The 72089-nt window shown below is 34.6% G+C and overlaps 5 protein-coding genes and 1 pseudogene across 5 annotated transcripts; 4 read left to right on the top strand and 2 right to left on the bottom strand.

The window, feature by feature from the left end:
• Positions 1-24474: 24474 nt before the first annotated feature.
• On the top strand, positions 24475-27970 carry LOC143632481 (histidine kinase CKI1-like). The gene is made up of 4 exons (XM_077100994.1): positions 24475-24624; positions 24776-25432; positions 25770-25944; positions 27423-27970. The coding sequence occupies exons 1-4, from the start codon at positions 24475-24477 to the stop codon at positions 27968-27970; spliced, it is 1530 nt and encodes a 509-aa protein (XP_076957109.1).
• Positions 27971-28348: 378 nt separating this feature from the next.
• Positions 28349-29761, top strand: LOC143632480 (histidine kinase CKI1-like). Its single transcript, XM_077100993.1, has 2 exons — positions 28349-29362; positions 29552-29761. Exons 1-2 carry the CDS (start codon positions 28349-28351, stop codon positions 29759-29761), a joined length of 1224 nt encoding a protein of 407 aa, XP_076957108.1.
• Positions 29762-37196: 7435 nt separating this feature from the next.
• Positions 37197-42704, top strand: LOC143632459 (CBL-interacting serine/threonine-protein kinase 23-like). The gene is made up of 15 exons (XM_077100976.1): positions 37197-37370; positions 37498-37560; positions 38046-38117; positions 38205-38312; positions 39180-39260; positions 39387-39440; positions 39527-39652; positions 40439-40528; positions 40614-40733; positions 40806-40931; positions 41685-41801; positions 41885-41941; positions 42075-42149; positions 42301-42376; positions 42515-42704. The coding sequence occupies exons 1-15, from the start codon at positions 37197-37199 to the stop codon at positions 42538-42540; spliced, it is 1365 nt and encodes a 454-aa protein (XP_076957091.1). The 3' UTR covers positions 42541-42704.
• A 312-nt stretch (positions 42705-43016) lies between these two features.
• LOC143632479 (transcription termination factor MTEF1, chloroplastic pseudogene) lies at positions 43017-43898 on the bottom strand (annotated as a pseudogene).
• A 633-nt stretch (positions 43899-44531) lies between these two features.
• Positions 44532-47486, bottom strand: LOC143632477 (uncharacterized). The gene is made up of 5 exons (XM_077100992.1): positions 47124-47486; positions 45553-45609; positions 45364-45453; positions 45114-45287; positions 44532-44652 (listed from the first exon to the last, which is right to left on the bottom strand). The coding sequence occupies exons 1-5, from the start codon at positions 47484-47486 to the stop codon at positions 44602-44604; spliced, it is 735 nt and encodes a 244-aa protein (XP_076957107.1). The 3' UTR covers positions 44532-44601.
• Positions 47487-58017: 10531 nt separating this feature from the next.
• On the top strand, positions 58018-59785 carry LOC143632443 (uncharacterized). Its single transcript, XM_077100965.1, has 3 exons — positions 58018-58190; positions 58276-58377; positions 59117-59785. Exons 1-3 carry the CDS (start codon positions 58028-58030, stop codon positions 59755-59757), a joined length of 906 nt encoding a protein of 301 aa, XP_076957080.1. The 5' UTR covers positions 58018-58027; the 3' UTR covers positions 59758-59785.
• Positions 59786-72089: the final 12304 nt, after the last annotated feature.

Raw genomic sequence — 72089 nt, 5'->3', positions numbered from 1 at the left:
CTCTTTGTGTAGTGTTACAGAAAGTTTGTTATTTTCATGGCATGTCTTTATCTTGAAAGTCTTGTGTTTGGTCGGATTTGTATCTGATATCCGTTATACAATCATATACTTCTGTTATAATGTTTTAAATGTATGTATGATTGTCTTTTATGTAGTGGTTACTGCATGTAGTATGCCATGTGGCTTCTTTGTGTCTACATTTTTTGTCCATGATGAATCTAAAATTCATTGTTGAATAAAATAGATTTGGAGTAACTATGTTGTAAGACAGTTACTAGTATTAAAAGTTTTAATAGATTGTATTTTATCTTGTTTTGTGTGAGGTATGTGTCGTTCTTGGATCGTCTAACTTGAAGCTAACTTGGAATAATTTGTGGAGCTGGATTAGACGGACTCACATTTGGGCTTAGGTCTCACACATCCGCCCCTCATACTCGGTTGTTATTGTGTATGTGTAAGTCTTTTTCTAACGCCAAGTTGTTTTTTCATTTTTAAACATATCTTCTTATCTTAATTTTTCTCTAAAACAAGTTTTTTCTGCCTTCTATTCTTGAAAGTTGGGTTGGGAAATAAAAAAAAACAACTTTTAAGTGTTACATATTGAAAAGTTTATCAGGTTGACTAGTTGGTCAGCTTGTGCGTGATTTGTTAATAATAAATCCAGTTGTCTTGGAGTATGGGAAATGATATTCAGACGGATATTTGATGTGCTAATTACTTTCGAGTTAAATCAGCATCCATACTTCCAAATTCTCTGTTTTTTATGGTTATAAAATTGTTGTTTGTCTGATGGTGTTTTTCTTAAAGAAATGAAAAGGAAAAGATTTTTGTGTTTTTTGGAAAACTTTTATAACTAATTTTGGTGTGGTGGTTCTCATATGCTTCTATGTTCTGCTGTATAATTTGTTAATGGCCTGCATTGATGTTATAGAGAAATATGGTAATTCATCTTTTTCATATCTTGTTCTCTGAAGTTGTATTATGGTATTTTTGATGATCCGGTATGTGTTTAGAGAGTTTGAACTATATTATGTTTTTTTTTCATTACAATTTTTTTTTGTTAAAATTAGCATAAGAATTGATTATTGAGTTGTGTGTGGGGGGGGGGGGGGGGGGGTTGAAATATATGTATATATCTCAATTCAATATCAAACATATGTTATAATAACTCCTCTAATTGTTGAAATATATTTTCCTTTGTTGTTTCATGTTATATTTTGAGGATATTGGATCTGGGCCAAGATGTGTATGATTTTGGGCCAAAGGCTTGTGTCAGACTCTGGAGACATATTGGGCTCAAGGCCCATGACTTGAAGAGTATATATCGTCGTCTGTCATCTCAATTAGGTGTGGTTCTTTATGTGCGTTAAAGGAGTTCTCGAACATTCAGTCTTCATCTTCTCTGCTCATCAAGATACTTCTTTACATCATATGATTGCTATCTCGCTCGTCACTATCAATCTTCAGGTTTTCAGTTTCATTAACTGATTCTTCTTCGGTTATCTACGTGAGAGATCTTTCATCTTTATCTGAGTTAGGGTTTCATTGAATCGATGATTTGTTTTGTTCTTTGTAATTCTGGTTATCACTTTCTGTATCAAAAGCCCGTACATGTTGTCTTGTCTTGTTTTCTGTTTGCATTATTTGCTTTCTTGTAGTAGCGTTTTTTGGATAAACAGTTGTGGTTTGGTAATAAGATTTTGATTTACTATTTCTGACAAATATATTCGTCTCAATATTTGACAATCAACTTGAACTTCAAGAATGAATAGAAATACAAAATAAATGTTGGTGTTGTGTATTAGAGATTAAATTATTTATCTTATGCAAAGAACAAGTACAAAAGGAAGTCTTACACAAAGAACAAGAAGTAGGGTTATAGCCTAGAGATTATTTCATAGAAAATATTATTTACTGTTCATTGTGGTTTGATTAGGTTTCATTCGTAATTATCATTGTATCTATATACACTTAATTAACAATAATACATAATACTTCATATATGGGGTTTCCGTTAGGGGTTCTCGCCTTCTTCCTCTCTTCGCTGTGGGTGACCTTCTTCACCTCTCGTCCCCTTATGTAACGAATTTCTTTCCGTTGTATGTTCTAATTGTGTATTATTCATTGAGTGATTGGAATATATAACCGAATCAAATTGTGAGTGTATTCAAAAAGATACAATGCTCCCGTAAACAAATTTATTTACATATAACTTAGACAGTTGCCTGTATGTAGGGCCGTTCAAACCGCTCTTTGCTCGAACTCACTCACCCCTCGCTCAAAAATTGCTTGGAAAATGCTCGCTCGTTTCTTCGCTCGATTGTAAACGAGCCGCTCTGCTCGGCTCGGATTATAAACGAGCCAAGCAACGAACAAAGGTCTGCTCAGTTCGGCTTGGCTCAAATATTTTTAATTTATTTTATATATAAGTATATATAAACAAATATATATATATATATACCACATAAAATATAAGTATAAACTTTTTAAACCCTTTAAAATTTTTTCTGTTCTGTCAATTTTATAGTTTCATTTGTTCAATTCTAGTTTTTACAATACTAGAAGTTTGTTTGCATGTTCATTATATCTCACTTCAAATTTCTTTCTCATAAAATTTTACAACCTATCACACATTTTTCTAAAAACTACTAATTTGTTTACAAAATATATTATTTACACCCTTAAAACTTGTTTCTTATAGAAATTTTTAGAGTGAAAAAGAAATAAATAATGCTCAAATATTGCTCGTTGTTCGGTCGAAAAATGCTCGATTTGATTTTTGCTCGGTTCGAATTTCAGCCGTTCGGTTCGGCTAGGTTGTAAACGAGCAAGCCTTCGCTCGGTTCGGTTCGGCTCGTGAACACCCCAAACTGTCTGGCCTGTTGGATTTATACTTTGTAGGCCTTTTGGGCCGGTTTTAGATAAAGAAAAGATCAAGCTAGGTTGGGGCAACTGAAAATAGCCCGTTTAATGTTTCTTCTTAGCCAAGTTACGAATCCTAGATTGGTCCCTGTATGTACTATGTACTGTAATTATCATCACGTACTTGTAATTATCATCACTCAATATAAAAATATATAGTTGTCACCCATTGACAAACATGAGGTAGCCCGTCTACTATCGCAATTTGTGTAAAACAAGAGCGAAAACACATATATTTTACAATATATATATATATATATATATATATATATAAAACAATTATTACAACTCACATTTTACTGAACATCTCAGAATTTAAAGTTAATGTTGCATATATACAATATAGGGAACACTATTTTTTAAATTGGAAAAAGGATTTGGTGTTGGCAATTTCTAATAATAGCCTTGGAGTGCAAGGCAAGTAACTTGGCAAGCAAGGCACAAGTTACATATGGATCCTAATACTTGTAACACCCCGGCTAAAGCGGAAACGCCCGAGTGTGACGTACAGATTGCTCAAACACACGTGACACTATTAGGTGACCATAATAACATTATTTCATTTAAATCATCATGTAACACAAGTTTATCAAATAATACAAGTTGTAACGAATAAATAAACAAATGATAAGTTGTTCTTTGAATATCCTATAGGCATGCTATGTTTCTTCTACCTTTCATCCTCGTATCTTTACACCTGTAACATATGTATAAAATAAAGTCAGCTATGAACATAGCTGGTGAGTTCCCACAGTTTTATATACTTACACAAAAATCATACAATTCATGGACAAGTGATAAACGAGCAAGTAAAGTCATTTCCAGTTGGTATCAACCAACGTACTCGGGTAATCGCGCAAGTAAGGTCCTTTCCAGTTGATAGTAATCAACGTACTTGAATAATGAGGCCCTTTTCCACTCGATACAAATAGACCGGAGTGCAAAGGGGGGCGTATGATCATACTTAATGAGGCTTCCCAATCGTGCAAGTAATACAAGTAACACACAAGTCCATATACGAATTTTAGTTTTGCAATAGAAGAAACAATGCTTGGATTTTTATAAGGATACATATGCTACCCCAAAACATTAAAACATTAAAAAAGGGTGGTGAAAAACTCACCTCGAATGCGAAGAAAAACTTGCAATAAAAGCCGATAGCACAATAACGAAACCGAAGCAATCGAAAATGCGTTTAAAGAATCCGAAACGCTTGAACTTCTCGAACTATAAATAAATGCAAATATTTTAAGACTAACTAACGGAATTGAAAAGGTTATATATGATTGGTCAACGGGATATTGCATTATCTTAATATATTTATTAACATTTGATGGCATTTTATAATATAATATTAGTTTTAGGTTTTAACGAAACTAAAATATTTGTTAACATTCTAACTAAATACTAGTACGAAAGTTACGGTATTTACGGGTCATCTTTCAAAAAGTTACGGTATTAACATTTAACGAATTAAAAGCTTAATAGTAACGGAATTGTAAATTGTTGATTTTAATGGTCTAACGAAATATATTATTTAAATATTATAACTTTAACACTAACATGAGAGTTATGATATTACGTGTGGTTTTAAAAATGGTGATCATGTTTTCGAATAATATTTATGCTAGCGAATTAAAACTAACTAATTATAAATCTAACTGGTTATGGCTTAACGAAATAAAGACTAACGAATTATAATTCTAACGGGTTAATGATTTATAAAGCTAACGGGTTTAAAGTCATGAAAGAAAGGCTAACGAATTTAAGTTAACGGCTTAAAACTAACTTTATCGGTTTAACGAATTATAAAGTTAAAGTAACGAAAATATATATATTAATTTTAACAATTTAACGAGTTGGGTTTTAGTTGATAAGAAAAAATAACAATAATAATAATAGTAAATTATAATTTATATGAAAAAAATTATTTAGTTTTTTTAAAAAAATATTATGATTTGATTTATTATGATTTGAATAATTTACTAGATTTTAATATACAAGGAATGATAAAAAAATATCAAAACTGGTGCACTGACCCGGGTTCTCTATTGTAACATAACCTTATGATTTAACCACTAGACCAAATCCACAGCTTGTTATAGGTTTAAAATAGATTATATAAATATAATAGGTCATGATCAACAAACCCTAGATTTTAATACTCTCAATCCGTTGCATGTATGATCAATAGAGTTAGGGGTTTTGTTTAATAAGTGAAATACGATCAAAACCATATAATTGTTACCTGTAAAAGCTTCGGGAAGACAACGAACTACGGGTGGCCGGAAAACGTATTTTAACGAGCAAATTCGAGATCAAAGAGAGTATGTTAGATGAAATTGAAGGTTGGTACGGGTTAGGACTGTTGTTTGGGTCCTATTTATACTACAAATTGAAACATTAACCGATTAATGACCTTAATTGTATTTCAAATAAATTCCGGCGATTACGCCGGCTTAAATCGCGGATTCAACCCGTTTTAACGAGTTACGATTGCTGATTTTAATTTTTCTTTACAGAAGAATGTTGTTACAAGATATTAATTGGTTTAAAACGCGAGATTTAGGGGTTTAAATGTTCATCGGAATAGCACCGTCGCCGGACGGCGACCTCGCCGGAAAACCGTGAAGGAGAAGGGGGGGCTGGACCTGATTATTATTATTTTATTATATTTTAAAATCAAAGTTACACAAATGGTCCCTCTAATTTCAAAAACTATTAAAAACAAATTAAATTAAATTATATTTGCAATTAGGCCCTTCTAGTTTGAATCTCTTTTTAAACAAGGATTGAAATTATAATTTACAACAAGAACCACGAACTCTGGAAATGTATATAGAGATAACGATAGATTATAAACTTGGATAAATTTCGTATTAAACCCATAAAGTTGGCAGATTGTTTAAACATTTAAAACTTTAAATCTCGTGTTTCGTTAAACAGACAAAAGTAATATAAAACAAACGATAAACGTAATTCCTCGTAATTGTTATATTAACGACTGATGACAAACAAAGCGGACCGGTTTAAGGAATACAAAGAAAGAAAGGAGAAAAATTAAAGAATGTCGTATGAAATGAAGTTTAAGATACACACACACACAAAATCAAAAAATCCGAAATGGATCGGGTTTTCAGGTTTGAAAAGTAACGAATGTTACAATACTTCCTAATACATGTTGGTTTAGGATTTTTAGGTTTATTTTAATTAATTTACCTATTATTTAGGAATCCTAGTTAGACTCAAACGTGTCTAGGTTTGGTCTATATAAACCGTGTAGGGTTTTCATTATTGGAATTAAGTTTTGAGTGAGTTTCTTAATACAATAATCGTTTGGGTGTTTGCCAACAATTCGTGTTTCCAATTCCGTTCTTGAATTGGTATCTGTAAGGCCAATATTCTATATTGTTTTTAGGATTGTATATGTCGTTTTAGTTTGCTTTTAGTCGGTGTGGTACGTACTCGGTACGTTTCGTTTGTACGTTTATTTTGTAAGTTTTGGAGAAATGGGGACCCTATAAAAGGTCACCTACCCATTTCTCCACACCAACTCTTCACTACTTCAAGAAAATAAAGTTTCTCTTTCTCCAAAACCTCTCCTCTCATTTTCTCTCTTTTGTAATAACAAACTAAGATCCGAGATCTGAGTATCGTTGGTGATTTCCGCTAACCAACAACACGGATTGATCCGAGTCAAGTCTTGATCTTAGTTTTTGTTGGATTTGAGGTTGATTTCGTGTTACTCATCTCTTTTGGAGTCCCTTACACCTTAGAAACACACGAGAATCACTAAATCTAAGTTTTTAGTATTTTAAGTTTTTGTGTCTAAGTTCAGATTCAGCTTAAAACTCAGATCTAGGGCGATTTATTGATTTTTAGACTAAAGTCTTTTTGACTTTTTGGAAGTTTGGGTGTTATATTCTCAAAAAAAAAAATTGCATCGGGTACTGTAGTAGTCGCTTCCGAGGTACTGTAGCAATCGCCGCGCGGGGGGGGGGGGGGTGGGGGACTGTAGCAAATCGTTTCGCTTCGCACGGGAGGGTACTGTAGCAACCGCTTCGCTTCGCACAGGTACTGTAGCAATCGCTTCGCATCGGGGGGGGGGGGGTACTGTAGAAACTCAGTACTATAGCGACTCGGACTGTAGCAAATCATGTGAAACACTGTAGCGACTCGGGACTGTAGCAACTCATGCGAAACACTGTAGCGACTCGGTACTGTAGCAACTCATGCGAAACACTGTAGCGACTCGGTACTGTAGCAACTCATGCGAAACACTGTAGCGACTCGGTACTGTAGCAACTCATGCGAAACACTGTAGCGACTCGGTACTGTAGCAACTCATGCGAAACACTGTAGCGACTCGGTACTGTAGCAACTCATGTGAAACACTGTAGCAACTCGGTACTGTAGAAACTCATGCGAAACACTATTGCGACTCGGCACTGTAGCAAGTCAGTACTGTAGCAAAAAAAAATTATTCTAATCGAGTAAAAAAAAAGAATGTCTTACGAACCTAAGCTTGGAGGAAATCTGGATATGGGAGAAAGCCGAAAGAAAATGTTAAAAGGAGAATTCGATATATTTACACATATTAAAGGAGAATCGGTTGCCTCTCTCATCAACAGATTTGAGTCGCTAGTCACCAAAATGAGAAGTGTCGGTATCATCAATGGTTTGTTTCAGATCAACATGAAGCTGTTGAATTCACTACCTTATACATGGAGCATCAATGTGGTTACCATCAAATGAACCACAAACCTGTATACCATGACACTCTCAGAGTTGGCTTCTACCATCAAGTCTTTTGAAATAATGGAAGATAAGCTCCAAATGAACAATCAGTCCAAAGAAAATAAAGTTGGGACAAGTAATAAAGTTTGGACAAGTGCTGCCGGTAAAAGCAGTCACGCATGTCCTATCATTCCCGACACATCACCAATCGATGAGGTAAATCACAATCTGTGCACTCAAGCTTGCATAAATAAGGTTACATATTATAGATATCTTTAGGACGAAGTTTTGAAAGAAAATGCAAAACTTCGTCAATTAAATGCTGAATATGTAAAGGCTGACAAGATCTACGTTGAAAAAATTAAAACTCATCACGATGATGTAGCAAATCTTAAACTTAAAATTTTTCGAGAAGAGCATAATGTCATTTATTATAAAGACATAATTAATAATTTAAAAGAAGAGATTGAGAAATTAAAACTTGAAGTTTCTGATAAGAAAGAAAAAGAAAAACAAGTTGAATGATTTGAGGCATCATCTGAAAAATTAGATGATCTTATTCGAGCCCAGAGAAACGCTAAAGTTAAAGCGGGGTTGGGGTATGATTACACTGCCGTACCACCACCATTCAATGATAACTACACCAGTTTGCCCCACTTTAGCTATAATACTTTTCCAGAGGAAGAAATGGAATACGGGGTTGGTAGAATACCAACGCCTGTAAAATTTGTTCCTGCTGCCTCTCAAACTGCTGCTCCAGTCCTATCATCTGATAAATCTGACATCAATGTGTCTTGTGTAGCAGCTGGTGATGTAAATGGTGGTGAATGTGGGATGATTAACCTAGGTTGTAAGCTAAAAAGAAAGCTAGAACCACGTTTTGAATCATGTGTGGATCTAACCAAAACTATTAACAATCCAGTTTGTAATAAAGTTTGTGAATCCAGGGGAAGTTTAAAGTCAGGGTCAAATTATGTATTTTGTGAAAATTCAAGTGATGATAGTTGTACAAACGTTTGCAATGAAAATGAATGTTCTTCTTTTGACTCAGATTATGAAACCGTTTGTGATGAAACTTTTGTTGAAAAATGTGTCAACGAAAGTAGGCATGTTGAGGTAAACATATCAAGTTGTTCATCATCAAGTTGTCAGACTGAGGATAATTCATGTAAAAGCAAAATTTTTGAAAATGAAAAGGCAAGTACTTCTTGTAAATATGTTCCACCAAATAAACGATCATTTTCTCAAACAACCAATCAATCAAGAGATCCTCAGTCATACAACTTCTGTGACAACAACTACTATGGTCATTATCAACAAAATTTTGTTGATCCATATTACACAAATGTGTTTTATAATCATGTTCCTTTCCAAGGATCACCTTTCCCACCACACCAACCACATTATAGTTCAGATGAGTTCTTTGGCACTCCTAGGAGAAAGTGTTGTTTTGTGTGTGGTCACTCTTCTCACCTTGCAAGACATTGCAAGCACTAGTTCAAGCAACAGCTTGATATTCAAAGGCGGCTTAGTCAGTCCCCAAAAGGAGCTTTTAGTAGCCCTGATTCAAGGACTGATCAAGCTGATAGTGAACCCAGTGAAATGGATGTGAGATCCAAAGTAAATAAAGTAAAACACAAAAAGAAACCTTTTTGAAAATCCAAGAAGGATAAAATCAAAAAGGATCCTAAGACTGTAAAGTGTGAGGATTCACCAAAAACAGTTTCAAAAGCAAGAAAATAGAAGTCCAAAATTGCCAAAACTAAGGAACAAGTTTTTGCTTGGATTCCTAAGGACCGCTTTTCATCAAATGAGGCTCCAACAAGAAATAAATGGTTTTCAGGAAATAAAATCAAGTTTGGTCGATTTATGTTTGACCTTCCCGGGACAAAAGTATCCCGGGAACCCATGTCTATTTGAACGTTTAGTGCATGCAGGGTCAATCAAGGAGGACTATCAATAGTATTAGGTACTTAGATAGTGATTGCACCCGGCATATGATGGGAGACGAACTCTTGCTATTTGATGCTAAACCATTTGATTGCGGATTCGAGTCTTTCATAAGCGACATGGGAGGACAAACTTCATGGAAAGGAAGTATTGTTTAAATGGTTCAACAACAAGTTTTTGAGCGCTTCTCAAACCAACCTCGTCCAACTGCTTCTCTCAAGTGTTGGATCCAGCATCAGCTGTTGGATCTCAGTTTGAATCTCTTCAACTTTGTCATACAATGTGATAATGCTTGCTTAAGATAGTCCATCTGACAACAACTTTGCTGACCTTTTCACTAAAACCATCAATCATGCTCGATTTGAATTTCGGGTCGAATAGATCGGAATGATCAATTTTGATTAAAACAAACTATCTATCTTTTTGTATATAAAATTGTAAATATTTTTCAAATATGTCACAATTTTAGAGGGAGAAAATGAGTTAAGTTTAACTCACCAAAAAGATTTCCAATTCATCTTAAGAAAAGCAAAAACAAATCATTTGATTTACCAAAAAGATTTTATATTACTTTTAAGAAAATCTAAAAGGAATTTTCCCGTTTAGAGGGTTACCAAAAAGATTTTATATTACTTTTAAGAAAATCTAAAAGGAATTGTCCCGTTTAGAGGGAGCTCCTGCTTAGAGGGAGTCGGATATTTAAAATTTTTAAAATTTTGAGAAATTGATCCGACCATTGGAAAATGATAAGAAATTATCTCTAACGATTCTAGCACATGAAAAAAGTAGATCAAAAGCCAACAAGATCATTGCTTGATGTGTAGATAGACTTGACAAATGAGTAAGTGTCATAGTGATATAAACTTAAATATCTGCCTATGCTAGTGGTTACACGTTATGAAGCGGTTGCCGACTCCAACTAAAGTCATATTAATGAAGGCTGAAATGCAATTAAACACGTCATACCCAAGCCTCTCTTTACCTTATCACAGTTGTCTTATGAAAAATAAGTGTCATTTTTAATTTTTATTGAGTCAAGAAAAGAGTCAAGTAAAGCATCAAGAAAAGCAAGAAAAAGAAAAACAAAAGAGTCAGAAAAGAAAAAGAAAAATCAAGAAAAAGAGTCAGTTCTAGGAATTTTAACTTCTGCGTTATTTCTTCATTTATTTTGATTCAAGCCTTGGACTTTCTCCTGCGCGATAATATGGTATTATCCGACCTGATTGTTAAGGCCCTGAATCTTCTACTTTGTTTTATTTTCTTTCTTTTGTTCAAGCCTTGGACTTTTTCTGCGCGATAATATGGTATTATCCGACCTGATTGTTATGGCCTGAACTTCTGCTTTATTTTAATCTTTCTAGATCTAGTTAAGTGTACAAAGTTTCAAGTGTACAAAGTCAAAGTGTCAAGTGTGTTAATAAGATTACTGTGATCAAATAAGAAAGGTTTAAGTCAAGTTTATGTGACATGTGAAAGCAAATTAAGCCCGAGGTATGATGGAGTCTGTAATTTGTCAGATTAAATGGGAACCACACAAGCATTGTGCCTAATTGTACCTTAATGTATCATGTTGACATCAAAATACTTATTAAGTTTAAAGTGGACAAATTATATCTACAATCGACTTTGGGTTCTTGGCATAATAATGTCCAAATAGAAGTGTGATCTAGAACGTTAACAGATAATGTGATTCCATGTTGTGATCTTTCTCAGAAAAATAATTTAGTAAACGTTTAAAGTAAATATTTTTGATATATAATATTAATTTCATCTTTACTCCTCTCTTATTTTTGTTTTATTTTTTGTTTCAACTTCAAAATATTATGTATATATTTTCGTTATTTTTAAAATATATGAAAATGGCAAAAAGATTTTAAACTTTTATTATGTTCATACATATTTTGTTAAACTTTGTTTCATTCAAAATCATGTGTTTTGTTGTCAAGGTCGTTCATGCAAAGTTCGTTGAAAATCTGGGACTTAAACAAATCATTTACAAGTTGAGAGACTGAAATTAGGAGGGTCTGTGAACAAATTCTTCTTTGACCCTTGAGAGGGTCTGTGAACGAATCTTATTCGTTCTATGTTTTGTGTAGTTATACATGGACAGGTAGATCAAGATCAAGTCTGCTTGGAGTTGCAGATGTTGAAGCACTTAAAAGAAGACGAGAACGTGAAAGTTGGTGGTTGAACCTAAAGATGAACTGATTGTGTCTGAAGACAAGGAATGAAACCAGCCGGCTCAAGAAAGTCAACAAAAGAAAATTAGATGTTGAGCCTCCCACATCTGATGTTTCTAAAATTTGCTGTTGTCGATCCTTCCCAGAAAATAGATTGAAGTTCAAGTCTATAAGACTGGAAAATAAAGAACTGTTCAAGATCCAATCTGGTTCAAGATCTTGGATCAAGACAAGTACTAAGTTTCAAGAAATAAAGACGAAGCAAAGAACTTGACGAAGGTTCCTCGACATACTCAATCTTAGAGGGAGATTGTAGGGCCAATATTCTATATTGTTTTTAGGATTCTATATGTCGTTTTAGTTTGCTTTTAGTCGGTGTAGTATGTACTTGGTACGTTTAGTTTGTACGTTTATTTTGTAAGTTTTAGAGAAATTGGGACCCTATAAAAGGTCACCTACCCATTTCTCCATAACAATTCTTCACTACTTCAAGAAAATAAAGTTTCTCTCTCTCTCCAAAACCTCTCCTCTCATTTTCTATCTTTTGTAATAACAAACTAAGATCCGAGATCCGAGTGTCGTTGGTGATTTCCGCTAACCAACAACACGGATTGATCCGAGTCAAGTCTTGAGATCCATTTAAAGGACCTACAGTATCAGAGCACGATCAAGAAACTAAGCTACGATCCCGTGATTTGAAGATTGGCGTCCACGACCAAGGGACTTCCAGTTAGTTGAAGCTTTAATTAAATCATGAAAAAGTCAAACAATATAGTTTGTCTTTTGTGGATTTAAATAAAGTTACGAAGGAAGAGGCATATATTGACTCGGAATCTATTACCGATCGAGTCCGTGCTCAGGGACTACGACCAGCTGTGATTCAAAGGGCTGGATCAAGGCTCCTCTTCACGAAAATCTGTTTCGATTTTCTACAGTAGACGAAAACCAAGAATGGAGGGTCAAGCGGCCAAAGAAATGAACACGAACCCGAACTCGTTTCAATGTTCGATGCTTACCGCAACAAATTATACTATTTGGGCGATGCGTATGAAGGTAATTTTTAACGTTCATGGTGTTTGGGGTGCAATCGAACCCGGCAATACCGACTCGAAGCAAAACAATATCGCAACCGTGGTCTTGTTTCAATCAATTCCCGAAGATCAAATCTTGCAAATCGGTGATTTTAACACGACTAAGGAGATGTGGGAAGCGATCAAGTCTCGACATCTCGGAGCCGATCGGATAAAGGAAGCTAGACTTCAAACATTGATTGAAGAGTTTGATGTTATGAGGATGAAGGATTCGGATACAATCGACAACTACGCCGCGCAAATAACGGGAATAAAGTCAAAAGCATCAACGCTTGGAGAACCGTTCGAAGAAAAGAGGCTCGTCAAGAAGTTTCTCACGAGCTTGCCAAGACGATTTATCCACATCGTTGCTTTGCTCGAACAAATTTTAGATCTCAAAACCGTAAGTTTCGAGGATGTTGTGGGACGTTTAAAGGCCTATGAAGAGAGAACGAGAGACGAGGATCAACTCGACAGCCGAGGTAAGTTGATGTTTCATAAATCCGATTCTTATACTAACCGAAATAGCTCTCGTGATCAAATGAATAGAGGTCGTGGACGAGGAGCTTCCTCATCCAGGGGGCGTGGTCGAGGCCATGATGCTGGGCAAGACCGAAACCGGGAACCAACCAAAACCCGAACTAATCAAAACCGGAGCAATCAAAACGAGAGGGGAAAACGAGACCTTTCACATATTAAATGCTATCGGTGTGACACGTTCGGGCACTTTGTTTCCAAGTGCCCGGAGAAGTTCAAACAAGAAGCAAATATGGCGAAAACGAACGAGGACGAACCGAAAGTTGACGGTGCGTTTTTTATGATGAATTGCATTCAAGAGACCGTCCACCTCAACGAAGAAAAAGTGTTGCCGAACAAACTCAAAGCCGATTCGAGTGATAAAGATGTTTGGTACCTCGATAATGGCGTGAGTAGCCATATGACCGAGAACCGAGCTTATTTCGCCGAGCTCAACGATCGTATTACCGGTCGGGTTAAATTCGGGGACGGATCGTGTGTCGTGATAAAAGGAAAAGGATCCATCCTATTCGAAGGCAAAACTGGAGAACAAAAACTCTTGACCGACATCTACTATATCCCGGACTTGCAAAACAATATTATAAGTCTCGGGCAAGCAACCGAGTCCGGGTGTGATGTTTGGATGAGGGCCGACTACTTAACAATGCATGACAAAAATGGGGTGTTGTTAATGAAAGTCACAAGAAACAAAAGTCGGCTCTACAAGATTAAATTAAATATGGGAAGCCCGGTTTGTCTACAGTCAAAAATAAACGAAGACTCATGGTTATGGCACGCGAGACTCGGTCACCTCAATTTCCAAACATTGAGGACAATGAGTGGAATGGTTACGGGCATCCCTAAAATTCATCAAGAAAATAAATGGTGTGAATCATGCATGGTGGGAAAGCAGACGAGAAAACCGTTCCCGAACAAAACATCTTATCGAACATCCCGAGTACTCGAGCTCGTCCATGGAGATTTATGTGGACCGATTACTCCACCGACTTTAACGGGTAATAAGTATGTTTTAGTTTTAATTGATGATTTTTCACGTTTTATGTGGTCGATTTTGTTGAAAGAAAAAAACGGAGCTTCCGAGATGCTTAAACGATTCAAGGCGTCGGTCGAAAAGGAAATCGGGTGCTTGATTAAAACTTTACGAACCGATAGGGGCGGAGAGTTCACTTCACATGAACTAAATCGGTTCTTTGAAGATGAAGGCGAGGCAAGACATTTAACCGCACCGTACACGCCACAACAAAACGGTGTGGTCGAGAAGCGAAACCGAACTCTCATGGAGATTACCCGAAGCATCTTGAAGGCAATGAATGTTCCGAATGTTCCGGGTAGCAAGGTGTACAGGTTGTATGACCCACGGAACCGGAAAATTATTGTGAGTTGAGACGTTAATTTTAACGAGAAAGAAGGGTGGAATTGGGATAAAACAGAAGAACCCGATAATAACCAAGAACCGGGTATGTTCATTATGATGTGGGCCAATATCGTTGATACTGGGCCGATCATGCTCAACCCAGCCGAATCCGGATATGAAGTTTCTAACAGCAGCAGTAGCGACCAATCAGCAGCAGATAGCGACCATTCTGGGCCAAACAGCAGCAACAACGACGAATCTGTCGCAAACAGCAGCAACAGCGACGCTTCTGACGCAAACAGCAATAGCAGCAGCAATGAATCTGTCGCTAATAGAAACAGCAGCAACGAGACTGCCGCTAACAGCAGCAGCCCCGTCACAAACAGCAGTAATGTAGCCGTGAATGATGTTGCGCAAACCCCGGTTAGACGGTCCACTTGCCCTTCGGTCCTACCCGTAAAATATGGTGATTATGAGTTAAATTCCAACGAATTTTTCGAAGAGTTGCTACTGTTAACGAATGATGAACCGAGCAATTTTAACGAAGCGAAATCGAAACCCGAGTGGATGAAAGCGATGCGGGCCGAGATCGAGTCAATCGAGAAAAACAAAACGTGGAGTTTAACGAAGTTACCAAAAGGCGTTAAACCAATCGGTTTAAAATGGGTATTCATAGTAAAACGAAATCCTGACGGGTCGATAAATAAACACAAGGCGCGGCTTGTAGCGAAAGGCTACGTGCAACAACATGGGATTGACTATGACGAAGTGTTTGTCCCGGTAGCACGAATCGAGACGATACGGTTCTTAATTGCTCAATGACGGGTGGGAAATCCACCACTTAGACATGAAGACGGCGTTTCTACACGGTGACTTAAGAAACCGTTTATGTTTACCAACCGGAGGGGTTCGAGAAACCGAAAGAAGCGCATAAGGTGTACAAGTTATCGAAAGCCTTATACGGTCTAAAGCAAGCCTCGAGAGCTTGGAATGTTAAACTCGATGGGATACTGAGGATGATGAATTTCCATCGGTGTATGAAAGAACAAGCCGTTTATCAGAAAATATCGGGGAATTTCATTTTAATTGTCGCGGTTTATGTTGACGATTTATTTGTAACAGGCTCTTGCTTGAATGTGATAAACGAGTTCAAGAAGAATATGGCATCAAAGTTCAATATGTCCGATTTAGGAAAACTTTCCTATTACCTCGAAATTGAAGTCTCGCAAAGCAAAGATGGGATCAAAATTAAACAAGAGTCATATGCTCGGAAAATTTTAAAAGAAGCAACTATGGAAAATTGTAACCCAGCTTATGTACCCATGGATCCCAATTTGAAGCTGTCAAAAGCTGAAGACGAGACAGATGTTGAAGCCACCGGATACCGAAAGATAGTCGGATGCCTTCGGTATTTGCTACAAACCCGACCCGATCTCACTTATTCTGTTGGGGTTGTTAGTCAGTACATGCAGCAGCCAAAGAGTCACACGAAAAAGCTATAAAGCATATACTTCGATACGTGAAACGACACTGAGTTATGGTATCAAGTATAACCGAGGAGAAAGAACTGTGTTAACTGGGTTCAGTGACAGTAGTCACAATATTGATGAAGACGATGGAAGGAGCACTACGGGTCATATATTTTATTATGGATCTTCACCGATCTCTTGGTGTTCTCAAAAGCAAGGGGCCGTAGCTTTATCCTCGTGTGAAGCAGAGTACATTGCAGCTAGTGCGGCTGCGTCTCAAGCGGTTTGGCTTAGGGAGTTGTTAAGCGAGTTAACCGGGAAACCACCTCAGAAAGTGGTGTTATATATAGATAACACATCCGCTATTGCTCTCGTGAAAAATCTGGTGTTTCATAGTCGGACTAAACACATTAAATCCCGTTACCACTACATTCGGGAATGTGTTGAAGGAGAGGAGGTGGAAGTCGAACACATAAGTGGCAAAATACAACGGGCCGATATTTTGACCAAAGCTCTCGCGCGAATTAAGTTCAAGGAGATGCGGACCTGCTGAAATTGGAAGACCTACCCTATACGACTCAGAAATTGGGGGGTGAATGTTGGCAATTTCTAATTATAGCCTTAGAGTGCAAGGCAAGTAACTTGGCGAGCAAGGCACAAGTTACATATGGATCCTAATACTTCCTAATACATGTTGGTTTAGGATTGTTAGGTTTATTTTAATTAATTTACCTATTGTTTAGGAATCCTAGTTAGACTCAAACGTGTCTAGGTTTGGTCTATATAAACCGTGTAGGGTTTTCATTATTGGAATTAAGTTTTGAGTGAGTTTCTTAATACAATAATCGTTTGGGTGTTTGCCAACAATTCGTGTTTCCAATTCAGTTCTTGATTTGGTTGACATGAATTATTAGGGAGCTAACGTGCATATCACACGCTTTACATAAAACAGACTCAATATATACATATGCCCGATACATAAGTATCACCAAGGTGTGATAATTTCAACAGAGCATCCATAAGTTTAAGAATAATATGAGGCAAACTTCCAAGCATACATATCTACTTATAATTTATAAATAAATTAAAAAAATCAAAACCAGACAATTAAAATAATAAAGAACATCATAATTAAAACTTGAAATGAAATTTGCAAAATGGAAGTGTTAATGTATCTTTACATATCACTAGCTAGGTATGCATGAACTTGAACTTAAAGCTTTGAAACTCACACAGAACTTGAACACGATTATTGGGTCTAGCCTTACGAAAAACCACGAATTTGAATCAATAATGAAACGAGTAAGCGAAACTAATTTGAAAAACAAACCCAATCTAACATCGGAGTTTGAGTGAAACCCTTGTACAGATTTAAAAAAATGAAAATTATGCTAAATGGAGCATATTAACCAAAAATATAAGAGTCTGGTCCATAAAGTTTGTTTTCCATATAACTGTTTGAACTTTGAAGTTAAAATTGTTTAGTCATTCAAATCAACACTTTACGAGTTTAAAAGACGGTGATATGTTTCTAAGAGTATATACAAAGCTCGCGGTGATAGGCAAAGTGACAATGAATGAAGTTAATAGTTAATGAATGGATAAGTTAGTGAATGTATTTCATTAAAGAGTATAAAGTCTTGGGTCCTTTTAAAATGATCATGCCCGCCCTTAAAATAAAAGTGTATGCGACTCTTGAAGTACTCAACCTTCATCATAATGGTTTCACATTATATGGACTTCGTAGAGAAAGCAAGATTGTCAATGGGGAAATGTTTGCCAAGAGGTCAGGAGTGTGTGCTTCTCTTCCAGACATATATAGTGCATGTGTAAGTTAATACGATCTACAAGTGTAAGACTCAAGGTGCGTGTTTCTGTTTGAATCAAATAGTATATGGGCATTTCCATGTACATGCTTATCGATCATGATCAGACATTGCCTTACTAAGAGCCAAAGTCTTACTCTCTAAAACCTAATTCACATTGGCCTCCTGGTTAATACTTTTATCGGAACTTCAATAACTGCGCCTACATATAAGCAAAAGACAATGGCAGGCTTCAACTCAGCTCACGTGAAAAATCACGCGATTACACCTTCATTATTACAATTATGGTGATACTTATTTCCTTTTTGCATACAGATTTAGTTTTTTCTTATTACTTCTACTAGGAAGGCATACCTACCATACTTGTTCTATCATATTGACAACAATTTCCATCTCCATAAATTCTTAAATCTAATAAAGGGCCTAACTTGTGTATGTTTACATCAATGAAAATTGTATGCTCATGTTGCTTCAAGACCATCGTTTCCTATTGTAGCTTTCAATACATTGCATCTACATTGCTCCCATTTTAGATAACAAATGAAAGCAACGATTGCTATATTTTAAGAGGATTAACAATCTAGTATTGTGTGAGACAGAAGATCTAAAGTATTAACAAGTATTATTTCTAACTACAAGGTTGTCAAAGAAATATGTATACATCTAGTGCTAGATTTCACACGATCGGAATAAAAAATAACTTTTTATATACAGAGAGATCGAAACAATAATACGCAAAAATGAAGGTCAAACATTGGTAGAGGACGCGTTAATCTTCCGAGTTAAGTAAATGCATTGTCATTAATCAACCTCCTTTGATTGCCTGATCTTCTTTTAAGATAATTTTAAAAAAGAGTGACCATTAAAATCGTCCATAAAAAGATTTTAGTAGTTTACTTTTTTAGAATAATTATAATTCTTTCGTGAAACTAACCTTAATTAAGGTTGGATAATTACTTCGTTCTTTTTTTTTCTTCTGAATGACGGATTTCTGTCATCTGAGAGACTTGAACCCAAAACTTTTCAAGCTCTTGATATTTTAAAGATTTTGTCTTTATCAATTAATGATCTATCAATCCCATAATAAAACTAACTAATAATTAGCGGTCCACAAAAGAAGGCCCATATTAGATTAGCTCGTGATACAACCAATATGTGATTCATATATCAGTGTAATACATGTTTAGTTATACTGGACCATGTATATATAGTTTCAACCCAATAATCAAAGTATTAAAACTGAAAAAGAAAAAAGAAACACAAAAGAAAAAAAGGAGTAAACTACGATTTTGATTCATGTGGTTAGCCCAACCATTACGATCAAAAAGAAACTTTTTAATAAATCAGGGCACGATATTCACATTCTATAATCTTAATTCTTAACTCATTTACATTTCAATTAAATAAGGTCATATGTTCATCACATGCGATACATTATATATATTTTTTCATCTAATACATTATATATGTACACACATGAACATGTTTTCCATTTATAAGAGTGGATAATATTGTGTTTACCATATGTGCAAGGAAATATTTTTTTTGAAAGACGACGCTATATTAAAAATATAAACCAAGAAAGCCGCTAGCAAAGAGCTAGTAACCCCAACAAAACAACACCAACAAACCGGAAAAACGGAAAGCCCCTAAACAAACAAATACCCTAACAACCCGAACCTAGAAAAAAATTGAAATTACACCAACAATTGTTACAATTCCAATCAATTTTGGGATTAGTTGATCTACCACCCACCCATAAAAAACCCAAATTTTTTATATCTTCCACAACTTTTTAAATTGAGACACCTTTGTTGTTGAAAATCTTGTCATTTCTAGCACTCCAAATTCACAAATATTAATCCTTAAAATAGCTTGAACCAATTTCTTCCTTACCAGGATACCCGAAATAAACTTATGATTCTCCATAATGTCTCTCAAATAGAAGACAAAAATGCTAGACAACTTACACCATTGGCCGATAATAGAACAAATAATATTTGCAAATGCGCAATACAAAAAAATGTGTTCAGCCGATTAAAGATGATCCCCACAAAACACACAAAGCCTCGAATCAAGTTGAAGGTGTTTTCTATAAAATGCGACCTTGGTTGGAATTCTGTTCATTTCTGCTCTCCGATTTAAGTCCACCGTCCACTTGAAAGAATTAAACCTTTCCCTCATGGACTTTGCCGAAACCCGTCAACCAAATCTAATTTCCAATTCAACTTGTCCAGCCCAATATCAGTTCTAAATGATCTGCCCATTCCTTTAATTCTTAAATCTCAGCCGGTTCACTAGGAGTCCAGGAATAGGATTATTCAAATTTATATTTTGCGTCTTCAAAATTGACAATTCTTTTTAACCGCAACTCTAACTCTACCTCTAAAATTTTACACTATTTTGATAACAGCGAGACTTCAACCCTCATCTATTAGAAAGACAATGTCTTATCGTTGTCGCTAGACCAAAGGCCTTTCTGGTAGCCAACATTGAGATAATATTACTATTTTCATGAAAGAAAATGTAAGTGTTTCAGTTTTCTATTGTTATTAAGCCATTAACTTTTGTATATTAAAAAACCGTTTACTTGCAACCATAAACGGGGTTAGCATTTTTGATAACCATGAAAATATACTTTTGATTCAGTTTTAGTCACATGCGTGACTCAAAATTCCGACGAACCATGAGAAAAGTACTTTTTATTTTCTCAAATCTTATGTTGTATTCCTTCCCAATTAGGTATGGTAGTTATTATTTACATTCCAAACCTTCTATTATGAGACTTTACAAAATTACCATAAAATCCTATCACTAAGCTTCAAATTAACCAAGTAAAAATATTTTTAAGTGGAAATCCTAAAGATACTTAATTTGAAATTTAGGAAAAATTGAATTTTAATAATCGTAACTATGACATATTGGTTGATAATAATCCATACTTATTACGATTTTGGCTAATGATAACCCTATGATACGTACCCACGTGCAACAACGTAAGTCAACCCACATTCACCATGCACTCCATTTTTCCCTTGCAATCTTGATCGTTCTCTTTATTCCATGTGTTTATTATTATTAGTAGGTTAGTGGGTTATTCCTTAATGATCATGTTAGTTATTGTCTTGCTTGGGGGGTGGGGGTGGGGGGCCTCAATAAAAAAAACACTCGTACCCGCTACCACATTAATTGCCTGTTAGAAAAAACTTCCACTAGCGATGGTACCCGAACTCTAGCCGCATCTCTCTCTCTCTCTCTCTCTCTCTCTCTCTCTCTCTCTCTCTCTCTCTCTCTCTCACACACCTAGTTCAACTGATAGTATAATCCAACTTTGAGGTTAAACAACCGGCGGCACTTTTCTTTCTTTTCTTTTTTGTTTTGGATCTGAGATGCCCGCTTGTACCCCCCCCCCCCCCCCCCCAAGCCTATATATGGCTCTTTTGTTTTTGTTTTTTTAATTAATTAAGAAGAAAATTGAAGTAAATTGTCTCGTTTTTCCTATTGTTTATTTGGTTTAACCCTGAGTCTATCAATTGAGAGAGTAGCCGTCTCGAATTAGCTCCCTATCACCCTAATTACTTTCACGTCTGCTGTCAAGAACAGTTTTGTAGCAATCATAGATATATACTTGATTTTTGCTCAACTTCTTTCACAATGATGATTATGAACGAAATGGAGAAACGTACCAACAAAATTGAGTACAAATTAAATATAAATTTAGTGTAAAATTTATGATGATTATGCTACAGGATTGCTCTTGGTAATAAAAGTGAAAGTTATGATTATCATTGGTTAAACAGTAAGTATGAATTATTATTAGCTAATAGCTCATGTTATGGATTATTAAATCCAATGTTTTCTAAAATTTATTTAGCATTAAGTATATATTCAAACCGAACTGAATTTATAAGTAGTAAAAATGTAAGTATTCGGATTAAAAAATTAAATAATAACACAAACTTAAATAATAATACAAAGTCTAAGATAACTTCTGATTTGGTTTACAAATCAATTACAAATACTCCCGGGATTTCGAATCTTCTTTCCAATGTGCAATGTAGCCTCACTATATATAACTATTACCAACATTAATCTTTGTAATGAGGCTTTAATACCGCAAGTTACTCCTTCTGCAACCCATTGGCCCTTCTTTCCGGCAGTGATCGAAGCACCAAATATGCACAACTCGATCAAGATTTCCAGCACAGTTCGATCAACCATTCTTAATCAATATTAGAGGTAACCACTTTCTTTTTTCTATGACTCCTACATGGCCCAATACTAATAAATCCTAAATAACATCACCCGAGCTCCCCCTTATAGTGGCGCTAGCTAGCAAAATTTCAGAGTCACGAATCAAACCTGGGTCCCTCTAGAAGAAAACCTTAGGAAAATATCTCACGATCACCCCACCAAAATGGTGACGGATAAAACGAACAAATATTGAAAACACTTTTATGAATTCAATTAAAGTATCAGCAAATTAGTTTGATGAAATATATATAATTAAAATAATAAATTTGTGTTTCCTATTTATTTAATCAAGTTATTGACTATAATTTAATTATCTATATTACAATCTCTTCTCCAATAGTAAAAGATTTTACCAAGTTGGCAATTGGAAGAATTAGTGTATTAATGTAAATTGAAGAGATTTCCTAAATTAGAGATATTTATCAATTTCGTTTACATCGATGTAAAAGTTGTTTGAAAGTAAATCATCCATAAACTATTGTAAGAAAAAAAAAATTTGTCTCCTAAAAATCTCTCCCCTCTCTCTATATAAGGGTGGGATAACATATAAACGAAATTAACATACAAAACATATGAAGTGATAGAGAAAAAAATATGGTAACACTTTTGTCAATAATATATTCAGGCTACATCACAAAAACAAGCTAGCGTAACAAAATTGCACTACTTATAAAACTATACCTAATAAAATTTAGGACTAGATCGTATACATGGGAAAATTGAAACAATTAAAAAAAAAAGAAAAACCCGTCATCTTCCTCTTCACATTATTTTCCGACCGGCCACCAGCACGGCATCACGCAAGTTTTCCGGCGAGGCGGTTTAACCCAAATATAGACACCGAATTAATCTCCAAAATTGCCAAATAACAAACCGAAAATCATGCAACCTAAATTATGCTGTTAATATATGATTTCCAAAAATGTGAAACTTGTTGGTAAATACTAAATACTAATGATTTCGATGACACCTCAAATCCTCAATAGCCCTCCTCTGTTCCAAATTCCGCTGCCTGAGCTCCGTTGAATCGGACACAAGTCCAGGTAATTAATTAATATATCGTTCAACTCGTTTTTACTTACTGATATAAAGGCATGAAGTTTCGATTTTGTTTTGTTTTGTTTCGTCTACTGTTTTATATTCACAGCAATTTACTTATTGTTTCTAACTAGGTGTTAACACCATGCTAAAACATGATATAACAAAATTTGAAATGAAATGTAAAACATTATCGTAGAAAAGAATAAAAAAAAATAAAATTTGGGGTTTTGTATTCATACACCATATCAGAAAAAGACAAGAAAAAATACCATTATAAAAGTTGTTTATCTTTGTGTAAACTACATGTTACATTCGAACGGTGGCGTGTGATTCCTAAAAGTGGTGTATGAAACCACAACCCCATAAAAATTGGAGAAACATATAAGCTTGTTATCATATAAATAAATATCAAGGGAGCATGTTCTCATCCTAACCCAACATACCGCACCTCTTCGTATCATAACACATAGATCCATGCGCGTTCTAATCCCCATCCTAGCACATAGATCCACCCGGGTTATATGAAATTATGAAGTACAGATGAAACTCAACTAAACAAGTAGGTTAATTAGTATAAAAGTTTAGCATTTATTGCAATAAACTACATTAATTTCAACTTTCAAGTATGTTAGTAAGTATAAAACATGAACACGAGATATTTGTGTTAACAATGCAAGTGAATTGTCATGATTTTCAAAAAAAAAAAATTCCTTTCTAATTATCAATATACTTACCAAAAATATTAATTATAATTAATGGTCTTATATAGGACAATTATTTTAACTATTAATTCCCGATTACAAAGCTTTTTCTAATATTATTTTCACATGTATATCTCACAAATATTGAGCTGATCTTGTGATTGTAGACTCCACAAGTTGACTAGTATGATTACATCGCGACGATTATGTTTCTTGATTCTCCCGGTAAGGTCTCTAGGGTCTGTTTGGTTCACATAATATTTTGTAATCCTTTTCAAGTTCTTATTTTTTAATGAGGTTGTCAAGATATTAAACACCCTTAATTATTTATACAAACTGATATTTGCAGTTACTTATCGGGCTGCTAATTATTTGCTTACTGATTCCCTTTTGGTTTGCAAATGTCAAAGACAAAAAGGAAGTTGGTATAATGATGAATAAAACTCACCAAGAAATTGGGTCGATCATACAACAAGCCACAACTTCATTGCTTCTAATGAATTCATCAGCAACCAGTTTAGCCAAAATTGTGTTTAGGCCGCTTGGTGAAACCGACGTCAAGTTCTCGCACATCAAAGCTAAGGTTCATAAACTTTTCCCTTTTACATATTTCCAGTTATTACATTGGTAAAGGCAAAGCTTTTAAAACACCAATGCGGTTGGGATATCTTGGGTTCAAGTCTCTTAAATGACAAAAATTCGCTAACGTGTAATCTTGTATTCTTTTAACAAAGGTGGCTCCTATATTATTCGAAGCATTGTTAACTATACCCCGAGTGACACAAATTTTATATATCCGAAAAGATGGCTTGTTCTTCGCATTATACTCACAAGCGGACCAACAAATATTTGCTGTCTATTCAAATACCTCATCTGCTAAGCACCCGAGTGCCCGATTTAGTTATCCATGGTACACTCAACGTGCTGATCATAATACTGGGAATTTATATGGACAGGCTGTTTTGTTTCCTACTATGGTTAATGAAACATGGTTACAACAAGCATTGAACTCTACAAATGGATTTGCTATGATAGGAAATTCATGGACAGATGACAAAAATCCGATTGTCTTGAACATGGCGCGTGTTGATCATATTGGAGTTGTCTCACTCGGGTTTGAGCTTAAATCTTTGTTAAATGTGTTTTCGGGTATTAAACCGTTTGGTGGTGGTTTATATTTGGCTACAAAAGATGGAAAAGTTGTGAGTGACGGGATTCCAAACACGTGTATTGTTGTCGAAGAGAACGCAACGAATTATTTCCAGATTTTGGAAACAAGCGGGGACCAAGTCACATTGCGACTTAATTATGAAACCCCGAAAGCGATCAACGTTGAGAAAATAAAATACGTCGTGTACCTTTCCTCACTTGACATCATTGGCATGCAAACGGTATGAATATTATTGCTTCTTAAAGGAACTTCTATTTGATTTCATTTATAGGGCTAGCTAATTGCATAAAAAGATAACAAAATTTGACCTAATTTAATTTGCATGCAAAAAGCATTAAACCTCAATTTTAAAGGGCTAGTATATCATTTATAGAAAAACAATATACTTACAAAAAAATATAATAATTAAATAAAATTCTCCAATAGCACATTAAAAAAAACTCATCAATCTTGCTATGCTATAGTCCCTTCATTCAGTTATAAATTTCATACTTATAAATAACTATTTAAAATAATAACTTATCAAAGCAGTTTAAAGGTTTTTACTCTTTATGTAGGTGTATGTGTTAGCATTACCATATGATGAAGTGCAAAGCAAGATGCATTGGCATCTCGTTATGGCGTCGGTGCTTTCGACGCTAATGGTTGTTATCGTAGTTATTTTTATAGCAATCAATGAAATGTGTTTAAGAGCTGCTCTTATCAAACAAAAGGAAGCAACGCGACAATTAGGTGCTGTTTGTTTTTGCAGACATAAACTGTCTGCAAGCTGATTTCATCTGTTTTCATGTCTGCAACTGAAGATGTGGTCTGAAGATCTGCAAGCTGAAAATATAAGACTGTTTGTTTTTATAAGCTGATACTGTCTGCATAACTGTCAAACTTATCTCACAAGATAGAAGTCATTTATTCAAGTTACATAGAAAATATAATAATAAAATTGTGGCGGCGGACGGTGGGTAGTGGCGATGGATGGTGGTGGTGGACAGTGGGTGGTGGTAATGGACGGTTTTGGTGGGTGGTGGACGGTGGTAGTTGACGGTGATGGCGTCCGACAGTGGGTGGTGGTGGTGATGAACGGTTGTGGTGGGTGGTGTACGGTGGTGATTGGTGGTGGCTGTGATGGATGGTGGTGGTGGTGGTGGCGGACGATGGGTAGTGGTGGTGGATGCTGGTAGTGGCGGCGGACGGTGGGTAGTGGCGGTGGATGGTGGTGGACGGTGGCAGTGGGGGATGGTGGTGGTGGCGTACGGTGGGTGGTGGTGGCGGACGGTGGTGGGAGGAGTGGATGAGAGGGTGGCTTCAAAGGGATAAGAGTATGATTTTTTTGCGAAGATGTTTTAAGCAAGATTTCTTTGCTTTTCTTTTAAGATGAAAGAAGATAACTTAAGATCTGTTTTAAGAAAAAAAACAAACAGTCTTCAAGGGTAATGTCTGCGCGCGTGCAGACATTAGCTCCCTTGAAGATGTTTGAAGAAAAAACAAACACCCCCTTAGAGAGAAAAAGCAAGAATCGAAGTGTTGCATTTGAAAACGCAAGCCACGATATCCGAGCCTCATTAGCAGCAATTAGCGGATCGATAGAATTATCGATTGGTGAGAATCATCAAGGAGCAGAGTTAGCCACAGATTTAAGAATTGTGGAATCATCTGCCAAATATCTCCAGGGTGAGTATTTATTAACAATCCAGATTAATATTCATTAATTCAATTGATTTGAATTAGTGGCAAGCTTATTTTATGCGATGACATCTTTAGAATTATTATTAGTTATTGAAATATTTATTGTATACAAATCTATTTCTTGATTTATGCATTGTATTGTTAATATATATTGTAATCTTGTTAGTGAATAAAATAACTCTTTTGATATTCCAATTACTATTCCATTATCAAAAGTATTATCATCACCTGTTCTTAAAAGAATGAGTTAATTTATGCAAAACAATTTTATATTAATTTATAATAAAATTTTATATTTTTAGTTACATTTTGGCATAAGAAACCCAACCAATTTAATTTGTTACATAAAACGCATTTTAAAATATAAAGCTATATAAAGCAAACTTATTAAGCAGGTCAACCCATGAACCTGATCTATTTAGCTAAACGGGTTCACAGGTGTGACATGAAACTAACCTGACCTATTTCTACCAAACCCAAAACCACGAATTTCATGTCGGGTTTTAATTAACTGTGAAATTGTACAGGTTTAGTGAACTCTATTCTCAACACGAGTAAAATCGAAGCCGGGAAGATGGAGCTAGAAGAAAAACCATTCGATTTGGTTAAAGCGCTCGAGAATGTGGTTGACTTGTTCTATCCAGTTGGTTTAAAAAAGGAAGTTGACTTGATTTTAGACATGCATGATGACCTGTTGACCAAATATTCACAAGTCAAAGGTGATGAACTCAGGCTTATACAAATACTATCAAACCTATTAAGCAATGCAATCAAGTTCACCTCAGAGGGTCACGTATCTGTTCATGTTCGAGCTCGTGCACGCCTTAACTCGCAGAGCTCGATTACTGGTTCGGATCATGATCGGTTTAAGAGATGGCGGTCGAGTTTGTGTTTCGGAAATGATGATGAGTGTGGTGGTGATATTGAAATGGGTAATGGAGTTAGTTGTGATCATGATTGCATGGATTTTGTGTTTGAAGTTGCTGATACCGGAAAGGGCATTACGAAAGAACAACGAGTTTCGATTTTTGAAAAGTTAAAGGAACTGAACATGAATTTGAAGGCACTGGATTAGGGCTTGCCATTGTTCAATCTCTGGTAATATTTCAAACTTATGTTACTTCAATTTCTGGTGTTCAAAATAGTTGAAACGGTTTGAACCGTCCAAATCGGACTAAATCTGCAAACAAACCGAACGTTCAACGAACTGTTTGTGAACTGTTTGGCGGGAAGTCCTTTATGTTCGTTTATTTAATAAACAAACGAATATGAACACATGTTTCATGCTAAATCTGGCTCAAACTAGCAACTAGCCAAAACCAAACCGTTATGGTCGGTTTGGCCAACGCATCCAACGATAGACCATGACTCTGTCCAATATTCGTTGGCTTTATGTGGGACTTTAGCACTACATTAAATCATTAATATTGACACTTGTATACAGGTACGATTAATGGGCGGAGAGATAAGCATAGTCGACAAAGAACCCGGAGAAAAGGGAACATGTTTCAAGTTCAATGTCGTTTTTAAGGTTTCTCGGTCCGATCCACATGTTATTAGTGAAGATGAGAAGACCAGCATGTCCTCCGTGTCAAACACTCCCTTTTGTAGCCCCAAACGAATAGATTCAAACTCGACGACCGTTGTTCTCTTCATTAGCAGCGACGAAAGATGTAAAGTGTCACAAAAGTTCCTACGGGCCCACGGGCTTAAAGTATTTGCAACCAAGACCGTTCTTGAGCTTTCCGAAACTCTTAAAGAGTTTAGACAATCCGCGAATAAAACATGCTCTCCGAGCTCTTATTTAAACTTAGGTATTTTTGGGTATTTAAGGAGGCCCCGCAGAAGCCCGAGGCCCAATAGGAGCCCAAAGGAGGTTCCTTTAAGTGCATTGGATGGGACGGATTGGGCCACTCTACCGGGCTTCGTATTGCTTGTGGTGGACACAACCCGGGCCGATTTTCGGGAGCTATGTAAAGTGGTGGCTCAATTTAGAAAAGACTCAAAAGACGCATGTTTTAGAGTTGTTTGGTTAGGGTACCGGTGCATGCAAGCCCATGGTTTGGATGAGAAACAACTCCCATTGTCCGATGTCATCTTACCTATGCCGCTTCACGGGTCTCATTTATACTCATTGATCGATATGTTACCCGAGTTTGGAGATAGAATCCCTCGCACGCCACCGCACAGGAACCGAAGTACGCCCGAAAGACAAGTGGAGAGACAAGAAATTACTAGAATTTCACCAAACATGAGCCCATTGAGAGGCAAGAAAGTGTTGTTGGTAGAGGATAACTCTACTCAACAGATGATTGCCAAAAGGATGTTTTTGAAGAATGGTGTGGTATTTGACACGTGTACCAATGGGCAAGAGGCGTTGACTTTTGTCTCCAAAGGGTTGACTGATCAAAGAGATCTTGGAGCTTCACATATTCTGCCGTATGACTATATCTTTATGGATTGCAAGGTAACTTTTTATTATTATTATTAAAATGCGCTATGTATTTAAAAAGTGTTCGTGGTCAACACGACTCTCTTGCAAGCTAAAAATAGGACTTGTGACAACACGATCGTGTTGACCAGTTACTCAATCTTGTATTTAGTTTACATTTTAAAATATCTAGACATGTTATTTGATGAAGTTTATTTTTTTTAGATGCCCATGATGAACGGTTGTGAAACGACGAGGCAGATACGACTTATGGAGAAAGATTATGGTGTTCACATCCCCATCATTGGGTTAACAGCTCACGAAGAAGGTGAAGAATTAAACAAGTTCTTAAAGGGAATCGATATTCATGTCTCCAAACCACTAAATGAGCATAAGTTGTTAAAAGTGATTGAAGTCCTTCATAGCAGAAGTTAATCTTGAATTTGATATTAGTTAGTAGCTTGTACAAAATTTTGACATAGAGCGTAGCTGCTCTTCATTATTTGTTTCGTTACAAGAAGATTTGCACCAATTTTGGCCTTGCTACATTAGAACATATTTGAGCTTTTATTACGTGCACATAATCAATTGGATTTAGTTTGGGATAGCTTATTTAATCATACTTTGTTAAACAAATAATCAATTGGATTTAGTTTGGGATTGCTTATTTAATCATACTTTGTTAAACAGATAAGATTTCAACCCGAACCTAACACAAAGACACATACCGATGCATAGCAATTGGGATTGATGATTAATTAGCAAATTTTAGTTTGTTCCCTTGTCAAAACGCATCGATGGCATGCCGCAACATACATACATACATACTATTGGAGTTTGATTTTAAAATTTATTATGGATTCACTCAAACTTTCGATTATATACACTCTTCTAAATTCTTTTTAAAAATCAATGGGCTTTCATGACCCTGTCACCTCAATGTAGGTCCGCCCCTAGAGTCGGCTAATGTATCAAGAAATATTTATTAGTTTATTACCAGACATATACAAGTGGTTCATTAATCACTTAGGGGGTGTTTGTTTTTTCTTCAAAGATCTTCAAGGGAGCTAATGTCTGCAGGCGCGCATACATTACCCTTGAAGACTGTTTGTTTTTTTTTTTAAAACAGATCTGAAGTTATCTTCTTTCATCTTAAAAGAAAAGCAAGGAAATCTTGCTTAAAACATCTTCACAAAAAAACCCTACTCTTCTCCCTTTGCAGCCACCCTCTCATCCACTGCTCCTACCACCGTCCGCCAACACCACCACCCACCGTACGCCGCCACCACCACCCCCGTACCCCGCCGCCACCGTCCACCACCATCCACCGCCACCACCACCGTCCACCACCCACCATCCATCACCACCACCGTCCACCACCACCACCACCATCCATCACCGCCACCACCACCATCCATCACCCACCACCACCACCATCCATCACCGCCACCACCACCACCATCCATCACCGCCACCACCACCGTCCACCACCCACCATCCATCACCACCACCGTCCACCACCCACCATCCATCACCACCACCGTCCGCCACCACCACCACCATCCATCACCACCACCGTCCACCACCCACCATCCATCACCACCACCATCCATCACCACCACCACCATCCATCACCGCCACCACCACCATCCATCACCCACCACCACCACCATCCATCACCACCACCGTCCACCACCAACCAAAACCATCCATCACCACCACCCATTGTCCACCACCACCATCCACCGCCACTACCCACCGTCCGCCGCCACTACCACCATCCACCACCACCACCTTCCACCACCCACCAAAACCAAATCGGCATGGCAGGCAAAGACTAAAAACTAGATGTAACTTGAATAAATGACTTCTATCTTGTGAGATAAGTTTGACAGTTATGCAGACAGTATCAGCTTATAAAAACAAACAGTCTTATATTTTCAGCTTGCAGATCTTCAGACCACATCTTCAGTTGCAGACATGAAAACAGATGAAATCAGCTTGCAGACAGTTTATGTCTGCAAAAACAAACAGCACCTTAAACTTTGTAATAAAATATTTTTTTGATTGTAATGGTTTTGATGTCACTCCATCAAAAATCAAGCTAAATCAAGATTATATTCTCGGTTTTATAGCAAACGTCATCCGATAACTATTTATAATTAAGGACTATAAATAAATAGAACAATGAAAACATAGTACAAACTAAGCATTGTTTATTGGTCATATCTATAATATATATAAATAAAAACCCTAAAATCCTATGTATTATGATGTGGTCGCTTCCCCCTTTTATAAAAGCCACCAGATTGCTTGTTTTCTAAATGGAGACCTCTCATTGATTTAACCCAAATTCATGGGTATGGGTCTTACCAAAACCAGATAGCTCTTAAACGGGTTATAACATCTCATTAAATTAAAAACTAATCTTACCAATGATTTGATGTGAAAAATCCTATAAAATAGGGATATACTAAAATTTAATATCCAATTTAAAAAGAAAAGATATTATTTATAATTAATAAACAGTTTTATAGTAAAAAACATAAGCGGGTCATCGGTCACCAAATCCAGATACCTTTTAAACGGGTTATAACATATCATTTATTTACGAAACCCTTTTCATCATCAAACCCTAAGTATATTATTAACTTTCTTACAATAAAGAAAATTAAAATCCAAAAAATAAATATTAAAAAAATGTAAAACAACCATTCTCTCAATCTATCAGATTGCTTTATTTGTAAATGAAGGTTTCTCACGCATTTGACCTGAATTCACGGGTAAACGTCTCACCAGACCCAGATAGCTCTTAAACGGGTTATAACATCTCATATATTAAAAATTAACCTGATAAAATATTTGATATGAAAATCTTATAAAATAGGGATATACTTAAAATTAATATCCTATTTAATATAAAAAAAGATATTATTTATAACTAAGAAAAAATTTTATAATAAAGAAAATAAACGGGTAATGGGTATCAACAAACCCAGATAGCTTTTAAACCGGATTATAACATATAATTTATTTGTGAAACCATTTTATCATCAAACCTCAAGTATATTAATTATTAACTTTCTTACAATAAATAAAATTAAAATCCAAATATACATATATAAATATTAAAAACGAATAATGTAAAACAAGCCTCGTAATACAGGGGATAAAATCTAGTATATATATAAACGGAGCCTCCCTAAATTCTCTCAAACCACCAGATTATTTTATTTGTAAATGAAGGTTGCTCATGCATTTGACCTGAATTCACAGGTATGGGTCTCACCAAACTCAGATAGCCCTTAAACGGGTTATAACATCTCATTATATTAAAAATTAATCTCATCAAATAGTGATCAGTCCGCTAGTTCACGCAAATCCGAAGAGGTTATCACGGACGAGCCACATGCAGGGAAACTTGCACGTGTGGTTCTGGCCTTCTTTGACTTCTTTGAGAAAAAGAACTTGAATAACTTCGTTTTTCTGAAGGAGTCGTCATTTAGGTTTGATATGAAAATCCTATAAAATAGGGATATATTCAAAATTAATATCCAATTATTTATAATTAAGAAACAATTTTTAAGTAAAAAAAAAAGGGGGTCATAGGTCTTATCATACCCAGATAGCTTTTAAACCGGGTTATAATATCTCATTTATTTGTGAAAAGATTTCATCGTCAAATACTAAGTATATTATTAACTTCCTTACAATAAATAAAATTAAAATCCTAAAAAATATATAAATATTATAAATGAATAATGTAAAATTATATATGAGCAAATATAAATAAATAGACAATACACAAAAAAATATAAGTATAGAATTGTTTAAACCCTTTAAAATTTCTCAATTCGTCAATTTTATAGTTGTATTTGTTCACTTTAAGTTTTCAGAATACAGAAGTTTGTTTATATGTTCATTATATCTCAGTTGAAATTTATTTCTCATAAAAAAATTACAACATATTGCACATTTATCTGAAAACTACTAATTTGTTAAAATATATTATTACAACCTTTAAATTTGTTTCTTACTGAAAATTTTAAAGTGAAAAAGAAATAAATAGTGTTCGAAAATTGCTTGATTTTCGATTGAAAAATGCTCAATTCAATTTTGGCGCGTTTCAATTTTCGCGCGGTCCGAATTTCAGTCGTTTGGTTCAGTTGTAAACGAGCAAGCCTTCGCTCAGTTCGGCTCGACTCATGAACAGCCCTAATCACGATGCAGACACGCGAATTCGGTTGATATTGGTTATGTTCATTGTCGGCTCAACAATTTTGGAGGCCAAATTTGAAATAAGATTTTGTGACTCTTTCATGATAATTGTAAATAAAAACGGAAAATAATAATAATAACAATAATAATAATAATAATCTATGATATATATAAACGAAACCCCTAAAATCCTACGTGTCGCGATGTGGTCGCTCCCCCTTTTATGAAAGCCACCAGCTTAATTTTAATATTGAAGCTTCTCATTGATTTAACCCAAATTTATGGGTATGGGTCTTACCAAAAACAGATAGCTTTTAAACGGGTTATAGCATCTAATTAAATTAAAAATTGATCTTACCAATTATTTGATATGAAAATCCAATAAAATAGGGATATACTAAAATTTAATATCCAATTTAAAAAGCAAAATATATAATTAATAAATAATTTTATTGTAAAAAACGTAAGCTGGTCATGGGCCACCAAATCCAGATAGCTTTTAATCGAGTTATAACATAGCATTTATTTATTAAACATTTCCATCATCAAACCCTAAGTATATTATTAAATTTCTTACAATAAAGAAAATTAAAATTCAAAAAATAAATATTAAAAAACAAAAAATGTAAAACAACCATTCTCCCAAGCCATCATATTGCTTTATTTATAAATGAAGGCTTCTCACGCATTTAACCCGAATTCACGAGTAAAGATCTCACCAAACCCAGATAACTTTTAAACGAGTTATAACATCTCATTATATTAAAAATTAATCTAATAAAATATTTGATATGAAAATCCTATAAAATAGGGATATACTAAAAATTAATATCCTATTTTATTTAAAAATATATATTATTTATAATTAAGAAACAATTTTATAATAAAGAAAATAAACGGGTAATGGGTATCACCAAACCCAGATAATTTTTAAATCGGATTATAACATATCAGTTATTTGTGAAACCATTTCATCATCAAACCTCACGTATATTAATTATTAACTTTCTTACAATAAATAAAATTAAAATCCAAATATACATATATATAAATACTAAAAATGAGTAATGTAAAACAACCCCCGTAATACGGGGGATAAAATCTAGTGTTAATATAAATATATATTTATCACATGGATTCCCTAATCTCACATTCGTTAGCATAAATGGATTCCTTAAATAGTAGAATAATATTAATATTGTTATCATGATAACAACTTTCAATTTAAACTATTTTTTAACAAATCAATATAATTAAATAATTAATTTATGATTTATTATATATTCTTAATTCTTAATTATAAGTTAGTCTGTGTGCTAATACATTATATTATTGAATAGATACATAAACAATAGACAGAAAAATGAGTGAATATATTGATTGTGAGATTTTAAAATATTTTTTGGTAAGTATTCTTGATTATATTATAACTGTAAGTTAAAATTTTGAAATTAACTTAAAAGAACTTGAAAATACTTTTTTTTACTAAACACAAAGTTGCTAAACTTTAAATCGTTACTAAACACATTTTTCATACCTTTCTCGACATTGAAAAATACCCGCTTTGACAAACAAGAATCTTAATGGTTTATATGTACATCTTTCCCGTTTGGACTCTTTCTACATGTCTCACTCATCTTCTGAGAGCCCATGTGAGATTCAAGTTCTTACCCACAATCCCTATCATATTTTCTTCAATCTTCCTCCATGGAACTCATGTTCCGGTACCATTAATGCCATGTTCCCGTGTCTTTAGTGAATCCTGAATCATTAAAGTAACTTTTGGCTTCAATCAAGAAGTACACATGGTCACATGGTGTTTCTTAGGGCTACCCATGTGATGATTCATATTACTTGCCTTCTGTTCTATTTTTTATATTTTTAGTTATTTGAAGATTGTTTTATAGTTATTTACATATTTTGTTTTTGCTATTTTCAATCTTCATGATCTTTCATTGATTGTATTCTTGTGTTTGCATGGTAGTCTTCGAGCTAATTGGTTGCTATTAATCACCAAATTAGAGTGGATCATTCCCTTACATTTAGTATTTGAAAAGGGAATAATTCATATTGTTGGATTGGGACCACTTATAACAATTGATAACCATTAACATTATTAATTTTTAGCATAAGTACCTCATGGGTTATGATTCCCTTTAATTTTTCATACTGAAATTATGTTAAATACCCGTTTTTGCAAACTAGAATCTTACGGATACGATTCTTAAAGATTTCACTACTCAACTTACATAGTATTTCGATGTGTATGTCTATATTACGGCTTGGCCACTACTTTTCGAAAGTTACAAATTTAGTTCAACTCCTTGCTCAAAATGTAACAAATTTTGTTCATTAGCACTACCTCACACAAAATCTATCTTATCTCACTTTTAAAGAAACAGATATGCGCACAACCACACCCTTCCCATCTTTTATTCTTCTTTTCTTCCCCATCTTGCGTGTGGATTGCATACCATCATCGCTTCTGATCTATCGCTTGCAACCCATCATCTACGATTTGACATCTGTTTTGGTTTACAAAACCCCTAAAAATCCACCGCCTCTCACCTCTAATGCACCTATTTCAATCCCTCAAAATCCATCGTCTCTAACTCACCACCTATAAAGTCTCATAAATCCCTGATTAAAGTTTCACAAAACACCCCTTTAATTTCTCGTAAATCCTAGTTAAATAATATATATGATTAAAAGATCACCAACAGCTATACGAGGCAACATCCACACCAAGTGTTGATAACGTCACTAATCAATTTACCAGTCATAATAAAAAAACGATGGTTCGCAACTATATAGAAAGGAAATTTTACACGTTAATAACTTTCGATGTATCTAAGCTAGGGCTATAAAATAACATAATGGGTATGTTTGGTAGGAAGCTTTTAAGAAAAAGCTCATACTAAAAAAAAATACATTGTCTGGTTGAATGAGTTTGAAGCTTTTAGGCTAGGAGAAAAAGCTTGAAGCTATATACACTTAGAAAAACATCGAAGATATATACACTTAGTATTATGTTTTTTTAATTATGCTCATTTTGATCATTTTATACATTTTATTAAAACTTCAACTACTCTGTCAAACACCTAAATATATTTAAAAAGCTACAATTACCGGCTTACAGCCACCAATCGCCCACTAGATTTTACCAAATATACCCGAACATGAATAATATATACATAGAAAACGTGCATTTTAGAATATTGAATTCAAGATTAAATAAAAGTAATCAAATTTAATACGCATTCAATTCAATTATTGTGTACTTTCCTAGTCACCATATTTGTTCCACTCAATACTCATACACACAAAGATCAAATATCCCCAAAACCTTAGGGTTTCTTTCAATTCCAATTCAAAGAACATGTGTGCATCATCAACATCTCAAATTTGGCAGGCCCAGTAAGAAGAAAAGACTCTTATTCCTTACAAAAACCATATCTTGACGGTACCCATATCTTGATTTTAAGTTATTAGCTTCCTGATTTGGAATCAACAAAATTATACAATTTTTTTTATGAAAATTTTTTATTAACCCAAATGATTACGATTAAGTGGCAGGCAAACGGGCAATAAGCAAATAGCAAAACCAAATTTGAATAGTAAAACCAAAACCGATCCTACTAAAAACGGCCGAATGGCGTCATCACGGCCTGCGAGAACACGAGTTGGGAGGTACGAACTCGGACGGACTCTGGGCGAGGGGACGTTTGCGAAGGTGAAATTCGCTAGAAATGTCGAAACAGGGGAGAATGTTGCAATCAAGATTCTTGATAAAGAGAAAGTGTTAAAGCATAAGATGATTACTCAGGTATATTGCAACGTGGTTTTTTAATTTTGATCAAGCTGTTGACTTTTTTGATTTCTGTGGTTTCTTTGTTTGATGTGAAGTTGGTATTTGGATATGTTTATGTGACATGTTATCTGGGAAAGTACAGATTAAGCGGGAGATATCGACTATGAAACTGATCAGGCACCCGAATGTGATTCGTATGTTTGAGGTTAGTTGGTTTGTCATTAAGTTGCTAACAATGCTTTTTGTTTATTGATGTGTTTTAAGTTTATATGACTGGAGTGAAATGAGAGAACTTTATAATGCACGTGTACACCGTGTGTGTTAAATAACCGTTTTATGTATCATAGTTAAAACATACAGACATACATACAGTAAAAGTGTATTGTGTGGTTCTTGTGGTTTTCTACTTAATATTGGTTTTGTGTTGAACTTTTGAACGTCCCTTGATATTGTTATACTTGCTTTTGTTGTTAAATTTGCATGAAATATGATTAACCTTAAATTAGCATTGAAGGAACTGAAATATTCGACCGAAACATTTCTTTTTATGCCAATTTACTATTTTTAAGCTGCGCGTCATAAAATAGACTTAGCGTTATAACACATTTTCTAATTTTTTACACGCATGGCATAATTAATTAAGATGCACATGTGGTTAAAGTGTTAAACCAAAATCTTTTTTTATGGTAGGTTATGGCGAGCAAGACAAAAATATACATTGTTTTGGAATTTGTGACAGGCGGTGAATTATTCGACAAAATTGTAAGTTTATGTTCGCTTTATTAAACCCTTTCATGGTTTTTCCATAGTTGGCATATTGATTTAAGATTATTCATTTTTATTATTAAGGCAGCTAAAGGCAGACTTAAAGAAGATGAAGCAAGAAAATATTTTCAGCAGCTCATAAATGCAGTTGATTATTGTCATAGTCGGGGTGTTTACCATAGAGATCTCAAGGTAAAGGGGGAATTGGTCAAATGGGTTGAAAGTTGACCAACACATCATCATTCAAAGTTTTCTCTTTGTCTGTAACAAATAAATATTAACCCATAGTAAAAAGGGTCTGTTTCAACTTGGGGTGTCAATCATGTCGGCATGTTGGGTTGCGGGCTAAATTGTTCAACCCGAGCACGACCCGTTTAACTCATTTATCTGAATGTGCCAAACGGGTTGGTGGGTGATAACCAACTTGTAAACATGTTAATAGAGTTGGTCGGTCGTAAAAAATGGGTTAAACGGGTTAGTGGGTCGATCTGTTTAACTAAACAGGTTGATGGGTGACCCAAACATGACCCTTTGAATAAATAGGTCAACCCGCACACGATCAATTTAATTAAACAGGTCAACCCTAACACGACTCTTTTAGTTAAGCAGGTCAATCTGAACACGTCCTGTTTAATTAAACAGGCCAACCCAAACACGACCCATTTTTTAAAGTGGGCAATCCAAACGTGACTCATTTAACCAAACATCTCAACCCAAACACGGCCTGATTTTTAAACAGGCCAACCTGAACACAACTCGTTTTTTAAACAGGCACCCCGAAGATGACCCGCTTTTTAAACAGGCAACCCGAAGATGGCCCGTTTTTAAAACAAGCCACCCCGAACATGGCCAGTTTAATTAAACAAGTCAATCCTAATGCGACCTGGGTTTTTTAATGGGTTGGATATGGCAACCCAAAACCTGTTATTTTCGTGTCGGTTTCATGTTGTGTTGGAAACTGCCACCCCTTTTTTCTTCCCTAGCCCGTTACTCAGCTGGCCTATAAATTTGATATTCAAGCATACCTTTTTTCATTAGGTTTTTAATGTTATTTTGCAGCCTGAAAATTTACTATTGGATGCAACTGGATGTCTCAAAGTTTCTGATTTTGGATTAAGCGCATTGCCACAACAAGTCCGTGTGAGTATCTAATTTTCCTTTTTATTTTGCACGTGAAAGTTAAATTTTTTCTACCAATTCAAATTCTTTTTCTTCATTATGTTATATCATATTTAGATACCATAACTTAAAATATTCATCTTGTAGGAAGATGGCTTACTACACACGACATGTGGGACACCAAATTATGTTGCTCCTGAGGTAAGTCATACGGTTCTTCATTTTATAGACAACTAGTAATATAAATTAAGGTGCTTTTTTATATTTTTGGTTATATACTCTACTAGGTTATTAACAACAAGGGCTATGATGGAGCTAAGGCTGATTTATGGTCATGTGGTGTGATTCTTTTTGTTCTTATGGCTGGTTATCTGCCTTTTGAAGAGTCAAACCTTATGGCTTTGTACAAAAAGGTATTTGGGTGTCGTTACAAACTTGCATCTATTTGAATTGTCAATGATTGCAAAATTGCTTTTTGGCAACATCAGTGATTGTAATATATTTTCTTAGTTCTTTTTGTTTCTAGTGATTGTAAACGAGCCTGAGCTCGCTGAGGCGCGAGCTTGTCTCAATTTACCTACGAGAGCTTGAGCTCAGCTCATTTTGAGCTCTATATCTAAAGCTCGAGTTCGGCTTGTGAGTAATTTTCCAGGCTTTAGCTCAACTTGGGCTCGGCTTGTTTCGAGCTCTATTTCTCTATTTCTAAAGCCCGAGTTCGGCTGATGAGTAATTTTTCGAGCTTGAGCTCAGCTCACACTTGGGTTGTTTATTTATTAATTTTTATGTATATATAGGGTTTGGATCAGATACAAATTAAATTAACGTGCTAACTGTGAAAAATCAAGTAGTGTAATTATATATACAACATAGTGTAATTATAGTGTAGTGTGATTACAGCATAGTGTAATTACACTACAATATAATTACATAATTACGCTACTTGTATATATAATCACACTACTTGATTCTCACAGTTAGCACGCTAATTTAATTTCTACGTTAATTATATATATATATATATTTAATTAGTTTTATATAAATTATTATTATAATGTTTCACATAACATAGTATATTATTTATTTGTATTTTATATGTGATAATAATATTTATGTAAATATATATTTAGCATATCAAGTAAGAATTATTTAATTAATATCCTTCACACCCCTGTGTTGTGACAAGATATATGTGATTGCAGATATTTAAGGCTGAGTTCTCATGTCCGCCTTGGTTCTCCGCAAATGCAAAGAAACTAATTAAAAGGATTTTGGATCCTAATCCCGAGACTGTATGTTCACTTTTCTTTTCTTTTGTTTTAAGTTTAAAAACGCTTTAATTATTATGACTATTTATATGAATATAATGACCAACAGCGAATCACAACGGCTGAACTCATTGAACATGAATGGTTTAAGAAAGGATATGTGCCACCTAAATTTGAAGAAGAGGATGTTAGTCTAGATGATGTGGATGCCATTTTCGATGAAGCCGGGGTAATACAAAGCAGCTGTTAAATTACTAACATACCCTTTTGATGTTGGTTAATATTTTTTCTTGGATTATAGGATTCTCCTGTCCTTGTTGTGGAGAGGCGGGATGAACGACCTTCTCAGCCTGTCACCATGAATGCTTTTGAGCTTATTTCTAAATCTCAAGGCCTTAACCTCAGTAAACTTTTTGAAAAACAAATGGTATGTAACTTTTTTCAACCTTTGTTGGTTTTAGATCATTTTGTACATGTTTATAAGCCGTCAAAACTTTTTAACTGGAGGCTCATAACATAAACATTTTATACATTGTTTCTAAAACTCTAAATGCAGAAAACAATTGTTCTCTAAGAATCTTAACCTAGACATGTTTGTCTATAGCTTGGTTTGAATTACTTTTACAGAAAAGTATTTTTTTCACTAATATGTCTCTAAATAATAGAAATTATTCCTCAATTATATATTTTGTTAAAAAAGATTGAAAAACTTTAGGAAAATCAATTAAGTTTAATAAAACCAACGCTAATAGTAAAAAATTATTCCTCAATTATATATTTTGTTAAAAGGATAGGAAAAGATTTGCCAAAAAGAAATACAATTAATAAATCTAAACGTAAATGCTAAAAATTATTTCTCAATTATATATTAAATATTTTGCTTAAAGGATAGAAAAAACTACAGGAAATCACAAATAAGTTAAATAAATCTATATCATCATCATCATCATCGTACTCAGTATAAGTTAAATAAATCTATATGCAAGTAGTAAAATTTATTCCTCGGTTAAAGGGTAGAAAAAACTTTACTAAAGAACAAATAAAAACAATAAATTCCAATGAAAATAAAATAATAATCTGTTTTGAGTGTTGTAGACTTTCATCTCGAATTAGTTTATAGTTGTTAGTTGTTACTATCAACTATGATCTTTATTGATTCTTGAATTAAATGAAATGTTAGGGGCTTGTCAAGCGAGAAACAAGATTCACATCAAAATGTCCCGCCAATGAAATCATCTCAAAAATAGAAGAAGCAGCTACACCTTTAGGATTTGATGTGAAGAAAAACAATTACAAGGTAACCAAACATGTTTCTTCTTTAGCTTAAACTTGCACCATTTTGGAAGCTCTAATTTTAAATGACTCGTTTTTGCACTTTAGTTGAAACTTCAAGGCGAAAAGTCTGGACGTAAGGGCCACTTGTCGGTTGCAACCGAGGTATATTTTTTTCTAAAATCTTTCATGTTATTATAGTTAAGATATGGTCAAACTGGTCAAACTCACACAAAGTTAGGTTAATTGTAATAATATAGTGTTTTTTTATTATTAATATTTATAACATTACTCTTAGATATTTGAAGTGGCGCCGTCTTTGCACATGGTTGAGGTTCGCAAAGCTGGAGGGGATACATTGGAATTTCACAAGGTATACTAAATTCACAATATATTGCAAAATAGATTATATTGGTTTATAAGAGTGATGTTTAATACATAACTAATTAAGTAGAGAACTGTAATAACTGTATAGACACTTATATATTGCTTTAAATGTGACGCATGAGACGGTTTTTATGCAGTTCTACAAGAATCTTTCAACTGGATTGAAGGATATTGTGTGGAGAAGTGGAGACGAGGCGAATGGGGATTTAGCGGGTTAGTTCAATCCAAATTAAATCACCAAGATTCCATTTATTTACCAAAAAGTTTCAAGTTTAACTTTTAACCGAAAAAGTTATTCTTTTATTATTATTTTTTGGTTTATGGCTGCAATTTTCTTATTTCCATCTGTAGCAGGTGCTGCATTGCCAACTTCATAATCGGCAAATCAAACCGCTGGTCTTGCTGTACAAATTTTTCTTTTAAGAATATCTTTGTACAAAAGACTGAGCATCCCCAACTGTGGATTTTTATTGTTTGATTCTACAATACCACCATAGCCTTGATTATAAAATCATTAAATGTAATATTTTTCAACTTATTATGGGTGGGGTTAATTTGTTACATAGTCTTTTAACCAATTAATGTAGATAATTTTTGCATTAGGTTTGACTGTTGCAGCCATGTTTATATTTATCTAGTTATGTATCTGTATTGTTCGTTTAAGCTAGCCTCGATTTGAGCTTTTAACAAGTGAATCTCGAGTAATTCGTGACTAGCTTGACTTGTTTATGCCCCTAACTAAACGCCTGAGAACACGCTTACTTAAAAAAACAAGTTTAACTTATACACAACTATTAGGCAAATAGCAATTGCATAAGCATGCTCATTTCCAATACTTACAAAACCATATAATTTACACATTTCTTCTCAATAACTCTTGAAACTCTTCATCGGTGGTTTTAAGCAAAAGTGGCAAAGAAACCTCCACACCACATCCCAAAGCCTCCAAATGCCTAGGCTTTATCCTCTTTTCCAAACTAAAAGCAAAATACTGAGGAAAATCTTTCAATTCACTCAAACCCCTCTTCATTTCCTTCTCAAAATACTCAAATTTTGGCTTAAAATTATTATCAACACTAAATGTAAACAGCCCAGGACACCTTAAAACCATCCCAACCGCCTCCGGTTTCGAAAACCCTAAACTGATCAAGTAATCCAACTTGGGAATCAATGTGTTTTCCACATTTGACACCAACAAGACACAATCTTGATAAGCTAAAGCCTCCAAATCACAAAAGCCTAATCTTTTTAAGTAAAAAAGAGCAGGCTTTAGTTGATCTTTAACACTTGAAACCAGCAATCTTGGACACTTGTTGATCACTTTTCTGAAATTGTGATCAGGGATCTTGAGATCTTGTGACATAAAGTTGAAAACTTGATTGAGTTCATTGGTGATGTTGGATGTGAGGATCTTGGGGCACATGCCAATGATTCTTGGAAGGTCTTTTTGTTGGATGCCTTTGGACTGAAGGAAAGTGATGATGTTGTGGATGGAGGTGAGGGGAGTGGAGTGGATTAAGGGGTTTAAAGCTAAGGCTTTTCCTGAATCAATGCCCATTACTTCCAGGCACAAGATTTTTTCTTTGAATTGGTGGGTGAGTTTTGAGGGGAGTGGAGTGTAAAGAGGGTTTTTGTGGAGGAGGGTTTTGGGTTTCTTTGAAAGTTGAGGGGGGTCTGGTGGTGGTTCTTGAGGAGAGTATGAGTGAAATGCAGTCATGGCTGCTGATGTTGCCATGGTGGTGGGTTTGCATATATGATGTATGCATCTATTTCTTTTTATCTAGTTTAAAGAAGAAAGAAGGTGAGGTGATTAGTTATGTTAGTAGCCCATTGGTTGTTGGATGATTTTATGGATGAGGTTACAACCAATCTGTTGTTTAAAGAACCCTTTGACTTACCAAGTTTTACAACAATAGTCCTTGAATAGTTTTTTGAGGTAGAATTATCGGTTACTATTTTAAAGGTCATATCTGTTTTAAATCAGTTTTGCACGGGCTATTTCAAGCAAGCATTGTGCGTAGGTTTTGTGACGATATGCACGTCGGTGAGAATAACTAGATTGAACTATTGAGCTACTAAGGAGTTCAAGTACTCGTGATGTTTTAAATGATCACAATGGTTTTTGTTGATCATTTTGCTTTCATTTTTTGTTTCGTTTTTGGTCATTTCCCAAAAATTATGCTAATATTATTAATGACTTCTTTTAACAAGCTACCAAATATGAAAAAAAAAAAACAAACATTTTACACAAAATCATTTCACACTTATTAACGCAAATTACTGGAATCAAATATCAAAAAGAAAATAAACCACAAAAATGTTGATAAATGTGTAAAAATCCTTAACAAACAAATATTCTGTTTTTTCTTCTATATCTTCTGCATTTACTGTATATATATATGTCTAAAACAGTCCACTTAGATTCTTGCATCCCTATTTCATGATATAGACAAAAGAACATCTTGGGATATAAAAGCAGCCCATGCATCCTAAAAACAAACAACGTCAAAACAAGTCATCACAAAACACAAAATGAAGATAATCAAGTTTTGGGTTTTCATATCCAACCAGTTTATTAAACAAGGCATGTTAAGGTTGACATGTTTAACTAGTCAGGTAGACCCGTCAACCCGTTAAGCATATTCATAGCTTGAATAAAACCCATTACTCGTTTTGATAAATGAGTTAAGCGGGCCGTGTGCGAGTGTGTGGTTACACGAAACAAGTCATCACCAGAAACACAAAATAAAAAAAAAATAAAAAACCTGGTTTTGGGTTGTCATATCTAACTCATTTTTTAAACGAGATGTGTTCTGGTTGACATGTTTAACTAAACAGGCTGACCCATCAAGGCATCAATCCATTTAACAAAACAACTCGACCAGCCGGTTCATTACAACCCTCCGACTTGTCTAACTCATTTATAACTTGATACAATCCGTTTGAATACCTGTAAGATTGGAAATGCTTTCTCGGCTACATATTTTTGTGAAATTGTGGAGTCCTGTTGCAATTTATCAGGGTGGAGACATAACCGGGCTTTCTGATAAGCTTTCTTTACATCCGGGCTATCTTTGAGGTTTGTCAAAGGTATCATGATCCAACCACTACTCGGACATAAAATCTGCATTAACACAAGATTAATCATTTGATAAGAAAATAGCATACTTATAACGTGCGTGTTCATACAGTTAAATTACATGATGCAGCGTCGCTAGAAGCAACCGAATGTTAGACTCTTTTCCGTCTGACCATGACTTTATATCCTCATCCAGTAATTCTAGTTCCATCTGTACTAATACATAAAGAAATTTTCTAAAAAAGGATTATAGGAAATTTTTTTCTGAAAGTAATCTTTAAAAATTAAAAATATTGGTCCTAACGTTTACCTGTTTGCTTGCATCTTTTTCTAGTTCTTGACTTGCCCATATATTTTCTTTATCCAACTGAGTAGAAATAATAAATTATTTTATTTTGTGTAACAAGTGAATCCCAAAATAATCTTCTAAAATAATTACCGAAGATGATTCGTTTGATTCATTTATTTGCACTTCAGGAACGTTAGTCACACCATGCGTTTCTGCAAAACGAACACAAGACACGAACAGAAATTAGTCCCATAGTATTCCATGAGTGCTCAAATGTGCATGTTGAAGAAGATAATCAAATGTAATAAAAACAGGCTGTCAGGCCATAGGTGATAATTATTAAACGTACCCTTACTAAATTGTACTAATAAGATGATTAGATATTTAGACTTTTAAAATGATTATTAAGAACATTTTGGTGGAAGATTTTTACCATAAAACTAAAATAACTAGTTTGGTTGCAATATATATGAAACTAATTATTTGAACCCTAAATATTATCCCAACCATCTGTTCAACGCAAGCTGCATTTTACCTAATCCCATTGGTTGCACTGGTATTGAAGGGGGTCCAAACTTTAAAAACTAAACACTCGGTTCCATAAAGTAAATCCAAATAAAAATAAATAGAAACTTTTAGTTATATCACCTTCAGCTCCAGGAATTGCATCATCTACACCAAACGATTCACCAATTCTTTCCCGATGTTTACTAAGATTTATTTCAATGACATATGAGCTCACAATTTCATCATCCTCATCAAGAATGGTGCTTGCTTCATTCCCTTGATCTTGATTAAGTGAGGACACTATGGATGCTGGAGAGTTGACTTGCATATCCTCAGTTGACTCCTTGAGACTTGCATATGAATAAGGTCCAAAAGTAGTTTTTTCAGGGGATGTAACCATTTGTGTGAATCCAGAATTACAACCTTTAAATTTTTGTGTATAGTCACCCTCAAAGGAATGATAGTTGCAAGCCTCATGCATCTTCTTTGTTGTCTTCCAATTAGATGTGAGATTTATTGGCCTTCACAATAATGAAAGTTTTGCTAAGTTGTAAGTTTCAAACCAACACGTGTTTCGAAAGTATTATATGACATTGTTTGGATGCGTTTAATTGCAATGTTTGAAGTTTCGGATAATTAGAATCTTCCACAAATTTGAAGTTGTAATTCTCAAATGGCGACTGCAGCGTGTGTTTTGAAAGTGATTTATGTGATACTGAATAATCACAATCAGATAATAAGTTGCGACAAAATCGGCTATACTGCTTTTATTGTTCGAAGTCGTAATAATCAGATAATGAGTGTTCCACAAATTTGAACTATTTAGTTAAAGTTACATATACAAAATGATTAAAAAAACGTTTTTTATATTGTGTTGAAACAACTACTAATTGAAAGAAAAAAAAAAAAAAACATTGAATATGTCAAACAAATATATCAAACTAATAGGGTGCTTATGAACTTTTAATAAATAGAAGAGCTAGAAATAATAACAATCATAAACAACAGGGACTGAAACGAAAACTTATAACAGTCTTATGAAAAGTGCATTACCGGATTTTGGCGGCAAAGGAAGATAAAGTGACGTCATCACCATCTCCGACAGCCGGCCGGAAAGGACTCAACCCCTCCGAACTCAAAATTGACGATGAATTCGATTTCGAATTGGAATTCGTTTGCGATATAGATCTCGACCTCCTCGATTTCCAGGAATCACCAAAGATGTAACTGTATAACTCATCCTCACTCGCCGGAATATCTTCAAATGCTAAACTTGATGAGGTGGCAAAGTCAACGGAGTGTTGGCGGGAAAGCAGGGTGCGTGGTGGACCACCGAACACGTCAGCAAAGTCGTTAGGATCTAGAGGTTCGTGACCACGGACACCGTTTGTGTCCTCTGTCGACCGCGGTAGAGGTGTTCGTATTCTTATCCGCCATGATTCGTCCATTTTTTATTCCTGTGGCCGGAATATATGGAGTGAGATATAAAGAGGTAAAAGTGAGATTAAGCTTTAGGTGTGGTTAAGTGGAATGTTTGGTGGCATGGGAAATCATTGATGTTTTTTCATGCTTGGCAAATGGCAACAATTGCATACCATAAAGATTGCTTTTTTGATTATTGTCTCACCTTTCAACCAGGGGTGTGTAAAGTGTAAACGGATCAGTGAGATATGATCCAAACCTGTTTAATGGTATTTTTAACGCCAGGGATCTGACTTTAGCGTAAATAATCGGGTTGGATCTTGCAAATCTTACCTGATTTATGCTCACCCTTAATTTCAATAGTTTTTTTTTTTTTCAATTATTAGTTTTAATGGATTATATATTATAACTAGTTTTTTTTTACTCACACACGTTGCGGCACATTAAAACATGAAAAATATTAACGTGCGTATATAAGTATTTTGCATGAATCAAAATACGAGGGTGTTCATGTTTAGGGTCAACCCAACTATGACCCGTATAAAAGTTGTCATTTTTTTAGTCGTTATACCTGAATCTTGGCTCGATTTCACTCGTGTGTGTGGGGTAGAATGGTTTTTATGCCTACTTTTTGTTCGGATTAACGGTCTTGTTGCAGCACACACGTTTTAAAACGCTAGTTTTTATTGTATTAAGAAAATCAGATTATAAGTTTGTAAGGAATATGTGGCCTACGGATAAGTGTCCCTAGTTGTCCGCAACAGAGGAAATAAATAAAAGGGTATTTTAATTAATGATATGTAGTGGTGCAATAGGTGTTCTTTTCCTTTGAAGGTTAAAGGTTGAAATTTCGTAATTAAACATAGTTAAAGTAGATAATTAGCTATTAAAAAAATAGAGAAATAAAAAAGTTGATGATCAGTATGCCCATTTACCATTATCTTTGTTGGACCATCATGATTCATGATTATCTTATCCAATACTCCAAAAATATCTAAATAAAAACGTTAAAAGGAATATACCAAGAACAGAAAAAATGGGCAAGGGAACTCTGAGTTAGCAACAGCCAACAAGAATAGATTCTTCTAATTGATCAGTCAATAGATTCTCTCATGTAGTTTTTCGTTTTGTTAAGTCAAATTGTTTGACTCTTATTTAACACTCTCATATCTACAATTTTTTTTTAATAATAACACTTTCGGGTAAATTTTAATATATATACAGTTTTTGCAAATCCAACTTTATTCCTAAATTTTTACAAGATTTTTTTAGAATGACAGAACTTAAACCCTTAGCCTTTGAAAAGATAAAACCTTATCATCTTGTATCGCCAGACCAAATACCTTTTAGTATATAACAAACAACAAACACGGGAGTCTTAATGTTTCAGAGGAAAAAAAAAACCTTAATTGTATATTTAGGGAATGAAATGTGCAACCTTAAACTTTAAAAAATGTATATGAGAAAGTATTATCGAATCATTTGATAAACTTTGGAACAAAGTGTTTCACATGGTTTATAAAAACTATTTATTTTTTCTGATTATATAAGTTCTATACAATAGTTAAGCAATTTGTAGGTTTATACATGCATAAATTTATAAGTGAAAAACAAATCTGAATCAGTTTGAAGCTTTTTATATTGTAATTCTTTTTATTTTAAAAGACAATTAGAAGGTTTAATAAGCAATTAAGGACTAATCTGGACAAATACCCACTTAATTATATTAATTGACTAGTCAAAATGATTTTTCCTATTCGGTTCAACTTTTTCTTGCATTATCCGACCCCATTCATTGGCTAGTCCCCTGATTATTCTCCTCTCATGTTTTTTTTTTTATTTTATAGACCAGTATTATTGAAGCGGCGCCCCCGCCACCTAACCATATTTTTGTCCCTCTTCGGGCGCCATTGCAATAATGGGGGCTCGAACAAGGTGTTGGGCTAGCTGCAAATCCAACAAATCAAATTCAGCTCACTCATATTTATATATATATATATATATATATAATATATATATATATATATAAAAAGAGTAAATAACAATTGTACGTGTTATTAATTAAACCATGTTAATACAGCTCAAAAAAAAAAAGTTAACCATGCTAATGTCATTCCCAGTTTCCCACTTTGGTAGGATGATTAAGGTGTAAAATAGGAGATTGTGTGTTTAAAAACCTATAGAGTGTAAAAATTTAGTCGTTCAAAAAAGAAAAATTAAACCATGTTAATGGAGCCCCATGCCTACGTGGTGGTGACGTAGCCGTCGTTTTCCCAATTTTTAGTTAAACCACTACGCATAATCTTTAATTAGTATTTATTTAATATAATCATGATTAATCGATTTTAACCAAGTACCAGCTGGATTATGGAGGTTAATAACTTAATATAATAATTTGCGTGGAAGACAAGTTTAGAAGCCAAATGAGACCAGAAGAGCATTCCTTTCTGGAATTCAACGGTCAATTAATTTACCATTGATTATCTTCTATATCTCTTCTTATTCTTTGCACTTCATGTTTAGATACATCAGTAACACAGGCACAGTCACACAGTTATGGCATCCTTCATGCCTTTCAGCAACAGGAATCTTGACATATTCATGTGTGCTTTGAGGCCGATAGTTGCCATTGTCGATGACCTTCTCGATACATTGAAGCACTTCTCGTTGTTTACTGAAACACTTGGTTGTATTCATTCTTCCATCTTCAAAAGTATTCATGGCAGTCTGGTAACTTTTTCTCTCTCTTTCCTTTTTACACTAATAATGATATTTTAGTGTAACTAGATTTACAAGAATAGTATTGATACTAGCTAGAAGGTGTGGAATACACATTTGTTCAAAAAACTATTCTTACAGCCCCGTGGTTGGGTACGTCTTGTTGATTGGTATTTGATCCATAATGGTAAATGGTTGTTCGTGATAACTTGTGATCGAATAGTGACAATTAATTGAGTGTCATCACCAACCGGGTTGTGCGACAACTTATAACCTATCTAACTGTCGATAACTACAACAACCACCTAAATATGTTGTAATGTTAATCTCGTCCCATATATAAGGAAGGTATTTGTTATAATTTTGTACACGTTTTCATAACAAATTATAAATGCGTATTTGTTCATGTAATTCTCTGTAAATTATTTAATTAAAAGTGATTGATATGCAAGAGATATTCACGCCCTAAAAGTTAGAAAACCCCCATCTTCGCTCACCGGCTTGAGATTCATCTAAACTGTTAGATTTTCATTTTTTGGTTAGGGTTCATGTTAACTCAAGATCACAAAAAACGAACATGATGGCCTAAAACTATATTAAAAGATGGGAATATCACATAACTAACCATATTAACCAACAAACATATACATTACGGATACATGTGTATAAATATGATGAGAATCAAGTAAACAACCAAACAGAAGTCAATAGTATTATATGAGGTGTCCATATGCCCTAGTGGTCGGTTGTGCTATAATGTTTGTCCCTACAAAAGCGGCGTTGATTCAAATCCTTGCAAGTGCATGCAAGCTTAGGTGGGTTTCAGGTATAAAAAATATTATATGAGGTGTGGAATGTCATGCAATAATGACCATTTCGTTAATTTTATACAATTTTTGTAAGCGCAATATAGTTTTTTCTTATAATTTTAAATTGATGCATTTTATGGCCTTTTTACAGATTATATGGTATGGAGCATGGATCAAAAGATCTAATGGCAACAAGGAACTCCTACACGAAGCTCTTGTAAGTTGAATCATGATACATTCATATATATGGATTTACATAGTTGCATTACCATGTTGTCTGAGTGACTGCAAAAACCATAACCGTTTGTTGCTAGTCTTGTGACTTTTGTTTGACAAATACTACCACAATATCCAATATATTCCCAAATTTTTGAAGTTGTTTTTGCATTCACCGTTATATAATTACGAATTCGTATGAAAACTTGATGCACGGCAACCATTGGACTATTTTATACAATTATGGTCCCCTGATGCGTGATTTTACACGGGCGTCATACTATAGGTTTACCAAATTCTACTTTTACCTTACACATTGGAAGAATTCAAAAGAAATGGAAAACGGTACTGGTCATGAAAAATATTTTACGTGTATTGAATAAATGAAACCAATTTCTTTTATTTAAAGATATTACAATGAAATGAATAATTATAAAGCTAACTAGTTAATGATAATAACATAACGTTTATAACTATCATAATATTTAATTTTTAAACTATAGTTAATAAAACTTAAGGAGGATACGTGATAAATTGAAAGAAACAATAACTGTAATAGGTAATAAATTTTGATAACTTACCTGTTCCCTATTGTCATGTCTTTTTACTTGATTTCAGCTTATGGTGGTACAACTGCTACATTGATCTAATACTCTCACGCAACTTCACCTTAATGTGATTTTAGCTTTAGTTTGTCACTTATACACTGATTTCTTTCGACGTTCCCTTTTTATGTGATTTGAGCTTTATCTTACCACTATGCGATTCAGGTTTTTTCTTTTATGCGATTCCATGACATATATATCGAATTGTTATTATACGTTGGGTTGTATAAAATCATAAAATAGTGGATTAATTTCATCTAAAAACATTCAATCAATCAATCATACCTCGTAAAAATCTCATTAATTACAATAAATTGCTATTAGTAGGGTCTTGGAGGATATCATATATGTAAAAACACTACTATTTGTTGATAACAATCTACAAGTTTGATATCCTTCTATGTGCTTGCTGTATATTTCAAGTTCTCATCAATCTTTGTTTTCTCATAAATAGTTTTCAGCATTGACGAACCTAAAGACCATGGCCATTTTGATTGACCATAACTTCATGATCACGTATGGTGGCAAGGCAAGGGACGGTTCTCCAGCGGCAAAGTTTTCAACAGGTGATACTGTCTGTTTTAGTGTCACCCGTCTTTTGTCTAACACGAAAATGAAGGAGCAGGAGTTTGCTTACACATGTTTTTCCATGTTTCAATCCTATTTTATTAATATGGATAGCGCCATTGCTGGTGTTTGCTTAAAGTGTGAAACCCGGCCTATAATGATCAATTTCTTTGTGTGGAAAAATCTACAATCGTTTTACTCGTTTCTACTTCAAAACGATCATCGCAAAGCGCTTCAAAACGGGGTTGTTGAGGCTTCGGTTTTCGTTAAGTATGACATCTTTAAAGTTGTGTATGTAAGCGCGGACAATGTATCAAGCTTTCAGTATTACCCTCCTCACAAGTTGCTGGAATATCAAGAATTGGAGGTTTCAGAGTAATTCAAATATATATCCTAGGTATAGGTATAGGTATAGGTATAGGTATAGTAGGCAAACAAATTTGTTTTGTGGGTTTGTGGCGGTTGTGCTAGTTTCATATGTAAAGTGTGTCACAGATTTGTAATTTTTAGCAAAGTAACAAGGGCATTTGTTTGATATATGTCGTTAGAAAAAGATTTTGGACATGCATGATGCATCTATCTGCGTTACGTTTATCAAACAGTAAGGACCACCAATGCAACTTTTGTAGAGTTAGGGACAAAACTTACAATATGGGTAAACCACAAAAACCATCCATGTAATTAATTTCTTGTATAATGATGATAAAATGTTTTAAATATATAAAAAAATAATTATATATGTATATAAATAAAGTAATAAGATATTTATTAAATAATAAATGAATTGAGCCCGAGTCCAGTTTTAGTTTGAAAAAAAATACCAACACCCCTATAAGTTATTCCTTTCTAACCTATATGCCATTAAGAATGTTGCATAAAAAAGTTTTAACCGTGATATTGGCTTACAATAATCCGATATTAGTTACAAAATTTGGTTTTGAGCATGTTAAATGTGTGGTTGTGACAGGTATTGGCTGCACATGCCACATGAAGTTGTTCGTGGAGAAGGTTTTTACAGCCTTTGGACATATACCAAGGTAGGATATTCAATATTGTTTTAGAAGAATTTTAATTAGGAAAGTTTTAATGGCTAAAGTGGTCCCTAGATTGTCCTTTTCTTGGGCCAATTGAAGTTTCAAGAAGAGTATGTTTACAAGTAGATTTTGCTTGCTTTTTACTTTTTCTTTATGTACTTTTATATTCCCGTTAATTCAATATGTTTTTAGGATTACTGTTAATGACTTAATCACATTTAGATGTAAAACTTTCTTTTCATCCATAGTCAATAGGTTCAAAACGCGTTTATGACACTTATTATAAACTCGGTATATTTTCTGTTAATGGTCATGGTCGTAGTAGAATTTGTCTTTTACATATAAAATAAAATAAAATATGTGGGGAGGGTGATGAAATTAAATTGATTTTGATGAATGTGTGATATAAACGGAGACTATGGAGTAGTGACAATTTTAGGGGAACATGTCCTTGTTTCCTTTTTTGGTGAATTAAGTAATTAGATTTCAGAAAGTATTGGTCCTTTTTTGCTTCAGAAGTCTTGGTAGTGTTGTTTGCTCAAAATTGTTTTATTTTGTAACCAACTTTTTGGTGGATTATTGACTTACAATGGTTGATTTATTGCAAAAGCATAATTATTAATTTAACCGTAGCGAAAAGATATATGAATAGTTTCATTTTAATATGCATAATTATGTTGTGTGAGATCTATTTCATATTTGCATATACGTGAAATTATGAGATGATTTGATTGTATAAAAATATAATGACTGCTATAGTAATTATAATTATATGTTTATAAGTAATAAACTCTAATTTTATCTTCGTATTCATTATATGTTCATGCATTTTACTCATATCATAATCTAACATATAGTATTTTATAGCAATTAATTTGATATAAAAAAATAACATACTCTCAACAAGTTATGCTTTCTAGTTTGCAAACCAGCAGTTCTTACGTCTTGGGTCTTGGAGATACAAGCCAACTATCACATCTTTGGTGGGGTGATCAGGAGGTTTTCCTTATAATTTTATTCTAGGAGGGTCCTAAGTTTGAATTTCAACTCATGTGTACGCTTTGAAATATGGCCAGCGTCACCTTGACGGAGATTCAATCTTGGGCGGTTGGGCAGTAGGGTATGACAAGTATAAGTGTTATGACCCTTTGTGAAAGACACCATTGTTACCACGACATACGCTTTCGAAAAAAAAGAAAAATATGAGCCTGGCCCAGTAATGACCAACTAAAACAATCGTCGCAACTAACACCATCGGCACCCTGTACCACCGACCACCCTTCTCTCCAATTTTAAAATAGAACCCATCAAAACACCTTGTTGTTATGGACTACTGAAGAAACACTAATTGACCCCGGGCAGATTACGGGTAACCTGGGGTTGGATAGATGTTTCCCACGAGGGGTTAGACCCGGCAAGATGGTTCTTCTGATAACCTGCAAAACAGACACCGTGAGCTCGTCACTGAGAAGGGGGGGGGGGTTCCTCCTTGTGACCACCCTCCGGCGTGAGAATCAGACTAGATTGCTCTTGAATATAAATGTATATTAAGAGATTGCTAGAGCAGATATCAGGTATAATATGTAATACGAGATAGTATATGATAAGATGATAAGATAAGATGATCATACCATTTGGGGTATTTATAGCCGAAGGTAGGTTTCCAATAAGGTGTAGCCGGCTGAATAGTATTCCTGTTCTACCAACTGTGGCCTACGCACGTGCCATGCTGGTAGTTGGTGGGTAGGCAGCGGCTGACAGTGACCAGGCCTGCTGTGTACTATTCCTTTTCCACCAACTGCCGGCTATGCACGTGGTATGACAGGAGTTGGTGAGTAGGCAGCGGCTAATAGTGACATACAGTACAAGAGCATGCTGCTCGCCATACTGTTGTCAATAAGCTGTCGTATCTTTGGTCAGATCTTTTGCCCATACCTCGTCAGGTACAGTACAGAAGATCTTCCCGTATCGTACGGACTGGCTTATTTGGGCGGGAGTATTCCCCCTCCCGCCTTTGTGCGGGATTGCTCCCGGCTTTGCTCATTCCTTCAGGTGACAACTGAATTATTGAGAGCTAAGTGCCTTGTGCGTGTAGCCTTGCTGCGCGGGTGGCCTTCCCTGATGGCTTGTATCCGCAGCTGCGGGAACAGGCGGAGTACTTCACCATTGGGAGGCATTTCCTGCGGGAACAGCTTGCGTACTGCGCGTAAGGACGTCACGTCTCTGAGCATGGTGGGTCCTGCGGATCCAGTTGGTTTCTGCGCAGACGTCTCTCTTCAAGGTGAGTCTTGCGGGTCCAACTGGGCTCTGCTGGGACCTACCTCTTCAACTACCTGTTTGTTTTTTCAATGACACTCACACAAGCAACAAGCCAAGTCAACTACCCGCAGCCTGTGTAGTTAAAAAAGTACTCAAGGTTGAACCAACCCAATAATTAGTTATCACTCGGAGTTGAACCAACCCGAGTCAACTACCCGCAGCCTGTGTAGTTGATTCGTCAATATATAACCGTTATATCCTTGGTAAAATATTGGTTCGGTACCGATAATATCGGTGATATTGATCTATATTTAACTGATACTCCTGATTAATTTTTAGTGTTCAACGTTAGTGCTTTAAGTCTTAATCAGTTCGTACTTGCTACGATTGTTAGTGTTTTGCAAGTTGGCAAAGGTCAATTTGTTAATGGTATGAGAGTATACACTATGTACTAAATTACTAGTGTTAACGGCTTAGCCTACAGCATCAAGGACGAATTGATATAACTCACCAAAACGTAAACACGCAATAATTAATATTGAATAACCCTCATATTATATAGAGGAAATATAACTCAAAATACTTGTGTTTCTCCATATGAACCCTAACTAGGTTGCATCTCACAAGTTCTCTAATGCCTAACCATGACGTGGTTCATATAAATTAACAAAACTTGCTAGCCAAGACATTATCTATCTATCTATATTATTAAATCAAGACAATGGATCCACATGCCATTCAATTAGACTCTCCACATAGACTGCCAAGTGTACAAGTTTCTATTTTTACAATTTCTTCTTCATGAATGATAAAATAAAAATATGTTGTTGGTGGAAATCGAACTCACTACCTTGCTTTTTAAAATATTTGTTGCTTACCAACTTAACTAGAATGAATTGATGTCAGCCTTTTCTTTTTCTTAATTGTTATAGATTCATAACATTTCATTTTGTGTTATTTTTAACCAACCGTGTATTACACGGGCTCTATCCTAGTTATAAATACAAAACAATTATGAACATAAACGACTATGACCGACTTGTCACTATTGGCCCCTCAAATTAACCAACTTATGACTTAGAGTCCGAGATTACATATCCAACACAGTCCACCCCAACCTCCCTAAAAAAGTGCTTTGAGAGATTTAAGCATACATATAATTTCCAACATCAAATCCTTATCATTTTCACTTTGATCGGGGTGGTAAGGTGTTAACCCGGAGTTCAAACCCTATAGAGCGCAAAGGTTTAGTTGTTATGAACCAACCCGTTAATTAGTTTTCTTTATAATGACTAAACTCTATGGCTTAAATTAGGGATGAGATCGGTACCGTACTAGTACTGGTACCGGAAATCCCGGTCACAAAAATCATAAATTCTTGGTACCGGTGCCAGGTACCGAAATATTTGGTTCGGTACTGGTACGGTACATGACGATACTGGTATTGAAGGTAAAAATTCGAGAAATACCAGTATCCTACCGTATCTACCCCGAAACTCAAAAATTTGATGCCCCAAATTGATACCGGGGCGGAATTTGCTCATTTATGGCTCCAACCCATGACCTTCAACATAATATGAAGGGAGGGAAGCCGAGACAAACAAGAGCCGCAGAAGCAATCCGACGGTTATGCTAATAAGTAGGGTTCCTTATTCCGCCGCCTCCGGTCTTCCGGCGGCAGTATAATTATCGGCAGGTGCCTTTCTATTTCTATAAATATAAATATGGACTCTTGGTCAACACTCACTTCCACAACTATTTGTTTTTTTTCTTTCAACTCCGGATTAGGAGCTGGAAATAACTTTACTTTCAGCCATAACAATTTGCTACTTCTGTTCGTTCCTTGTATCATTTACTTTACCTTATAAAACTCATATCTAATGGGTGCTGCCTTATGTATATCATCTGATGTCATCATAATATCAATTTTTACTGTTTAATGCTACAATTGTTCATGTTTTGTAAGTTGCAAAAGGTTCATTTGTCAATGGTACTAGGAAGGAGAGTATACTCGTGTTAAATTGCTATATATATATATAAATTATTCTGCATTATTATATTAAAATTACCGATATCTCAAATGTCGGTCCTTGACCAATATTCGATATTTTCCGCATAGTATGACTGTCATTGGTTTGCACATCACATCAGTTATTTTCGTGTCGGTCTAACACATCATACGATCTATATGGCCATTTTTAGCATCTCTCTATTTCATTAGTTATTTTGTTGGCACACTTAACAATTGGCATAACAAGCTTAATGCTTGTAATGTGGATAGTACTGACATTATGATGCAACAGTAATATAGGTTCCATCTGATGAATCACATCGGTAAATGACACCAAATATCAATGAGATGCTGAGCCCTCAAAAGGGGAAAAAGTTTCAGGGACAAGGCCCAAACTGGATTCTTATAGCCGGTGGTGCGTTATTGAGTACACTATCCGTTCGTCTTGGGTATAGGCTCAAACAGGCTTTTGACTCAAAGCAGCCAAAAAATACTACCAATGGTTTAAAAGGTATTATAAGCTGTCAAGTTGCTTCATTTGGGTCTTTGCTTTGTAATATATCAGTTTTTCAAGTTGTTTATGAATTATAATGCAGAGAATGGGAAACACACAGCCAGAAAGAGGCCAGGACATTGTCGTTTGCATTCAAATTTGTATAGTTTTGAACAGGATGATCGTTGCTATAATTGCATTTCAGGTATGAAATTATGTAGGTTCTTATAAAGGGTCTGCTTTTGTATTTTATAGGTAGTCATATCAGCTGCAAGAAATGGGCTTTAACATATATTGTTTGAAATTGTAATAATGATGCAATAAGATGTTTGTGTTTGACAAATGTTATGTATGGAATTGATAAATAAAATGACCAAAAGGATCTTTTTGTGATTTTTTAAGGAAATTTGTGAAAGGGGGTTAAAAGAAGGGGTAATTAGGTCATTTGTTTTACTTATAGATATCATGTATGATGACGTAAACAACCGCCCTAGATGTATCCATAGGGGTGTAAACGAGCCGAGATGCTCCTCCATTTTTTTATGAGAACCAATATGTTGTTATTATTAGGTTTGTTTTTATAAGTGTTTGCTGTTATTTTTTGTTCGTATTTGCTGATTTCCGATTATATGTGAGACGCTATAAGTGGTATTTGTTGATTTACATTTTGTTGTTATTATTAGGTTTTTTTATTTGTTGTTATAAGTATTTGCTGTTTTTATTTTGTTGCTGATTTTGATTCTTCGTTGTTGTTATTAATTTTTTTTTCTTTGTTATTATAAAACATTGCTCATCTAGATTGGTATTGTAGTTCGTATTTTTTCCTACGTTCTCATTTTTGGTAGATTGGTATTGTTTTCTACGTTCTAATGTTAATATTATTTTGTACATATACAAATTTTATGATAAAAACGGTGGGTGAATATTTGTTATTTTTTAAACAGGAAACGAAGGTGACACCGAGATTAAAGCACAATACAGTGGTCGGCTACACACAGAGCCCGAACCATCACTCTCTTTAACCACCGTTTCAGTTTCAGCACCCATATACACCAAACAAAGCAGCCAAATATGGTCAACCTCATCCGACCGACTCGACCCACCGCAACGGCTCGATTCCCCATGCATATCCGAATCCAGTTCCGACATTTTCACGAAACGTGAAGTAATTCAAAAACTAAGACAACAGTTAAAAAAACGCGATGACATGATTCTTGAAATGCAAGATCAAATAGCCGAGCTGCAAAGTAGTTTAACTTCACAATGCACGCGTGCAGACCACTTGCAGTCGCTTCTGGAAGCTGCAAACCGGGATCTTTTTGATTCGGAGAGGGAGATTCAGAGGCTGAAAAAGGCGACCGGGAATGCAAAAGGGTTTCAAGATTTGGAGTGTTTGGATACAGGGATAGGAGGGAATGAAGTTGATAAAGTTGAGATGTTGAGAAAGGAAATAGGGGAGTTGAAGGATTTGATAAAAGGGAAAGATTATTTGCTTCAGAATTATAAGGAGCAGAAATCTGAGCTTTCAGTGAGAGTCAAGGAGTTGCAGCATAGATTGGATTCTCAAGTTGCCAATATTTTCTAGGGTTTTTTTTTTTTTTTTTTTATTTATTGTTTTTTTTTCTCATGGATGCTGAAAGCTCCAATTTTTTGGTTTTTTTTTTTATTTATGAGTGTGTGTGTGAATATGTAGGTTAAAAATTAAAACCATGGATGACTATAGTACATGTATCTTTAGAAGCTACAAAAATGAGCTGAGTATGAATAGTTAAGTGTTTGGGATTCCTTACGAAAACTCTTTATAATTTTTTAATAAGTTAATAATTTATAAAAGTCTAACTTATTAACTTTTCTATCATATCAAAAGCAATATCAAACAACATATTCCTTTTCAAAAAGTTCATAAGTTATAAGTTGGTGAAAATAAGCAATTATAAACACGGCTATAGTATATTTTTGATGTGATGATCATTTTTTATTATAAGAGGTGGTTAATTGTTAATAGGTTGACTAGTTTTAACTAACAAACCTTAAAATCCAATTGTGGCCTAGTGGTAGAAAGCTTGTGTTTTTTAATTGAAAAACTCATGCTCTATCCTCACTAGTGGCACTTTGGATGGATATTGGCAACGAAAGATTTGAGCTAGCCTTGCGAGGTTGTCAGTTCGAATCCCGAACTCACCTGGGTTTTAGTCTCACTGTCTGTTAAGTCAGAAAATTTTGCTCTTGTGGTGACACAATGTTAAGTGGCAACCGGCGGTATGCCAAACTCTGAAGCCAGTGTGAGCCTGGTTAAGACAACATAGTCGGGTCAGAGTGAGGCAACGATGCTCTCCAAATTAGCGAGTGCGGTGGCCTAACATACAAGAAAGTCGTCAAATCTAAACAAAAAAAACTAACAAAATTTAAATGTTGAGAAAGTTTGTAATCATGTTCTAAAATATTTAAGAAGGTCAAAGTTTTTTAAATATTTAGTTATTTTTATCTGCAATAATAAATACTGTATAAATATATATACTTAGCATATCAAAAAAAGGTTATATAATCAGCAGACTTGTTTAGGTTTGCGAGCTAGATCGAGCTCGATAAGTGAAGCCTCGGCTCGTTTATAAACATGTTTTTCTAGGCATGACTCATGAGCTCGGTTAAGCGTCCTGATTCAAGCTTTTGGCGATTCGGTCATGAGTAACTCATGGACAGCTTGACTTTTGTACACCCTTATGTAAAACATTAACTTTTGTCTTGTGAAAATATGACCAGTTAAGTAACTACGTAGATTTTCATGATGTTGGGCTTATTGATACTCTATTTAAGGTGTGGGCTTGATGTCATTCAATCAATCTTTCGCATTTCTTTCATTTTAACGGATTAACCTGCCGTTCTATGGACGTGTGCACATGCTAAACCAAGAAACTATGAAGTCGGCAAACCGTGCCTTGAAGCCGCTAAAGCGTTAATGGGCTTGACATGACCATCTTTAAGGGGTAAACTCAAGCTAAGGTTTTAGGCCCCCATTTGAATAAGGCTTTCAGTTACGACTTAAAGTTAGGCAAAAAAACATACTAAATGATGAAAATGACCATTAAGTTATATGAAAAGACAAACATATTAGGCTGAGGGGTGTGGGGCTTCAACGGGGGCGCTAGAGCCCCTCCGCTCGCGCCCCCAGGCGCTAACACCACACCACCGGGGCGCTAACGGGGCGCTAGCGCGGAAAAACATGCAGGCGCAAGCTGGTTAGCGGGAGAAGAGAGAGAAAAGCACGGGATTTGATGGTTTTTTGACCGTTGGGAGCCGACTAAACCCAAAAAAAAATATTTTTCCTATATAATTATACCCCATTAAAGCCCCCCATACCAGGGCCAGGGGCTCCAACGGGGGCTCCAACACCCCCCTTATCCAGTTTCTCTCTCTGCCACACGTCATAATATTATTGGTTGGAGCCCCCACTGAAGCCCCCATTAGAGCCCCCCACACCCCTCAGCCTTAGTGGTTAGTTGTTTTCCTTTTAACAATAAAATTCGAAAAAGGCCTCAAATTCTCGTTTCGTTTTAGGCCTTCAAAAGAGTTGAGTCGGCGCTAGGGCTTGAAATGTTTGGGTAATCCTCTCCCCCATTATTCAGTTATACATGATTTTTTTTTTGTTACATTTTTACTAGTGGGAGTACGTTGATGGGAAAGGACCTATTTATTTTTTATTACAACTTTTCTATTTTGTATGAATAATGTTAAATCGTCTTAAATATGATCATAAAGTTTTATCCTATTTCAAAAATTATAAATCTTGTTTATTAACATATATACATGTTATAACCACATCTTTTATCTGACAATTGGAGTTTGGGACCCTTGACAACAAAATCAGTGATCCGTATTCCGTCATATACAGGTTGGGTAATACTTTGTGTTAGTCGGGTTAGGGGGTGTTTGGAATTGCTTATTTTCACCCAACTTATAACTTATTAACTTTTTGAAAAGTAGTAAGTTTTTTGGGATTGCTTTTGGTGTGATATGGAAAAGTTAATAAGTTACACTTTTATAACTTATTAGTTTATTGAAAAATTATAAGAAGGTAAAATAAGGAATCCCAAACACCCCATAGTTGACTAGAAACGCCTTTTGTATAGGTTTTTTTTTTAAACTTTATATAAATAATGTTAATTAAGCGAGTGTGTGTGTGGGGCGAATTTGATTATAAGAGTTATAGTATTTAAAAAAAAATACTAGTCTTGTTTAATAACATTCATACAAGTTTTTAAATGTGGACTGCTATTGTTAAACTCGCAGATTCCTTCAATACCATACTAACTAATGAGATAAGATGTTGTTTGTGCTTGGTTTGTGCCCGTCAACGTTTATAAGAGTTATAAACCGAGTACATTTATATCTAAAATGTTAAATCATCGGAACAAATATGGTTTACTATTGACTTTTGCAAATGGTAAAAAAAAAAGTTATAGAACATTTTGTTTCTTTTTTTCTATTTCTTAAACCAAAGAAATCAGGAAAAGAAAACTTGGAAAAATTATATTTGATGAGAAGTGCATATCAGGTTATTACTACTATTTTTTTTATTGTTTGGTTTAGTCACCCCCTCAAAACCAAGCCTATTTCAGTTTTTCCTATTTAAAAATTGTTTATGGAGACATGCCAGTTTCTATGTTAACATCTACCAGAATAACAAAACACTTTTGTGCACAGTGCACTACATTATAGGTACACAAATCGGGTATTAAAAAAACCGGGTACGGGTATGACCGGGTATTGGAAAATCGGGTATTAGTAATAACCGGGTCGGGTTCGGGTCCAGGTATTGGCATGAAAAACCATACCATATGTATCGGGTCCGGGTCAGGTATTGAACCGGTTTTTCAATACCTGGGTATTCGAATACCCTATTTTCGGGTATTGAAAAAACCCATTTTCCGGGTATTTGAATACCCTATTTCTAGGTATTAAAAAAACCAATTTTCTGCAGCATTCTTCTGTTAACGGGCCTACTTTGTTTTTTTATTATAACTCCATTTTTTTGCATACAAACTTCAAAGTTCATTCAAACATATGTAAATAACTAAACAATGATATAAAAAAAACATATATTTTATGTGTTTTAAATTGATGTTTGATATATCAAAATACATTGCTCTAAACAAAATATTTATATCAAATATGTGCTTCAAAAAAGATCCGTTGAAGAACGGCTATAGATCTGTGGGTAGCCACACAACCATTGTCAAGTGTCACACGGACACATGTGCACAAACACTAATATTAGGTATGCAAAAAAATCCAGTTTGGGTATGCAAAAAACCCGGGTTTTGGGTATAACTAGAACCGGGTTTCGGGTTTATATCGGATTCGGGTTTCAGCATTGAAAGTCATACCCTATCCGTACCCTACGGGTAGGGTCGGGTTCGGGTATAAAAAACCCGAGTTTAAAAAAAACCGGTTCCGGGTTTTTATTTTCGGGTCCGGGTCCAGGTTCGGGTTTTTTTGCGCAACTCTACAGTACATGACTATTGAATATCTTTAATGCATGGCGTACAGGGGATCTGGGCCGGCCCATCTTTATATCAAAATAAGCTAGGGCTTTGGACAAATCTAAAAGTCTAAAAACTATATATGTAAGTATAGATATTGTATTTACTTTGATTATTTTCAATTGTAATGTGAGTGTTCGATGGTAAAAGATTTGTGTTGTAGCCGTGACCACATTTTCTTTATTTTTGTTGTTCTGATTCTCACATTTCAAAACAGAGTAATTTAGGATTCTTTCACATTTGGTTGCCTTTTATTGCTTATTATTTGTGGTCATGCTCACCTTTTTTTGTATTCTTACTTTATAGTTATGAGTCAACTTAAGGAAGTGTCACGTTAATGCATCTACTTGGTTAAGTTGGTAGTTGATATGTCCAAGGACTTTAATTTGAAATATGAAACTTTAATTTGAAATGAGAGGGGTAAATATTTCACATTTTGTGGCCTTATAATTGAAGGGTGATTTTTTAATAATTTATGAGATAGCCCTACTTGTTTGTTTTGAGAAAGTTGGTTGAGGATAATAGTGTTTGGGTGACCCAGCAAACTATAAGTGATTCTAGAACAATCTATCTTAAAGTTCGCTTGTAAACATATTATTTTTCCCTTTCAAGCTAGGTTTTCTGAAATATCCTCTTAACAGCAATCATCTCTAATGTTTATCATGTTATGAATTTTTAAAACAACACGTTTTAACACGAAAAGTACAGTTCAAGTTTGTTTTATGTCATAAACAAACTTAAAAGTTTTTTAAAAAATGAAAGGTTTTACAGTTTAAATGATAAATAGACATTTTGTATATATATTGCAATGTATAATTTTAGGGGTTGCTGGATACTTGATACAAGTGAAAGGTACTTCACAGTTTCTGGAAGGCCAAAGAAGATTTGTAACAACTCCCATCATCATATTAGTCAAAACTCAAAAAGAGAAGTGTACCTACCCAATCAAACGTTATCTCAGTTTTAAGACTTCTAAGGGTATTGATTTCATCACCTTTTGAACACTAAAAAGGTTTTCTTTTAAATTTATTAAAATACTAGCTTTTGAACCCGTGTCACACACGAGATGATCCAAATTATAAAATTACAAGATAAAACAAATAATTACATATCGTATATGAAAAAATGTATTACATATATGCTTGTATCTATAGTATGTATACATAAATTAATTTTATTTATATCACAAAATGATTTTTTTAATGAACTTAATAAAAAAAATGCACGTGTAGAAACGTACCCGAGAACGTCTTTTCTATTGAAAATTTCATTCTTAGTGTCATAATTTATATATATATATATATATATATAATTGAAAGAATTTTGGTTATTAACCAATTTCTAGAATAAGACTTCCCATACAATAGTAATTCTAACCACTCAGCCTAAATACAAAATAAGTATTACCTTTATTGATATATATTTATCAATTTACCACCCATCGAAGGAAAGGAAAACAATAAATTGTAACGACAGATGTTCTTTAAAAACTGTGTTTTTCTGAGATACACCATGAAAAAAATTATGATAAGTTTAAAAAGCATCTCGACTTTGTCATAATGACAACATAAAAATAACATGTTAACCCAATCAATTTTGTGAATATTTTGCTTCATTTGAGCATAGTTTTGCATAACATGCTTCCCATACAACGTTCTGATCACCATTGAAAAAAAGTTAATGCTTACACAAATAATTTTGTGAATATTTTGCTTCATTTGAGCATAGTTTTGCATAACATGCTTCCCATACAACGTTCTGATCACCATTGATGAAAAAGTTAGTGCTTACACAATAAAAGTTAAAAGCATTAATAGCCTTGGGAGTGGCATTGTCAAAAGTGTTCGCAATCTTTTCTTAAATTTTAATAGTCGAGGGAAAAAGAAGAATAGTCAATTTGTCAAATCTCGAACCTTTTAATTATTTCCAAAAATGCCATTGAAAATAATATTGAAACCCGAATCATATTTAGAATTCTAACTTTCATCCGTTTGACATTTTCAAGTCAACACTTTAAACCCGTAACAAATTTGATGATAAACCTATTTGCATTCTCAAACTTTTAAAAATACTCAGATTTCCTATTTTTAACCCGTAACAAATTTTGATATAAATGTAGTTAACCTGTACCAAACAATCTAGTTACCAACTTTTGACCCATAAAAATCAAATTTAAGTTCCACAAAAAACCCGAACAATCCTTAATAAAAAAAAACTAAAAAATTAAATATGATTAACTTTGTTATGTCTAAAGTGATTGGTATATATTATCCTTACATTTTAACACATATATAATTTACTAAATTAACTGAAAAATAAATGGATAGATTTAAAGCATAGATTTATAATTTATAAATTTATATGACAATTTCCAATAATAATAAGTATAGTGGTAGTAGTAGTAGATAAATTGATTGATTTTAAAAAAATGGATCAACATTTAAGCATATATATTTATAATTTAATGATTAAAAAAATTACTTTATAAAATAAAAGCATTTTATTTTTCTTTACAATATTCTACAATATACATAGTAAAATATGTTAATGATAACATTTGAAATTATATTCTTTTCAATTTTTGATAAACATGGTTTGTTGTTGATTTTTAGATTTCATCAAATATATTGGAATATATAGCAAAATAAAATGTTAATATTTATTTTTATAAAAATGTATAGATATAATATAAGTAGAGTATAAAAGGAAAGTAAATAATTATTAATCTATTACATATATTAGGGTCAAGATATTAGTTTTAGAGGGAAAAAATTATGAGAATTAACCAAAAGATGACAAGTGTCCACAATTATTTTACTTTATTAGAATAGGTTGATAATAGTTAGAAAAACTGAACGAATTTTATTAAAATGTTATCGATTTATGTTGTACCGGAATTTGAATTTTTAAACGAAAGAAAAGTCTATTTGACAAAGCTCGCTTGGGCTAGTTGACTAGTTGTACTCATGGGTCCATTGTTCCTTTATTTAAAAGTTAAAAAAAATTAGTTATGCACTTAGGCCGTCCATTATGGGTTTTAAAGTGGGCGGTAAGGGTGGTTTTTAAGCCCCAATCACTAGGGGTGTGTTTTTTAACCGTATTCGAATAACGAACCCAAATCGAAGCGACCCGAGACCCGAATAACCCGAATTGAATTCACCCGAACCGATTAAGCTTCTAACCCGAATCCAAGACAAAATATTCGGGTTGGTATTTGGGTTGAAATACCCAAATTTGGATTGACCCGAATAACCCGAAGTATAATACATCGATGCATGTATCCCTTATTTTTATAGGGTAATTTTGCGGTGAAGTAACACAGTGATCTATGTATTCTTGTTCGATTGTTCTCAAGACTCCGATTAATTTTGGATTTATCACATCCCAATGCATTAATTACTATAAAACATGTTGAGAATGTATATTCAGTTCAAAAACTTAAATAGTATACTATTTAAACCGATATGTATTGAGCATGTTTTTTCAATCTACACAAGTATTGATCCGCAGGCTACGACACTCCTTCATCCGATCTAATACATGCTTTTATGATAAATTTCATGTTTTGCTAAATAATATATGCTATTGTTGAATATGGTTGTATATTATGGTTTTATAATGACTTGGAATACGATTTTTTAATTTATGATATTGTCAAAGGTGGATATATTTTTTTAATTTGTTAAACCCGAATTAACCCGACCCATTCAACCCGAACAAACCGAACTTATTTGGGTCGGTTTTGGGTCAATTTGTTTTGAGCTCAAACCCGAACAATCCGAAACCCGAATAAAATAACCCGAAGAACACCCCTGCCAAACACCATAGAGGACATTATGGGTTGGGTGGTTATGAAGACTGGTGGTAAAGGGTTTTGGTGAGCTATCATGCTTCTCTCTCTTATACACACGTATACATATACATATATATTGTTGTGGTAAATGAGCTTTAAACCATAGCGGAACGTCATGGACAAGGGCTTCGGAGCTCCATTTCTTACGTGGCAGTGACGTCGAGGGGCTTTAAAGCCCTCCATAGTGAACAGCCTTACAAAATTATAGTTATACCAGAAGTGATCAATTTCTCTCAAAAGGGGATTCAGAATATGTGACTCGTGAATGGCCAACGAGGCATTACTGTGACTGCGGGATGTTTTTGGTTCTCCTTTTATGGAAGAACACTTTGATTGTAGGGGTGTTCAAAAAAATCTGAATCAGTATCCGAAATATCCGAATCTGAATTATCCGAAAATTCGGATATCCGAAATTTCGGGATAGTGATTTTGAAAATTTTCGGATAGTTCGGATATCCGAACTATCCGAAAATTTAAGTCTTTTATAACTATTTAATATATCTATATACCATTTTTAAAACCTAAATGATATACAGCCGTCTGCTACTTCTAATCTCATTATTTTGCTCCACCATGGCTCCAATACTTAAGATCTATTCAATGATCGCACAACCTTAATCTCTCCAGCGGTTTCCAATCGATCGCTTCCGGAATCAATTTCTCACTGGATATCAAGGTTTAGTCGGTTATCAAACTCTGAAATTCCGGCCAGTTCAGAATAGATACGCCGGAGGTTACAATCTCTCGCACGCCAGTGCACTTATCAAACTTTAATTTTAATTTCAAAGTTTTTGTTTTAAGATTTGTTTGTTATTTGGCAAATCTGTTTCTTACTTTCAAAGATTTTGTTCCAGATTTGTTATAATGCTTTATCTCACATTTGATAACTACACATACACTTTAGATTTGTTTGTTATTTTACCAAGTTGTATGAATTTCAAGCTTTAATTTCAAAGCTTTATTTAACATTTGAAGCAATTTTTTTTTCCAGATTTTCAGATATCCCAAACTTCGAATATCCGAAGTTTCGGATACGGATTCAGATAGTGAAATCAGCTATTCGAAAGGTTCGGATATCCGAAGTTCGGATATCCGAAGTTCGGATGTCCGAAACTCCAGATATCCGATTTTGAACACCCCAAGCTTTGAGTGGGGTGGGTTTAATTTCAATTTCTTTTTTTTTTTTTCTAAGTTTTTTAAATAGATTTGAAATTTTATTTTTAAATAGACTTAAAATTTTCATTTGTTAATACGTTTCTTATTAGAAGTTTATTACATTAAAGTAACAAATCAATAGGGTTATTATTCATCGGCACTATGTAATCGATGATTTCACCATGTAACTAGTCATATACAATTGATTCATGTCAATTTATATACACTTATTTTAATCATAGCCGATCATATGTAATTGATTGCATCTTATTTTATATGGTTCAATCCGTCAAACCCATGAACCCAAGCACACACATGCCCACGGACCCATGCAACCTATTCATCCCTCACGGTCTAGGCAACGTGTTAGATATTATAGCTCTCACGGGTACGGTCCAGTCTCGGTATGATGCAGGTCAGTCTTAATATAACCTAAATATAAAAGATTCGTATGCATTTAAAATTATCTTTTTAGTGCTCTAAAAATATCACAATTAAATAGTACTATTTATATATCTATTCCAAAAATACATAGAAGTCAATGGCGCACTAAAAAAAAGTTCACAAGAGATTATAAGTCATAATCACACCATCATCAAACTAGTCAAAAGAGAATTGTATCAAACCCCATAGTATTTAATCACATATTCACCTACCTAGCCTTGTATAATACACTAGATATTAAGCTTGAGTTTGCACTAGATAATGTTTATGGAGAAAAATAAATTTTGTTTAGGTTAAGATACAAATTACGTATAGTCCGAGTAGAGATGATCAAAAAAACCGGTTCCTGGAACCGAACCGGTGGAACCGAACCTGTTCCTACCCGTTTTTTGTAGGAACCGGACCCTATCTGATTCAACCCGATGATCCGTGACCGGTTCTTGCATTTCTGAGTGGGGGCGGGTAGGAACCGGAACCGGTTCCTAACCGTTTTTTTGGCCGTTTTTTGACCGTTGGGCCGTTTTTTGACCGGTTACGGTACAGGAACCGGGTTAGGAACCGGTAAGAACCGGTAGATAGGTTAGGGGTCCGAGGGTGGGAGAACCGGTTCGGTTCCCTAACCGGTTCGAGCCTGGAACCGGTTTAAAAGGTGGTTTTGAATATTGGAACCGGTTAGGAACCGGTTCCGGTTCCTAGTCCGTAACCGTTTTGAACATCTCTAAGTCCGAGAACATGTAGAAACTAAATATTTTCTTATGTATATATGCAGGTTGCTTGCGATTGATCTTTTAATACGGAACGTACCATTTACTCTGAACACAACACACATATTTTAGGCGAGAGTATGCACATTTGTATAACTATAAGTGTTTTAGATGCGTTGTTGTAATGGTTTAAAAAATCGTTGTAACCGACAAGTTGTTCAAGCGTCCAACCTAGATAATTTGGACACCTCGTTGTACATTATGCATATCATTGTAATTGTTTTAGACATGTTTTAACGCATTGTTATAAAAAGATGGCTATTGTTAGTCACACCCTTTGACTTACACCCCCCCCCCCCCCCCGGTTTCAAGTGGGTTCCATACGATCGTATAGCCTCTATACGATCGTATGTAGGGTGTGTGGATAACTAAAGAGTGTACCAATAACATATCCCTAAAAAATTACGTAAACGCACCTTTCTAAAATAGTTTAAAAGCACCCTCATAATAAATAACACATCAACATTAAAGAAAAAATGTTTTAAAAGCATCCGTAAAGCAAGGATACATATGTTCGATATAAATTTGGTTGACTCGGTTTTAAGTAAGATCTACACCCTCACGTAGATAAAAAAAAATCATATCTCAACGGTAAAACTTTATATTTTAATAAATTAGACTTCAAATGAAATTCAATAGCAATGCATAGTTTCAAATTATAATTTATAAGGCTATTTGTAGTAGAGGGTTACAAGATGGAGTCGATTTCGACACGTGGTGTCATGCTAGCAAATGGACGATTTTCATTTTATGGGTGTAATGGTGTTGCAGGTGCGATTTTCACACATGAAGGGCTACCAACGACTGCTTTATTATTTTATTATTATATTCATTCATCACCAGGCGACAGGTTCTCCCCCCCCCCCTGCCCTACTTATCGCCGGGGGGTGGGGGTGGGGTGGGGAGAACCAATATTTTAAAAAACCAATATTTTATTCGTACCAGATTAGACTAAAAAATGGTATAACCGGTTGAACCGGGTTGTCGGGTTGTACTGGGAGGTTCAACCAAGGTTGTATATTTTACGTTATTATTTCATATAAATGCAACTTTAACTCAAAAAAAACCCAAAAATACATGATTCCATAATAAAATATTATTCAAAAGTTAATTCATGTTCAAAAAACAATACAAAAGCACTTGATTTTCAAACAAAGTTATTTTAAATAAAGATGCACAATAGATTTATGCCATCGGAGTGTTGCATCCATCGAGTTCACGATCGCTTAAAAGATGAAATTCACTCTCACCGTCATTCTTTACAACAAGAGTATTAGTACTTTCATTTCCAACAATAATAAATATGAAGTTTTAGTTACCTATAATCATAAATTACAAAAATTACATCATAATACAAAAGCACTTGATTTTCAAACAAAGTTATTTTAAATAAAGATGCACAATAGATTTATGCCATCGGAGTGTTGCATCCATCGAGTTCACGATCACTTAAAAGATGAAATTCACTCTCACCGTCATTCTTTACAACAAGAGTATTAGTACTTTCATTTCCAACAATAATAAATATGAAGTTTTAGTTACCTATAATCATAATATACAAAAATTACATGAAATAACTAACATATACAAAAAATTTTGCCAGAACATAAAAAATATGGTAGGCTTTGATAAACCGGTTTTTTATGAAAACCGGTTGGTTTGATTTTTCATAAATCCGTTCGAATATACCAGGTATAAAATACCGGACTGCTCACCGAAATCTGATTGAACCAGCCGGTTTAAACCGGTTTTTAAAGCACTGTAGAGAACACAATTAGAATTCATTGGTTTTTTGAAACAAAGTTGAGATCTTTGTCTCACGTCGACACGTAGGATCCACAAAATAAGATATATTTATGGATCAGAAATGACGATCGCATTCAAATGGTGGGAAAACGTCGAAAACTCCGTCGACCGTTTTCAAAGCTAAGTTTAATGTTTGGTGATTTTGGTCAAACATTCCATTAAAAACTATCGCCATAATTGCTCCGGACATGAAGCAGGCCCTAATGTAGTTATTAATTGACTATTTAATATTTCTAGTTTCCTTATCTTAAAATAAAATAAACGTGTGTTTGTGAAAAAGTTATATATATTTTATATTTTAATAAACTAGTTTTATCTCACATAGTAAGAGATTGTTTTACATTTTTTGTTTATA

Source organism: Bidens hawaiensis, unplaced genomic scaffold (assembly GCF_021521415.1).
Source record: "Bidens hawaiensis isolate Kalapana, Puna unplaced genomic scaffold, B.hawaiensis_p1.1 tig00006390_1, whole genome shotgun sequence".
NCBI classification, from domain to species: Eukaryota; Viridiplantae; Streptophyta; class Magnoliopsida; order Asterales; family Asteraceae; genus Bidens; species Bidens hawaiensis.
Note: the sequence above shows the minus strand (reverse complement) of the source record. Positions and strands in the feature narration are given on the sequence as shown.

Excerpts from the sequence above, each read along its gene's own strand:
- LOC143632481 (XM_077100994.1), top strand. The coding sequence starts at position 24,475 with ATGAATAAAACTCACCAAGAAATTGGGTCGATCATACAACAAGCCACA. Across the intron at positions 24,625-24,775 it reads TCTCGCACATCAAAGCTAAG|GTGGCTCCTATATTATTCGA; the intron begins GTTCATAAACTT and ends CTTTTAACAAAG. Across the intron at positions 25,945-27,422 it reads GGAAGCAACGCGACAATTAG|GTTTAGTGAACTCTATTCTC; the intron begins GTGCTGTTTGTT and ends GAAATTGTACAG.
- LOC143632480 (XM_077100993.1), top strand. The coding sequence starts at position 28,349 with ATGGGCGGAGAGATAAGCATAGTCGACAAAGAACCCGGAGAAAAGGGA. Across the intron at positions 29,363-29,551 it reads ATATCTTTATGGATTGCAAG|ATGCCCATGATGAACGGTTG; the intron begins GTAACTTTTTAT and ends TATTTTTTTTAG.
- LOC143632459 (XM_077100976.1), top strand. The coding sequence starts at position 37,197 with ATGGCGTCATCACGGCCTGCGAGAACACGAGTTGGGAGGTACGAACTC. Across the intron at positions 37,561-38,045 it reads ATGTGATTCGTATGTTTGAG|GTTATGGCGAGCAAGACAAA; the intron begins GTTAGTTGGTTT and ends TTTTTATGGTAG. Across the intron at positions 39,653-40,438 it reads TTATGGCTTTGTACAAAAAG|ATATTTAAGGCTGAGTTCTC; the intron begins GTATTTGGGTGT and ends ATGTGATTGCAG.
- LOC143632443 (XM_077100965.1), top strand. The coding sequence starts at position 58,028 with ATGCTGAGCCCTCAAAAGGGGAAAAAGTTTCAGGGACAAGGCCCAAAC. Across the intron at positions 58,191-58,275 it reads TACTACCAATGGTTTAAAAG|AGAATGGGAAACACACAGCC; the intron begins GTATTATAAGCT and ends ATTATAATGCAG. Across the intron at positions 58,378-59,116 it reads TTGCTATAATTGCATTTCAG|GAAACGAAGGTGACACCGAG; the intron begins GTATGAAATTAT and ends TTTTTTAAACAG.
- LOC143632477 (XM_077100992.1), bottom strand. The coding sequence starts at position 47,486 with ATGGACGAATCATGGCGGATAAGAATACGAACACCTCTACCGCGGTCG. Across the intron at positions 45,454-45,552 it reads AAAAAGATGCAAGCAAACAG|ATGGAACTAGAATTACTGGA; the intron begins GTAAACGTTAGG and ends GTATTAGTACAG. Across the intron at positions 44,653-45,113 it reads AAGCATTTCCAATCTTACAG|GATGCATGGGCTGCTTTTAT; the intron begins GTATTCAAACGG and ends GTTTGTTTTTAG.